Source organism: Anopheles nili, chromosome 2, assembly GCF_943737925.1.
Source record: "Anopheles nili chromosome 2, idAnoNiliSN_F5_01, whole genome shotgun sequence".
Lineage (NCBI taxonomy): Eukaryota > Metazoa > Arthropoda > Insecta > Diptera > Culicidae > Anopheles > Anopheles nili.
The window spans coordinates 74,959,840-75,031,928 of NC_071291.1; the positions used below are offsets into that span (position 1 = coordinate 74,959,840).

At 49.5% G+C, this 72,089-nt stretch overlaps 1 protein-coding gene across 3 annotated transcripts; it reads right to left on the reverse strand.

The window, feature by feature from the left end:
• Positions 1-35,472: 35,472 nt before the first annotated feature.
• LOC128721431 (long-chain-fatty-acid--CoA ligase 6) lies at positions 35,473-52,168 on the reverse strand. 3 transcript variants are annotated; one of them, XM_053815184.1, is made up of 8 exons: positions 52,090-52,168; positions 48,477-48,631; positions 39,959-40,132; positions 39,601-39,887; positions 38,624-39,520; positions 38,327-38,555; positions 38,076-38,249; positions 35,473-37,989 (listed from the first exon to the last, which is right to left on the reverse strand). In XM_053815184.1, the coding sequence occupies exons 1-8, from the start codon at positions 52,166-52,168 to the stop codon at positions 37,852-37,854; spliced, it is 2,133 nt and encodes a 710-aa protein (XP_053671159.1). In that variant the 3' UTR covers positions 35,473-37,851. The 3 variants fall into 3 exon arrangements, with proteins under 3 accessions (XP_053671159.1, XP_053671160.1, XP_053671161.1); XM_053815185.1 differs by lacking the exon at positions 52,090-52,168 and adding an exon at positions 49,857-49,938; XM_053815186.1 differs by lacking the exons at positions 48,477-48,631; positions 52,090-52,168 and adding an exon at positions 45,401-45,472.
• Between the last annotated feature and the right edge of the window lie 19,921 nt (positions 52,169-72,089).

Sequence of the window (72,089 nt, forward strand, 5' to 3'; positions counted from 1 at the left end):
ACGACGACACCGACACGCCGGTAGGCATTAGAACCTCCGCGAAAGGGTCAACCCGGCGAGCGGTGGTCGTGTTTAAGTTTTCGTGTCATACTGGAACATGCAACAACCTGCCAACCTGCCGCTAGCCCACCCCCGAGAAGAGGAGGTTTTGTGGAATCGATCCGAGAGGCCTAAACAACCGGCGAAAGCCCTCCCACTCCCGATGGGATGGGAAAGGCCGAAAAAGGCCGCCATGAAATATCACCCCTGGGGCATGTTCTCGCATTCCCAGCACGCCACCCTCTGGGTGGATGGGTGGGTGGGTACCACCCACATGCACCCTCTCGCACAGAAAGGACGAATGCCGTACCGTTTGAATTTTGATGAACTTCGATTCAGCGAGAGAGCGAGAGAGAGAGAGAGAGAGAGAGAGGGCTTTTGGTGTTGGTGCGAAGGAGTGCGAAGGATGCAAAAAATGGAAGCGCACGAAATGAAACGAATATTGCAACTGCAATTTGCGGTTTTGCGTATGCCGCACGTATGCTGACCGGTAGTGGTGCGCGTTCGAATCTCACACAGGCCGCAAGGGGTTGCGAGTGCCCAGGCCTGTCTATTTTGTACATTGTACAGCAAACCACACGGATCAGCGAGGACCGTGGCTGTGGCTGGAGGTCAGTTCATCGTTTCGTGGGTTTTTCTTTTCGTGGCGACGAATATCGTCGTATTTGAGAAGGGAGAGGCTACAGAGCAGCCGGACCAACAGCAGCATCCGTATCTCGACCGAGGATGGCTTATTTGCTCTGGCTAGTGAGCTTCGTTTGTACAGTAATGTAATGCGCTGCATATTAAGTCTGGTCAGGGGCTATTTATTAAGCATTTTAAAAACTACCAGACCGTGTGGAAGTGCAAATTTGAAAAGTGAAAACTTCCAGCATAAGGTTTTTTGTCCCTTTGACTCCTTATGTGCACGATAAATGCCCGAAAACTATGGTCTTTGCTGTTGAAAATAATGTGTAAAGGTTCACAAGTTGAAGTATGCACTGAAAACCACTTAAAAAAACTAAATTCGTTTCTTTTTATGACCCAAACGAGTGATAAAAAATGCCCGACATATGAAAGGGTCTTCTTTTACAAACCAATTTCATGCTCAGTATGGTTGACAATTTGTTGGAAAAAAATATAGATGGAATAAAAAACAGCATCCTTAACAGAATCCGCCCGATCTGACCGATTTTATGTGAAACAGATTCTTGCGCCACGTCCTTGTCCGACAGTGAAGCAATCCTCATTTTCACGCTAAACATGCCTAAATTTGCGTTTTACGACCCACTTCCGGCCTGCTTGCCTGCTTGCGTAACAAGAAACTGTGTTTGTTCTTCGCGGGAGAATTTCACAATTCGTTACACACAAGCCCTGGCCAGGGTTCGCCAGTTTGGAGAACTGCTCGAAGGAAGTCCCAATCAGTGCGTCAGGGTGGAACCAACCGACCGCACATGCCGTTGAGATAAATCTCCCGTGCAATGTTGCGTGATCGTTTCGAGAACCGTGGTCGCTTCTAACGGCCTTCTCGAGCACCAGAGCAAGTTGTCAACCGGGGGTCGGTTTCGTGAAATGCGCATCCAATTTCCCGCGGGCGTGGAACCTTCTCCGATTACACAAACGGGTCGCAACTCCGGACGGATGGCACGATTTATGCGCTCCTTGCGAATGGCGTGAAATTATAACCTCTCGAAGCCGTACGGTGCGAAACCTCCGTGACGCATTGTCATAATTCTTTCCCGCGATCTAATTAATCCCATCGAGGCTCTGGTGCTCGATCGATCGGTCGCTCGATCTTCTCGGCGCTTCTGGGTGACTGTTCGTGTCGATCGTGGCGCCACGGCGGGAACGTTTGATTGGAAATCGGAACCGCGTCAAAAGCCGTCGCCCTCAGCGTGGACGAAAAGCGCGCACCCCGCTGGACCCGTAAATCAATTAGTCACTCCAGTCGAGCGGCAAAATTAGATCAAATTATGCCCGCTCTCGGTCGACGAGCACGGCAACGCCAATCAGCCGATTTCGAGGGCTCGAATTCCGCACTCTCGCACCCTCAGCGGTCTCGGGGAAAATTCATCGCACGGGAAAATTCATCGTGGCTCGAATTGCGCCCAGTGTGCTATGATGCCCTTTCCGGCTCGAAGGTGTAATTCCCGCAGCGCGAGTAGCGGACAGCAAAAGTAAACATAATAATTACGCCCCAAACGCATCCCCGATCGCATGCCGCACGCATTTTCGGCATCCCCCCTTCGGCACGACCCTGGCGAATCAATTTGCTCCGCACGCTTTATCGCTCATGCATGCCGAAATCGATCAGTCAATTCCCGAACCGGAACACCAGGGCCTGTTCTTTCGGCTTTTTTTTTCCTTTTTTGCGATCGGTGCGCCCTTCCGTTGCGACTCATCGATTGCCCACGCCTTCGGTGAGGGTGCCTTTGCGTCTTTTTGGCTGGCGTATACGCGAACGTGAACGCGAAACACCAACGCACGTTTGCCACCGGCGGATCGATTCGTTTCGATTTGAGCACACGGGAAAATGGGCCCAACCCAGGCCAGGAAGGGAACTCGACACGTGTGTGCCCTTGATTTTTGGAAGGTTTGCCCATTTGCCTTCGCGAAAGGCGCGACTTTGGGTGATTAATTTCGGTGCGATTGCGAAGGGGAGCTATCAAACCGTGGCTAGGTATTCTTTAGCGATACGATTTCTGTCGACTAAGGGTGCGCTTCTTATTGAGCGCTGTTTTTCCTGTCATTTAAGGCCCATTTCCTTCAGCCGAAACATGGCACATTTCACGTACTTTCCAGCTTACTTCTGTTCAGCAAAGTGACATAAAAGTCCCTCCTCGGGCACAAAGAAAAGCCCGATTGCCAATGCGTTAAATTTTCCACCCATCAACCTGCACAAAACTGCATCGCGTGAGGTGATGCAGAACGCCCGGCGTGACGGTGTGTCGCAGACTTTGGGCCTTTGTTCTCTCTGGCCTGACTTTGAGTGACTTTGAGGTGCTTCGGTGGTCGGTGAATCGGTCACTTCACCCGTCGGAAGAAGATGTCTCACTCGTGGGGCTGAGGATGGGAAGGAAAAAGACACGCCAAGCGTTCCAGTTCGCTGGAGTTCAGCGAACGAGAGGGTGGCGATTGTCGTTCGTTCCCGTGGTGGAAATTCGAGATTGCAACGGTTTTATTTTTAAGGACGGAGTCGTGCGTCACTTTGGACCGCGTCCAGGAAAGCCATTTAGGTAAAATCCCCTAGTGAAAGTGGCACCGTTTTTAGCGAGTTTTAAAGCCATCTTCAAGGTCCAATAAATTGTGCCACCAGTCAAAGAATTCATTCCGGTTCCTTAACATACACAATCGCTCTAACCTCGCGCACGGATGCTGATGGACAGGCGTATCGAGGCCTACCGGCGGTCTCAGTGCGACTTATTCATAAACAATCAATATCTGTTGATGCAAAACATCTCGCACGAGTGGCCGAGGGCTTAGAACACACGCTCGAGACCGACCGGCGGCAAACCGGGTGTCCTTCTGCCGTGCAGGTGGAGTCGACACTCGACACTCAACAAACACGCCCTCTGTCGCCCGCAACACCGAGACGAGCCCCTTCTTATTTGCAATGCACTCGCGACCGTCAAACACGTACACGCCTCGACTCTGAATTAATCTAGGTCAGTTTTATTAGCAACACTTGACTAGTAATAAAATTAATGAAATAATAATCTCCGCGCGCGGCCATCTGGGTAAGAGAGCGAGTGAGAGAGAGAGAGAGAGAGAACGGGTTGATGGTGCCAATTGCATATTGCACCCGCAGCACTACGGGTACGTCGTGTTCGAGAAGTCAAGTGGATCGGAATAGTTGTGTCGAAGCCAATAGATAGAAATCGGCTGGCGGTGCATTTGCAGTTCGCCCACACCGCGCTTTTTGAGCGACCCGACCCGGGAACTCGTGGAGATATTAAATGAGGTACTGACAGCTGAGCTAATGCAAGTGCTCAGTTTTGTGGCGAAGAGAAACTTTTTAAGCACCTGTGGCACGCGGTGGTCTATTTTGTGCAGTTTTGCGGATGCACCGACATTGCATTGACGTCATGCGAGAAAGAGAGAGAGAGTGAGAGCGTGCTCAATTTCCACAGACCAACGACTGCCAGTCTCCGATGTGCCAAAGATAATGTAATTGCCTTTGTCGACAGGACCAAAAACCGTCCAGCAGATCCGCAAGCACTCGGCGGATTGAGCTCTTAAATGCAACAGAAACGATGAAGCTGTGTGAATGACATTGTTCCAAACCATTGCCCAACACCAGTCAGTGACACCGCTCATGCATTTTTATTCACCACCTCACCAGGGTGTGACGGCTGTTTTTTTTTCGGGCATCAAAAAAGACCATCACCCCATCTGGTCCATCAAATCATCTGCCCCAATGCCATTAAGGCGCCACGTTTTGTGTGCCCTTCTTCGCCGACGACGACGGGCAGCTTAGCTACGCAATCCGCTCGAGCTGAAAACCTTATTCCCAGGCCCGGTCCGATTAAGATTTTCGATCGACTATCGACACGCGGGCTGACCCAGCTAAACTTTCCGGCTCCATCCGTTTGCTCACATTTCGCTCTAGGGTGGGGAGTTTGGTGCCGCGCTCGATTGAATGCAAATTTCTGTAACAAATTTAAACCATCCCTCCCATCCTCCAGGTAGCTTGCCCCATTTCCGCTGAACGAACGGTGCCCGCGGTGAACGCGGGTATCAGTTTCCGGTCAGCATCTAATGCAATTTAATCGAAGCGATTTGCGACCTTGCTCCGGAAACTCTTCTCGCTGCGTTATGAATATTCATCGTTCATTAGCCAAAGTGGCGAATGCGAGTGGTTCGATCCGAACCCATCGAAGGGGAGACTCGAACCCGCAGTCCGCAGAGGCCCTACGACTTGCAAAATAGACGCTTGTGCGGTACGATGCGATGATTCCGGGCGCAGATTGAAGTGGGAATCGATGGTTGTTGATTAGCGATTTTTTTAGCGATCATCTTCTTACGGGCGGATTTTTTTTCGTGCCAGGTTGAGCATCAAACGTAGCAAAAAAAAAACAAAGATACGCCTCTGAGCATGGTGGAAAATCGCCATCCCTCGTTATCCTTCTTGCGAATCTGAGCGCTGAACCAAACGCACGGGTTTGTGTGCGATTTCGCTGCATCATCAAGAAGACGCATCATCGCCATCATCATCAACAGCAGCAGCAGCAGCAACAGCTACATCATCAGTATTCCACCCGACGAAGCGCTATCAATCAATCATTGCAAAATGCACCATGCAACAAACGGGCCCTCCTGGTCTGTCCTCGCCTCGCTCGGTGGAGGGCCATTGTAACGATCGCGAATGCACCCTTCGGATGCAACCGGTTCACCCTGAGTGCATCGGGAACGTTCGACACAGCGGTGGGTGTAATTTTAGCACCATGCTGGCCGAGAAAAAAAAAGAAATTATACGCGAAACGTACCAGGTTCAGATCAAAAGCACAAATACAAGTGCCAGACGAGAGGACATTTTGTCCAACCTTTCGTGTTAAACTCATCGAAAAGCCAGAAAAAAAAGGATGAAATTATGGCACGACCTGTACCAAACGCTCACTCGCAGCTCGTTGGCACTCCCTGTGACGGTTTCGCCTCGGACGAGAGAACGAGTTAATACGCTAACAATAATTGAATTTGCATAAAACAGATCCTCTTCTGCCGGTTTCATCCACAAGCTCAAGATCGCTCCAGCGCTCGAATCAAGGGTCTGAAATATATCAAACAAAAACAGCAACACACACCAAAAAGAAAAGCAGGAAATCAAGATGTTCTCCTTCTTCGGCGTCGGTGTGTGGGAGCATCAAGCTTATGGCGTGCCATTAACGTTCCAAACGCGGTTCTGCTGTCTACAGCTATCCGGTTGATCGATCGGAACCGGAGTTCTCGCTGAACCGATTGAGCCTAATCATCTTTCATCGGCCATCCATCGGCAACGTGACTCGATTCGCAGTCCCGGATGCGTTTTAGGGTGAGCACAATAAACATGAAAATTGCCTACCTGCAATAAATCCACGCACTTCCCCTGCTGCGATTAACGTCATCCCCTTTTCCACACGCAAATCTTTCAGCAACTGCAGCTGCACTACAGATTGCTGAAAAATGGCGTGGCCACAACTCGCTCCGTGGAATGGATATCAGCCGACAGCCGACTAGACGAGGCGTGCTACCACCGATTTATGGCCCCACCTGGACTAATGGTGGGTGTATTCGGGTGTGTGTGTGTGTGTGTGTGTGCAGTAGGGTGGTGGGATGGAGCAATAAATCGAGCCAATAAAATTATAAATTTGTTGCCCTCCTCCGACGTCTCGGGCTGGAAATTAGCGTTACGGTCAGTGAACGTGCGCGAGATCCGATGCAAAAATGGTAATGAGCATTCTCCGGGTTTGGAGCGCAAGAGGCGTTATATTTTTGGCCACCATCTGCAGCCGGAATGTGACCTGCGGGAATGCGCAAATGCACCGAACTCACGGCGTGACGAGCAATTAGTGCGTTCCGACGGATGCAAATGAGGTGAGAATCGTGGTGAACGGTGGATTCGTGTGCTTGGCGTTGAGTTTTTGATGGCCAAAATAAAACCTGAGTTTTAATGCGCTAGCGATCGACCGGGGATGGTCGTTCAACACCGTAAAACCTTCCGGAAAACAAAGCGAATGCCAACTGGGCCAAGGAAAATGCTGCCAATAAGCCCACCCGGCCTAGAATTGCTCCCATTTCCAGCATTAATCAAAGCGCCTCCCAGCGGAACTGGTTTGGCACTTTCGATTCGCTTCATATCTGCACCCTCGCTTGCCCTGATTAACATGGCATTAAGGACGTAAGAAGATTTCCTCCGTTCACTTCCAACTGCCAACCGCGCTTGGTTCCGCCTCTGCGCCAAAAAATGGACACACAATTTCTTCGACAAGCGGAAAATCCGAGTATCATCGTGAATGATGAGGCCAAACTTCCGGCAGCTGATGAGGCCGCGAACTCGCCCCACACTCGGCTTCGGTTGAAAGGCATTCCGTGGCATTCGCGAAGAGGAAAAACGGGAAAACGAAACACGAAAAAGCCATCCGGTGGAAAAGAATATGAAACAAACGCCTGGTGTCTGGTTTTGCGTTGGCAGCAGCAAGGGGATCGACCACCGTTCAGTCAAAATAAACAACGAATTCAATTTAATAGATGAATGAACTTAAAACCACCCACGGAAAAGCCTCGAAAGTGTGCCTTCTTTTGCGGCAAATGCGTCAGATGAGAAAAGGAGCGAGTGGGAGACACACAAAAAAGAAAACAAATCAAAAAATCGAACACACAGCGCAAGGATTCGAATGAGTTCACTTCCGCTACCACGCCACGCCAAGGGTGCTCGTAAGGGTGTGAAGAAAAAGTTTTTCCTACCCCCTAACGAATCGAACGAATGCCGGAAGGAAAACCTATCACTTTAAACAGTGCCGGCACCGACGAGGATTCGTTCCCATCGCCGCTCGAATCGGAACCGGCACCGGAGTGCAGATAATCCCATTTGGGAAGCATGTGGAAAATGAAAAACAGTTCTCCTCCCACCCAGGATGGGAGGGTTGCAAACAGACAGACCAAATGCCGGTTGGAAAGAAGGAAGCACAACAACAGCAACAAAAAACACGCCCGAGACTCTCATCATTGTTGCGTGGTGTCATTTGCTCGATGAAAAATGCGCTCGGAAATGGCACCACCCGCTCGAATGGGGAGGCAGCTCCCCAAGAACGGCAGGGAAAACATCACCCCCGCCATCGAGCTATGAAACAAAACCCTGAACCCGCTTCAGAAACCGAACGCCTGATCCTTTCGAACGCCTCTGACACCGGCGGCAATCAAATGCGCACGCTAACGCCTCTCAGCCCGCTCGGCAAAAGGACGAAAAAGGGCGAAAGAAAAGCGAGAAAAAAGAACACAACAAAAAGGGATCGCAACAAAACGCCACGGAAAAGGCGGAAAGCGACCGAACCGTCAGGAGTTAATGTGCCGGAAAAAAGGGAATCCACCAGATTGGTTGACATTTGCTTTGCGCTTTCCATTCGGCCACACAAAAGCCCACATTAAGCTGATGACTATTTTTCTTTGCAAATTTCGCTCCCGAGCCATTTTCCCCCAGGGGCCGGTTCTAATGGTAATAAGGACGTGCAAAAGGTCCCCGGTGCCAATCGGGTGTCGCTCGATGGGGAAAGGTTAATTTGAATGAAACGTTCGCAAATTTACATGCACCTGCTAGGCAGGTTTGCCGGCCTGGGAACGGCGTTTTCCCGTGCTTTTCCGCTTGCTCTTTTTGCACTCTATTCATTTTTTCCCGTCTGCGATTATTACCACCACCGGGTGATTGGGGGTGAAATAAAATATTGTGACAAAAAAACACCGTCCCCGTCAGTGCTCGTAAGCCACGCAATTATCCATTACGCTCCGTTATCGGTCCGGTGCGATCAGCAGCAAAACAGAACGGGCTGGGTACGTAAATTGATCCGGCATGATGCCTTCCAGTGGCCGCCTCTCTGGCTCTCGTTAAGGGGTTGGCCACAATTGCACTGGCCACACATCGCACCTAGTTGGCGAAATGCACGCAAATCGTCACTTAAGAGCGAAATCCAAGTAGCCCATGCTTTTGGCCATGCCAAACATGGGCGCTCGTCTGACATTTCCCAAACGTCAAAACTCCACCGAAACCGTCTCCATCTGGTTAGGGGGTGCTTTTAATTTTTTGCCCTCAACTACCATTTTTAGCTTGTTTTTAATCAGCGCTAATAAATTATCGAATTAAGCGCTCCTGCCGGGGGCCGCTCAGCTAATGAATCAATTTAAATGTGCATGAAATTTCCGAACTACACCCAATATTGAAGCGCCCACAGTTACCCCTGACTGCATGGTGTGTTTGTACATTGTGTTTCTTTTTTTGTTTTATTGCAACAAAACCGTCCCCCAAAGCCAAGGAGAAATGAACCCCTTTCGAGGTGCAGAAAGCACCTCCGAAACAGCTCGCTATCGGGAGGGCACCATCGCGCTCGGGTTGCAATTGCAACTGTTGGGTGCAATGGGTGCACGAGGTGCACTGGAAAATTTTGTCTTAATTGTCATGCAACACGGAAAGACGCGATTACGGAAGCAACAGTCCGAACCGGAAGCAGGTCTGACCCGAAAGTGATCCCTTCGAAGGTGCATTTCAACGGTGGGGGTTGAGTTGCAATAGCCCAACATACACACACAAAAAAAACACGCCAGAACGCTACGCGAAAGGTATCACTTTAATCACTTCGACTGCCACGGAACGTTAGCGTCGCTCCGGTGGCTATCAGATCAGTGTGCCTTAGCGAGACATGGACATGGCAATCGAATTGAACGGTAGGCGGTGCCAGACAATTAACTATGCTAATTGCATTAACTGTCACACGCTCCGGGGGACGTTCCGGGTGCCCTTCGAACGCCCTTAGCCGGCCAGCCATCAACCGTGAGCGACACGGAACATTTGAATGCGATTTTTGCATGCTCGCGACGATAACGAAGGACAATTACACCTAAACAGCTCGAGCGTTGATGGTGCTTGGATCGATGTTAACTAAACAAGGCTGACAGATGCAACACACAACAACAAAAAAGCGGTTTCTGCTCTGATAAATCGTTCTCGGTGGTTTCACAAATTTTAAATTGAAATAATACACCTCATCTGACAAACGAGCAGCGTGGCAGAAGCTTCTTCGGGGTGGCTAATTAAATGAGGTCCTGTGAAAGTCACTCCTCGAACAAATGCCTGCCAATTTGAAATCGGAAAAACTTCCTCCATTTTCCCTAAAGTCCGGGGAAAATCTGTCCTCCACGCCCGAGGACTCCGGTACGTTGGTTTTTCCTTTTCCAGGTGAGTGATTAAAGAAACGGGATCTTTTCAGGATCCTCTTAAGGAACCTTTAAAGAGCACCACACGCACACAGACGCACTCAGGAGGCGGGAAACTAATTAAAACAAATCGTTGTTAAAAAGTTGAAAATACTCGCAGGTACCGGAATTCATCCCGTAGCCCGTGTGGCCCACCAGGACACCAGGACATCGCGCGATATCGTGCCTTTTGCGGAAAGCTCCCGAGCCAAATTTATTCTAACGTTAACAATTAGCGTGCCTTCTGACGATGGGCACGGCACGTTTTGGTGGGAAAAAAACGAGACGCATGTTTCCACTTCCCGAGTTTCCACCACCGCCAGTTCCGTCGATAATCCGACAGGATCTCGTGTCGACCGTTTTCCGTGGCGCAAACAAACGGACAGTAGCAAAAAAAAAAGCGAACCCCCGGCGAACCGAACGCACGCCAAAATTCAGTGAAAGCAAAGCCCTAATCATGATTCCACCAGGCCCCGGGTTTTACGGGCTTTTTTCCACTGTTTTTCCCTCTTTTTTTTGGCCGCCTCGACCGGGTTGGCTTACCTCGCTCTCGGAGAACTGTCTGTCTGTCTGAACCGTACAACATGCAAAGCGGGTTTTGCTGGTACTCGAAAATAAACCCACGCCCCAACGCCATCACCGTGGGGGCCCTTTTGCCGACAGGTCACGCAGGCTTATCCGCATCCTTTCGCATCGGAAGGCTCCTTATCGCAGCCCCGGCAGCCCCCAGCAGCGAGCCGTCAAAAAGGGAGCGCTGGAGTTGGTGGGTGGGAAATATGAATCGAAAATAGTTGCATGTAACGTTGCTTAATAGGATTATTTGCTATTTTGCGCTCGCGATACGGTTCGGATTTTTCATCCTCGTTCTTTTTTTTTCTCTGCTTTTGCGCCCTCCTCCTCTTCATTGGTTGGACGATTTTTCTGCTGAATCAGCTTGGCCTCTTCTCGCACTCCTCCCGGGGGGGTTGGGATTTCCCTTTTGGTGGAGCATTTTCACAGTTCGTTCACCTCCACGTAACTGGGTGGAAAAAGGATACAGCCCGGGTGTCCTCTCGATGGCAGGCGGCTTCACCAAACGGAGAAACCAGAGACGCGGATCCACACACCCACACACACCCACTCACAGGCACACAAACAGAAACGGAACCGGAAGCAACTCGGAAGACGAAAAATGTTGAATTCATCCCGCTTTCACCGTGGAATGTTTTCCTTCGGGCGCTTTTAACTCTTGTCAGATAAATCATTTGCGTGATTTCATAGTTTGTCCGTGTCCGTGCGTCATTTATCATCGATCCTGTGGCGAAGGCGGGAGCACATCCTCGGAAGCATGTTTTTTTCTTGCATCCTACAAGACGCCACTGGGGTTTTTTGGACAAGCGCTCGAGTTTTAACCGAATAACAAATGTGCCCTCGCTATACTCGCGATCGGCGTGGATCCGTGTATAAGCTCGTGGCATTATGTGTGTGTGTGTGTTTTTTTCCTGCTTCATTTTGGCGTTCCTCTGGTATCTCCCCCACCCCCTGCATACCCCCCGAGAGGACACCGGGAGCACGACAATTGTGATCTAGCGGCCGTCGTTAGTGAGCTGTTGAAAATTACGCCAACCACTCCCCAGTGTCACCGCGCGTTAACCCCAAACAAACAGTCATAAATCGCCGTGTATTTTTGTTGTTTTTGTTTTTTGCTATGTTCGCCATCACCCGTAACGGCGCAGCCGTTGTCCATTGCCGCTAAACGCCCTCCCCGCTTGGCCGCTAACCCCCAGCCCATCCCTTTCGGTTCTCTTCACTCCGAAGCGCACTCGAGAGAGAGAGAGAAAGAGATAAAAAAGGAAGAAACAAAAACGCATGGAAATCAAAAACAACACGAATAGTACAAACTAACCCCCTGCCAGTCCGGGGTACTCCCCCACCCACTTCCACCCCCCGGCGGAGGGGTGGGGACCACGACTTTCACGGGTGATGAGTATAATAAATATTAAAATAATTGTTTTATTTACTCGCTCGTTCCCCGGCCGGTCTGACACGGGAGGGGTGATTCTCTGGGTGGGTGGGTGGGTGGGTGGGGGTGAGTTTTGCGGACCGCGCCGAGGCAATCAACGCGCACGGCTTTTGCGTCTGTGATGGGGGGTGAGAACAGAAGAAGAAGAAGAAAAACACACACACAAAACCCAGGCGAAGCAGAAACACGGAGCGGGACCGGTTCTGACTCGTTCACGTCGACCCAAAACTGGGTCTTTAGTGCCATTGGCTACGGTCCACTAACCAAGCCTCGTCGGTGTGGTGATGCTGCCGTTTGCCACCGTGATACATTTATCATCATCAGCAACAGCAGCAACAGCAGCAGCACCAGCGATGCAAGCTTCGAGAAGCGGTTGGTTCGCGTTCGCTTGTGGCTTTCAGGGCCAAGCCCAGGTGGTGAACCGTGGTGGAGAGTACGCAAAGCCAAACCCGTGCGGGCAAGGACAAGGGCACTAACAGCGAGAAGGGGACACAGATGCGGTGAGCAAATACTAATTTAAAGCAAGGAGAGAAGGTATGAATATTAAATTCAAACAACAAGTACCCACACTGTGCGCCTGCGATTGAAATGCATAAAACTGGAAGCGAAAAGATACGAAAGCCCGAGCGGATGATAAAACACACCAATTTCGAATGAAACATCACTAACGTGTAGTGGTAGAAAGGTCCTGAAAGCACATGGGAGAAAGAAGAGAAAAAAAACAAGTAGAACGCGTACAGTACAGTGACTGTGTAGTTGATGCTTTTCACCGCCAGAGGGCCGATGGAAAAGCTTTTATCTCCGGTCCGCGTGCTCACCGTGCAGCCATCCATTAGAAGGAATTTGTTTTATCGTTTCATAAACTCTATTTCCATCCCTAATCGATTGGCTGCGTCGGTGGAGCAACAACAGCAGCGCAAAAAAAGCCCATGCAAACGTACCCGAGTTCCCGGGTTTTGCACGGGTACTAATCTATCACCCCCGTGGGGAACGAGGGCTTTGGTTTTGGCTCGGCACGCAATTTGGCACATGCCGATAGCCGATAGCCGTGATGTATTGGCGGCTCGGGACCGTTCCGTCGCTTTCCCACGAGGGTGCTGTGCGCTTTTGATTTTACAAAGGCGTGAAATTTATGACGTGGGTGGAAAACTTCCTTTCCGTGGTGTTGGGGAAAATCGGTCGAATTCGTACTCGCGGGGCTAACTCAACCTGACGCATGAGAAGAAAAAAAAAACGCCATCCCCATTTATCGCGGCAATACATTCAAGGACAGCAATTTTAGAGCAAATTTTCCCCAAGAGAATCGGTCGTGGAGCGAATTTGCTTGGCGCGCTTTTAAATGTAACAAGCGAAAAATTAAACCATGCACACATTCCGTTTGTCATCGTTTGCCGCAACGTTAACATCACCTGACGCTCTCCATTGCCTTCTGAAACAGGACAACGCCACACTACGCCGGGGGCACAAATTGCAATTTGTGTTCGAGCAACACCAGCCTGCGATCCTGCGATGATCGTATCGGACCATACCGGAGGCGCTACCGAGCAGCAAGGACAGCTCCCCCCCCCCAGATAGCACGGCAACAAAAATTGTCCATTTTGCAGAGCCATTAAACCCAACGGCCACTGCAGCGCCGGTACGTCGTGTCGGTCGTGTAGAAAATTGCACTCACCACCACGGGGGTGGGCCACCTTTCGAGCATACCGGGCGTGTATGTTTTCAGACCCCAGAAACATTCGAGCCCGAACTCGAACACACTCCACGCGAGCCGGTCGGTTGTATTTCCGCAATTCGGCCGGGTGTTGATTAAGTGAACTTTTCAGTTGACTTTTTCCGCTCCTTTTCACGCGGGCCACCTTCCCAAGCCGCTGCATGGGGCAATGGGGTCTAGCGCGAGTCACGCAGCGCAGATGGAGGTGGAGAAAGCGCAGCGAAATAGAGTCGCTCACATAACCTAATTGAAACCGATTAGGGACCCGGACTGGGCAGCGAACGGAGCGAGCTCACCTCGAAAGGCCTCGGCACGCATGCCCCAATGCCCGTCGTTGGCAAGTGGACAATTGTGATAAAGCTGACAGCTGCCAGCTGAACTCGTCAACGGTGTCAAGTGACTGATTTTGATATGATGAATCGATGTCACCTCGGGGACCTGGGAGGACCGGTTCCGGTGGTGTGCGATATGCCAGATGCCTACTGCTGCAACCGAATGACTACGACTCCGACGAGGGTGGGCTATCTTTCGTCACAAAACTGACCTTTTGCGTTCGCGTCCGTGTCCAAAATGGAACCGATGGTGGGTCACGAAACAGTAAAAAAAGGCGCGCGCGCGCGCGCGTGTGTGTACACAGCAACGTGTGTGCTCCATCGAACGCGCCCGCTAATGGATTCGGGTGGTTCGTAATCGAAAATTACATAAATATATTCGGAGTGTGTGTCAACGACCGGGCAGCTTGTGACCATTTGCTACCTCAAACCCGAGCGGCTAAGCTGGCAACCTTTTTTGGATGCGCTATCAACGTGCGAGTCGAACGAGACGCAGTCGAAATTAAATCTCCACCGACCGATGGGCGCCTTATGACCCGAGCGCTTTTCCCGTGCGAGTAAGATGCAAGCGGAAGAGCGAGAAAGCAAGAGACACGCTCATCGCCAGGGGCCATTGCCATCGAATACGCGTGGCGGATGCGTCGAGGTTGTTTTGTTTTTCCCTTCAAATCGGTGCCGGGATGGATGATTTGTTCCGGACAATCACCTTCAACTGGAAACGCTCGATTTGACTTGATGATTGGGGCGACTAGCCCAAGTAGGCTGTGGACGCATTTGACACTACCCGTTTGGCAGCTGTCAGTGCGGACGAAAGCAAAGATGGCCAAATACCTGACCAAGAAAATCAATTGAGCAAAAGGTTTTGGGAAAACGATCGATTCAAAATTAAATTGAAAGAAACTCGACGCAGGCTCCGATTGGCCTTTCCGGAGGGTCTTTTTTACCTTCGCCAATGGTGTCAAATGGTGGTCAGAAGGGCGCCGGTTTTCCGACTGACCTTTGGCCTCACATTTTGAGCGTACATACTTTTCATCAATAAACGGAAGCGTGTGGCTGTGATTTTGAAACTACCGAGCCCTTCGCAAAACGGCTTGTGCTAGTGCATGATTATCCAAGAAGCGTAGCCTTCTGCCCTTTTTCTTTGTAGCCCTTGCTTCTAAGCGGCACCACCACGCTAATTCCACACCTCGCGCAAGCCCATAAATATAGCCGGCCGTCTTGAGCAGCCACCACATAATAGCACCTTTTCAAACTTTCATGCCACCGCTACCGGGTACACGCGGGCTTTCGGAACCAGGTTTCGCCATTACCTTCCGGCTCGGGCACAACAAAATATCGCCTGCGCCGATCTTGCAGTCACACCGGCCACCCTACTCAACCATCTCACTCCACCCCCATCGACCCGGGGCTTGAGGTTTGGCTTGAAAAATAACATTAAACCGAAAACAGGGGGCGAGTAAGCAAAAAAAAGGAATATTCCTCCCGCAAAAGAGCCTCAGCATACGCGCGCACGCACGCCACAGGCACAGGCGCAGGGCCATGAGTAAAAGCGACTGCTCACGCAATCGTCCTCCTGATGGCAAGGGCTGGTGGCAAGGGCAAAACGGTAGCTCGCTCGCAACGATAACCACCTCCCGGACACGATAATCTCGCCCGGTGGGTTTAATGATTTTAAATTACATATTTCACTCACCGTCACCGTCGCAGAGCGATAATCCCCACTGGAGGGAAAGAGAGCGAAATGAAGGAAAACGAGATCCGGAAAGGGGCTCGAGGTTGCCCGGGAAAAAGCACGACTGTGCCACTGCGGCTGGAACAATGCACCGGCCCCGGCAGATGATCCTTGGCCGGCCGATGGTTTAATTTTCCACGTCCGAAAGCGTCTCAGCAAGGACACGACGATAAAAGCTTTCCATGCGCTCGGGGGGAGAAAAAAAATCCACCCCTTTACTGATACCGTTCCTTCCCAGCCCGGTCACCTGTGTGTTGACAATGGGATTAGAAGCCGAACCTCCGGGCCGGAGAGCGCAGCGATGTCGTTCCGGGAAATCTTAAATTACATGCAAAAACCCTTCCACAACCGTCGGTTGTGGTGGGCTGCAACAGCTGGCGATTCGTGTCGAGGTGCCACCGAGGCCACTAAGTGCGCCGCACCGGAAAAAGGGACACCGACCGGAAAGCGGGGGTGGTTTTAAAACGATAAAGTTGTGCGGTGTTTTCCCGCCGATCGGTGTATCCTTTTTTCGTGTTTTGCTCTTGCTCCCGGCTGGTGATCATCGTTTGTTTTTTGAGTCGAGCGTTCGCAACCAGCGCACGTCCATTACCCGACCTGGGAGTTTTTCCCTCCCGGTGGGGTGAGCGGATGTGGGCGAGTTTTCTCCCAGATGTAGTTTAGCTTCCAGGGAAATGGACGAGTTCACTCAACGATAAAGTGTGCGAACGGGTTTGTCGCGGAGCTAGGGCAGCATTTTGAGCGGGCTCAGGAGCAACGAAGAATCTAACGTAGCCGGAAAATTCACAGTATTTTCACAACATTGTGTTGTTTGGGGAAGAAAAGATAACATCAAAAGCGTATGGAGATTGGGAGTATTTTTTTTGGCGGACCTTGATCGTACTCGCGATGACACGCAAGAACAATCGCCTACTGTGTGACTGTACCATGTGCGATACATTGATCTAGTATTCCGTGAAGCGCTCCGTACATTGACAAAGCGACCCAACATTAGTTCCTCCGGTCGGGAAAACTTCCTCGCAAAGAAGACTCGCAAATTTGCGCAATCTTTATTGGCCCAAATTCTCGCACCTGACGGAACAAGCAAAGAAGTCATGCACATTGTGTGCCGTGCGACGGTACAATAAGCAAACAGCTCCCATCACACGCGAACGCTCCCATCGAAGCGTGAATACCGAGAGAACACGCGCGCGCCACACAATCGCGCAACGATATTGACAGGATGATACCCGTCGTTCTATGTTTACTTCCCGTAGTTTGAGTTTTTCGGCGCACAAACATGACACTCTCCACCGTGGTGGGCTGAGAGGGACCGAGGGTCTCTGATGGGTGGGCGGGAAAAACGCCCTCAAACCCCCACCAACACAAGACTGCAAAACAGTGTAACGAAACCGAACTCGCGCCGTTCCTTTGAAGACGTCGTCCTCCTCGGTGTCGGCTTTGTTAAAAGGCTTCCCGCGTGGAACAATGTTGCGCCCGGGTGGGTTGGTGGGCAAAGGAAACAACAGCAACCAACAAAAAAAGCGTCGGAAAAACGCTCCGGCACGGTATTGAACCCTGCGCGTGGTTGGTGATATTCGAATGGCAACAAAAAAAACAAGTAGAACGAGGAAACGACCACTCCGTGTACAATGTAGAGGGCAAAACTAACGTCAGCCCTATCGCGCTTTCCACCCGGGGGCGGGTTTTGTGAGTTTTCCCGAGCACGAAACGCCGAGCACCGGGTGGGAGCATAAAATTGCAAACTTTGTTCCAGGTTTGGCGCGATTGCGAAAGACAATTGTCGCAACAAACAAATGCGCGTCGTGTCGGGGCCGTGTTTTCTTGCTGTCACTTTGTTGTATGGGGAGCTTTTTCAAACAACCACCCCCACGTTGGCGTTTTCAATCCGCGGCCGTCGGGATCGGGACCGATCGTTCGCTTGTCACCTGCACAAAACGGTGTTCAGAACGGGCTCGAGTGCGGGAAAAAGAACTCGGAAAATGCAAACTACAACCCGATGGCTGCTCGCTCGCCCGTTTTCCGGAAAGCCAGCCGGGTTATCGGGCGAATCTTTTCGTCCTGAAACATGCACCTAGCACTCCCGGGCACAAACTCGTGCGGTTTTCCCCACATGAGCCGTTTTTCACAGGACGGGGTTTTCCCGCGTGTGCGCGCGTGAGGTAAATAATTTCGCTAGATTAAATAATAATTTATGAACACCGCGTGTTAACGTCGGCCATGACAAGGCCGGATACCGGGCATTGGTGGAGTCCTTGCCGTGCACGGTTTCCGTGCACTGCAGGAACGTGTTGATCGGGCGCAAATGGTCTCGGGAATCTACTACCTTGCCCGGGAGTTTCCACCGGTGGGTCGCAAAACGCGCCCAGCTAGTTTATAGTTATTTAAATAATAAACATTTCCAACCGGCTGACGGCAAGACGAACGAGTCGCGCGAGCACCCAGGGTGGCAATAATTTTAATTTCCACCACGAACGTCAAGGGAACGCGTCTGCGGTACCGCAGTGAGGGTTGGTTGAGAAATGAAGAATTTTCACGAAACAATTCCATCGACCCGCGTGGAAGTCCTTTGCAGGAAGGCGGTTGCGTTTACCAAACGGAAGTAGAAACGTGCACATGTGCTTCGGCAAGATGCATGAATCAGGCTGGGAACTGTAACGGGGCGCGATTGAAACGACATCCACCCCCGCAGGTCACAGACAGGATTAACGACCGGGCTCGAAGGAGGAAAATCACGCCACATTCGAAATTGCTCACTTGGCGTGGGGGATTTGTGGCAAAGGAAGCAATGAATGCCACCCTGTTATTCTAAATGGCTGCACTCAGGATGCCAATTACTGACGGTGGTTCTTCGGCTGTCCTCCCCCGCAATAACCCGGAATGGGAAATCGAACGCGATGTCAGTTAGTCTGAGAACCTCGTCCATCAATCTACCCATTGGACGGTGACTGTTGGTGGGAGATTTCGAGACATCGATAAGCCGAATTACCGAAACCTCGAACGGCGGGTTTTGTTTTGAGGATCTGGTAAAAGGGGTTTTAACAAAAAAAAACAAATGGCCCCCAATTAGAGAGGGTGTCCTGCGAGCGAACGGCTTACGCTGATTGCATGGTCCACACGCGCGAGAGCAAACAAAGCCCGGCAATCATGCAATTGAGAACGACAGCTAGCAAAATATGTCCGTTCCTGGAAGAAAAAGCAAGTCCTCACGCAAACCCCATTCCAAAACCCTTGCCGGGAAATGAACCCCGTTTAGTGGACGTTTTTTGTTTTCTTTTGACACAAACACCTTACACCTATGCGGAAAGGACCCTTTTTCTGCCACACCGGGCAGCCAACAGCGAGACAAAGGAAAAGATCCTTCCCCGCGTGGGAGGATCGATGTTACGAAATGCAGAACCATTTCCCGATAAACAACCCGCTGTGTGGGTGAGAGTGTGAGGGCATTTCCTATGTCGAATCCGAGTTCGACGAGCGCTTGCGTGTCACGGTAAAGGGGTTTGCATGTTATTTTTTTTTCCACCTATTCATCCGCGCGAGCTCGCATGCAATCGTGCAGGTAAATCGTGCCGCTCGACAAATAAAGCTGGAAAAAAAATATAAACGAAACACAAATCCGTTATGCGTTTGACACATGCAACATGAGGTGGTCCATCGATAATGGGTTGCCTCTATGCAAAAGCGGATCTAACGTTCCAGAAAGGGCATTAGCACACGTGTATATTTTTCCTGTGTGTGTGTGTTTTTTTTCCCTTTTTTTTGTATGTTCAGCTTCGCTCCACCCAACCCGTAACGGGGTCCGTGATTTTCCCGAGGGCGCATGATGACCAATGCGATGGGTTTAATTAAATTTATGCAAATCAGATCGACACCATGCACGCGGAGCCGGAGCCCAAGCGGGAGTAGAAATAATGAGCCCGTTTGGGTTGTCCTTGCCATCCTTTGCCAGCCATTGTTCGATGCATTTTCGAACCCCCTGACTAAGGGGAGGGCCATGACTGTGTTACTGCCGCAAGCGGTCACCTTTCGAGGCGGATTAGTGAACCGTTTCGGGACCGCGCGAGTGTGACCGTTAATAATTTGTTGCTAATTATTCATACCGACCAGTGGCAGCACACCGGGCAACGGTGATGCCGTACCCGTACCGGTTGATGCAGCAATCGGATTAAAAATCATTGACACTAATTCGATCATTGGCCAAATAAATTGGCGAATGCACCGGGCAAGGCGATTGGGGGCGCTTTTAATGAGTTTGTGTTGAAAACGCGAGGGGGCTTTGGGAGGTTGAACAATAAAAAAAATGGTCGGAACTGCAGCAACAAAGCTGCTATAAAACAAACTGAGCGGTGTTTAGTAAGCTTACGGTTTCTGAGTAGCAGGGTTGTTGTTGTTCCGTGTAGCTTCATTTATTAGGTTTATTTATTTACGAAACGTGCTCATACTGTTTGCTTTCTTTCGCAAAGGTTAAAGCAAATTTGTCTCCATTTCATGTTGCATTTTATTTTTGGGAAAAAAAACCACTCCTATGTTCATCTGAACAACCCTGTAACTTCTTCATTTCATCATCAGCAGGAGGGCGTTTTTTTTTATACCACCATCGCCCATCGAGTGCAATAATGCAGTTCATTTAAATTTATGCATGAAGTAGTTTTCACCGGTCGGTCATTACTCTTATTTCATGTGCTGCTGTTCTGTGCCGGGGTTTGTGCTGTTAATGTTGGGGCACTCGGCACTGATGATTTCCGATTCCACCCCCTAGCGGATAGGGTTGTGGTTTGTTGGTGGAGTCAAGAGAGAAAAAAAAAACAAGACTTTTAATTAGCCTCCACGGAATCGGGGTGAGGTAGCGCATTGAAGCGAGTTCACCATTTGAAAAGGACGCACGTGAATAGAATAAATCGCACGATTCGAAACGAACTATTGATCGCTGCGTTATTAGCGCTGAATGATAATTTCAACCCTGCACACTGCCCTGGGGGCGATTTCTCTTTTCTTTTTGTGTGTTTGTTTCGAGCGTAAAAAACACTCATCTATCCATGATAAATAGCGAGCTCCTTTTTCGCCCGCCTCCAGGCAGGAGAAATTATCTGTTAAATTGATTTATTGTCCAACCCCGGTCTGGCTCGCCCGTTGCCGAAGCGAATAATTCGATCCTCTCCGTTGCATACCGTGCTAAATGCAATGGCAAGAGGCACAAATCAAATCCACTCGCGCCCCAAAAACAAAACAAACGCAACGCTGCAACCGAGTGCATCAATCAACGGGACCCAATGACTGATGGGTCGCCCAATCACGCGTGATTGCGACCGAGGCGAAAGGTTGCTTCTTCTGCACCTTTGCGTTTTGTTTGGCTCCACTCCCAGTGCTTCAGCACACGCAAACTGGACGGGGGTCTCTCGTATCGAAATAAATAGCACAACAGCAAGCAACCTGAACAAAAAAAAACCCACACACATTCAGGAACACAGCGCTGGGGAAAGAAATATATGCCAGAAAATTCATATAAATTACCATAAAAGTTAGGTTAAATTGAAAAATTGAAGTTGATTTATGAAATCGTTTTTATTGCATCGTTCAAGCCACTCTTGCTCTCTCTCTCTCTCTCTCTCTCTCTCTCTCTCGCAGTAGGTCTCTCTCGTTCTCCCCATTAGGCTATGTTTCCTTCTTCGCTTTTATGGCCCACAGCGGCAACGGTACGGGATCTGGAATCGGATTTTGAGGAATGATTTTATTTCACCTTTTGCTCACCTCAACGCATCTACATATCACAGCATGGGCTTTGATATATTTCCTCCCCGCCTTTCCACCCCTTCTTCCTTCCGACCTACCACCCCCGGGGGCTACAACATATCTTGTTATCTTGTCAAAGGGTCCTCCCTGCACGTGCAACATTTACCCATCGTCGAGTTCGAGTGTGCGTGCGTGCATTCGCCAGTACATACATATGTGGGGGGATTGTTCTGTTCTTTTTTTTTTCTTCTCCCCACTTGCATGATGATATTTTCGTTCGTTATTGAAGCCCGCTAGTTCCACCTTCCACCCGCGGGCACTGTGTACATGAGAGAGAGAGAAGAAGAAAAAAAACATAACGCATAATGTATGTATGTTTCGGGTGTACGCCGCTATTGCCGATGCGATCGCCGTTAACATTTAACCTCATTTTTGCTCTTCTTTTGCCCACTTGGCGGTCGGGGTCCGTGGGCCGATTTTTATGGGCAATCAACTGTTGTGTAGCGTTTTTCCATCCTTTACGCTTCTACCACCCAGCTCCAAGCTGCCGCGAGTTCTCTTTTTCCCTCCCAGTGTGTGCCAGCAGAGAAGAAGCCAAAAAGGCGAGGAGGTAGAAACAAGAACACCGGAGCAAAAAAAAAAAAAGATGCGTAAATCCAAACCGAAACCCACTGGAGGTCGTAGCGCGAAGGAAAATGAAGAAAAATGGCACACTGGCCGGCGATGGGTTTTTGGAGCTTTTTTTTTTGTTTCTCTCTTCTTGTTTCCAGTACGAGAAGATGCGCCCCCAAAACGCGGGTTCTACTTCTTTTTTGGTTCTTGGTTCGTTCCGGTGAATTTAAGGCATCGACCAGCGTCACCTCTGACTCCGAGACCGGGACGAATCTCGGCACTTTGTTCTTCTCAACAAACGTTAAGTAAATGCTTATAATCATTGTGCCGGTGAGATGCACACCGGTGATCCGCAGCATCCGATGCTCAGGCCCATCGAATCAACCTCCATAGGCCTCCAAATTGCAACCACTCTCACGCGGACGATTTTTATTTACATGCAATTTCACCGGCATGCAACTCGACACACACACACACACGCAAACGTGCGTGGAAAGTGTCTCCAACGAGGGGGTGGTTATTTTTTTTCACCACTTCTTTCGCTGAGGGCTAGCTGTTGCTGGCCAAGAACTCACCCCCGTTGGACATGTTAAGGGTGCGAACGAGTGAATAAGCGATCATTCAAAAGCCGTGCCACAGAAAGAGAGAGATAGAGAATGAGAATCTAAGGGAGCTAGGGAGCGAGTGAGAGAGAGAGAGAGCATGGATAAATCGGCCAGTCGATGCTGCTGCCAGCGAATATGTAAACATCGACAGCAAACACGATGCCGGTGCCATGCGCACACATACATGAGGGTGAACCCGGCCGGCCGGCAGGCAATGCGCCTTACTTTGCCCCGGTGCCACACTGCTTTCCATATGGCTTTCGGATGGGAAAAAGTGGGTGCAGAAGGTGGCAAGGGGAGAAGGGCGGAAGGGGAGACACCCACCAACAGCACCACTCTCCACGTGGCCGGGTCCAAGCAACCCAGATAGCTTTTATGTTGCCTATCGCTTCGTCAGTTCATGGCAAACTATGATTTTATATAGTTTTTCTTTGCTTTTTTTTTCCTGAGCTTCTCCCCACCGAACGACTCGCTCCATGCCGGCAAGAGTTGATGGCACATACACGCACACACACACGCACACCCTGTGTGTGTCTCTCTCTCTCTCATTCTCTCATTTTCCACACGCCTGTACGCCAAAGTGAGACGGTGAGCAGGCGAATGAGAAGTGCTATGTTTTATGTTTCTTTGTTTGCCTTTGGCCACCCCAGAGGGTTGGCAGCGATGGTGGTTGGAGCCAGGGGAGCACCGGGCCGGTCGAAGGAAAGCGAAACTGGGTGCGAACGAGACGGCACGACACGGTGAATGCATACATAGCGAGCGAGTGCAACGAATTCATGCCCTCGGAACGGTTTTTCCTGCGCATGTATGGGTGCGCGATGCATCATGCTCGCTGTGGTTCCGTTTTGTTGCTAAGGGCTCTGATTCTCCGGACCTGCTGATGCTAGGACCCGTGGCCCCTTCCTCGGTCTCGATGCAGGTACTCGGCCATCTGAAAGGCAAGCAAAAAGACAACCCTCACGTTGGGAAGCATCCGCAAAGAAGCCGGACATTTTTTGTATGTTCAACGAAAAAAAACTCACCCCCGAGAGTTTGACAATCGTATTGGAGCTCATCGGTGCAATTTTTGCTTCATAAAAACCATGAAAAACCGGCACGTTTCCCAGCGCTATAAGTGACACAACGTCCTCCCCAACCAGAGGCGTTTTTTCGCATGAAAAGTGAAACACGCTCTCTTGTTGCTATGCGGATGCACTTCGCTGGAAGATGGGTCGGAAAATGGCACCAACACACACGCACACACCCACGGATGCCGGGTTGCATCGCGTTGGTCTCGAACATCTGATGGCGAGCATAGCTGGGGTGGAGCATATCGTGCCCTCACGAACACAAACACCCACCGGGAGGGTGCCGGTTTCCGGAAACCACCCTCACGGCCCGTTGGTTGGACTGTTGGTTTGTGCGCGTGTGTATTCGTGGTGGATGCCGCATGTAAATAAAATCAGCTGTGCGAGCCGAACCGAACCGACCGAAGCTGTCAGCATGATGTTGAGGGGGTGGCCAAGTAGAGACAGGGTGCGTGGAAAAGCGGGAGCAGCAGTACATAAAAACCACATAATGCTGCACGCAGCGGTCGGCCGATCAGGTCGGTCGATGTTCGGATGAGAAGCGTTGTACATGCCCAGTGAGAGCGAGAGCGAGAGAGAGAGAGCAGTGTGTGAGAGTGAGAAAGCAAGTGTCATGCTGCTGCTGGGCTACTGCGATGGTGGTTGTGTTGGTTGTTTCTTATGCTGCTGCTGCTGCTGCTGCTGCTGTGGACCATTATCATCATCATCATCATCATCATCTGGGCCGTTTTCTTCCCTTACAAGTGATGCCCTTTGATGGCCTCGCATGTGCTCAATCTCTCTCTCTCTCTCTCTCTTTCTCTCTCTCTTTCTCGCTCGCTCTCGCAACCTGAACGTTGTAATTATAGGGAACGCTTAATTGAATGATTGTTCGTCCATTTGATTTCGTTACAGAATTTTGCCTGTCGGCTTTATTTCATTTCGGCTATGGCTGTGCTTCTTTTCTTTTCCTACACTTTAACTCTCCATCAACCACACTTTTCCACTCCCACCGCACGCATTAGTAATTAATTTTTGCTTTCAAAATCGGTCGATTAAAGCGAAAAGGTACAGCCAACGTCGAATGCGGCCAATCATCCTCTCCTGGGGATGAATGAGGCTGTATGAATGAACAGGATTGGGACAAACAAATCGGGATTTGCCAACCATGGAAAGAACGGTGAAGGAAGAAGAATCACTCCAGTAGCATGCCAAACCGACACCATATGACTCCGGTGACGATCCGTGCACCAGAAACTGTCCAGAACCACTGGAAAATGAGCAAGAGAGAGAGAGAGAGAGAACCTTTCTTGCGATACATAGAACCACCACCCACACGCGAGCAGCAGGCTGTTATCAGTGCACGGGAGGCGAAAGTTTGACGAACCTTTGGCTTGACCGGAACGACCGGTGGAACATCTCAAGGGGATTTATTCTTGACGCGAGCCACCCGGGAGCGAGTGTTTCATTTTATTCCACGGCTCCCCCCCCAAACGCGGCGCTGGAAACGCGGTGCGGTCGGGAAACCGTAATCGCCGGGGTTCTGGTTTCAGGTAGCATAAAAAACAGCTGTTGAGAAACGAACCCCCCACTCAGCTTTCCCTCCTCGAACCGGGGAAAAAGGGCCGCATGGAACACACGCACACCACCATAAGAACCGGGGGCACCGGTTTTGGAAAATCGATAAACAGCAGGCAAACCGGTCTAACCTGCCGCTGCGGTGCGAACGGGACAGCAAACGGTCGATTTGTGTATGTATCGGTGTGTGTGTAGGGGGAGGAAAAGCGGAAAAGCAAAACGATGGCGTTCGGTAAGGGTGGGAAGAAAATGTGCCGGTACATAAAATACCACCACACCGCCGGGAGCCGGCTTATGGATGGCTACATAAATTCACCGTTCCGGCCGGTGTTCGGGATGGATTTACGCACACAAACGAGCACCGAACCCCGGGGTTTCCGATATCGGTTGGCTATGCTGACGTTATGCTGGCCGTGCTTTTGTGTGGGTTGCGAGAGGAAGTTTGCAACTTGCACCGGCTGTTTTCTGGCCTGTTCTAGGGAACCACCCTCGGGAGTGAACTGGGAGAGCCAAGGAGAGGCCGCACGTTAGACGTGTGTGAGTCAGTGAACGGTAATGGAAAATCGGTAGCTTTTCCTCCCAACCTCGGGGAAAACCCGCGTGTAGCGATTGCAAAATCGCACAAATCGAGCTACTGGATGGAAATAAATCCTGTTTTACACCTGAAACGCACCCACACACACACACAGCTTTCACACTATCTTACTTCATTTGATCCACCTACCTTAGGGTCTCCCAGAACAATCCGTTGTTCGCGGGAGCAGCGAGAACAGCAGGGAAGGATTATTTAAGAATAAATTCTACAGCCGAATCGCGGTGAATGCCAGGGTGGGTGGCTCTTGTCCGGATAGCCAGCCCGCACAGCAGGTGAAAGAAGAAGAAGAAGCGTGCTGGCACATAAATGTACGTAAAATGTTGCACGGGTTGATGGATTTTCCGTTTGCCAGTTTTTGCAGTCACAGTCCCAACACGCTGCTGCGGCCTCGGCGGAAACGGAGTGAATTGCGCTTCAACCTGATGCAGGTTGGTTCCGTTTGCAGATGCCGTGAAGGTACGACGCAGGCAGTGGCCCTTCGAAATGGAGCCACGGAGCAGGACCGACTTCATTTGAATTGTCGTGCGCATTTTGTGTTACCTCACACACAGCCGGCCGTCGCAGGGACCGCGAGGGAGGAATTATGAGCTTTTGTGTGGAAAATACTTTATTTCAACCCTTTTCTCTCCTCCCACCGAAGTGATGGTGTATGTGTGAGCATTGCTGCGAACCACCGTGGAACTCCATACCGATGGAGGCGCCTGGTGCTTCGTTCCGGTGAAGGATGTAAAACGATATTTATTCGGCAAAATGGACGAAGGATGAGGGTCCTCCTTTCTTTCTGTCCCCCATTTTCCCCACGTGAGATGCGCTATGTAATGATCTATTAAAGGAACATCATACCTCGGAAGCGACCAGACGGCTAAATTAGTTTCTCCCCGTTCATCAAACCGCTCACCGGGTCGGGTCGGAAAATCGATTACGTTCCAGGGGGTTTCCGAGGGTCTCTTTCACGATACGAAACAAACATAGCTCTCTCTCTCTCTCTCTCTCTCTCTCATTCACAGTAGCAATATTGCACATTTGCTCCCAAAAGGGCCCGCAATATTCTTACAAAATCCGGTCCTCAAATTTTGCACCGGAAGATACTCCCCTGCGAGCAAAAAAAAAACTTCCCCATCGCTGGGAAAGTAGGAGGATAAAATGCTCCCCATGGGAGGGAACACGAACAAAAATCCCTAATTGTGTTCGTCTCCTGTCTTCGACGGTAAGAGTGCACAAACTTTTCCGTCCAACCCTCTTAAAAACTTTGACGGAATCGTTTCCGTTCGCCAACGTAATAAATTGATTAAAAAGCTGCCCCCTCGACGCATCGTTTACGTCATCGTTTGCCCTAGCAGGATTGGTCCCCTCAGTCGGTGCTATCTTAATCTGCTGCCGATCAGCTGACGACGGCAATATTCAGAACTCAACGGTGCTTTCACTCGAGAATGAAAAGCCAAACCCCGGGGGCCAACTGCCGGAGGGTCCCGGGAAAAAAACGTTCACTTAAGAAAAAAAAAACTCACCGCTGCTCGGTTGCTTTCGCTTTTCAGTTCACTTTGTTTTTTACTTGCTCTCTTTTTTTCTAGTTTTTGCCCCGTTAAGCGTCGATCGATCGCAAGCTCAATCCGCGGGTTTTTGTTCCCTTCGCTGTTATTTTTTTGTGTTTGTTTGTTTGCAAAATAATTTTCCTTTGTGCCCAACATTGTTCGGAATCGAAAGATGCTTCGATTCCTGGTTATTTTCCTCCCTCTCATCCAGTTGGTTGGAAAACTTTTCATCCCATTGAAGCAGCACGAGCCGAAAAATGAAAAACGGAAACGTGAATAGAGATACAGGAACAAAACGCAACGAGACAGCGTGGAGAAAGAAAAGGCAAACAAAAACGAACAGCACAGTGTTAGCTGGACACCGGAGATCAATACAGCTGTCCCTTCCGGTTGTCCTGCGGCGTGAGGAAGTTTGCAAACAATCGAAACCATCCGGCGTACGGTGGGAGAGAAGATGGGCCAATCATTATTGGAAAATGGGGCAGGCTCGTTCGGGAAAAGCCCGTAGCGTGCGCCTGGGTCGCTCCCGAGTCCCGATCGTGAAATTTTATACTTTGTTTTTAATTAGATTTTTATTGGTAAATTTCCCCGACCCCACGCTAGAACACGGCCGATCGGTCCGGTACTCGTAAAAATCCACCCACCCACCCGAGCGTGGGGCAGCTTTTTCGCGAATAAATGCGAACCTGGTGGAGTCTTGCCAGCCGGGAATTTAATTACATTCCGTAATCAACTGAGGGATATAAATTGATTGAAATGAATGGAGGCTGATAATGCGCGCGCGTGTCCGACCGGCCCTCCGACGGTGGGTGCTGACGTCCGACACAAAACAAGACGGCAAAAAAAAAAGAAACACACACCATCGCTGGGAAGAAGAACACAGAAGCACTTTGGAGGAAACGGATCGATTGAATTATTGAAAGATAAGTGCCCGCGAGCCTACCGTCCGCGTGCCGCGAATGTACATCCGGTTTTGGTGGGGGCGAATGGGAGATTAATTAATTTCTGTGTGGACGCTCGCGCTCTCGAAGAATGTTTTACGAGGCCACCACAGGCCACAAGCGCCTTCTCGTGCGTGTCTGTGAAGAGTAAAGCCACCGGACTTACGATCGCCACTTGTGGACATGGAATTGGACATTAATTTTTACGATCGACACATCGGTCACTTGCGTCTGGGGAAGCGGGGAGGCGACCACGGAGCAGTGCCTTTTGAGCAGTGCCCGTTTTGCCCTTCGGAAAGAGATGCATGCGTCCAACATAACGGCCAGACGTTTGCCGGCCGACTTCCGCCCACCGTGGCCAAGCCAATTGAAGGCAATTTTATTCACCGAAGGTAATTTCCGAAACCAAGTGGCCCTGTTTATGACAGGGCCTGCCATCGAGGCCCTTCTCAACCCGGCCAAGCCCGGTGATTCAATTGTTTAGCAAATCATTACACTCCCCCACTCAGTCGCTCGCTCCCACGCGACCTACGGGCTGCTCGAGGGCTCTTGTTTCAGCTCCACGAACGTAAGGGCCCTCCCAGTTCGAACCAGAACTCGAAGCATAAATCATGCAGACAAGGTGGGTGGGTGGGCCAGCAATAAAACAGAAGAAAATCGTTCATAAACTTTTGTTCTAGCTGTTGACTTTCTCCTCACCTTCAGCAGCAGCAGCAGCAACAGCAGCGCTACCAGCGGTTTGTTGGGTGGCGGTCGACGCACCATCGATCTCGAACACCGTGTGTCGAGTTGGAAGAACGTGTGTGGGGATGAAGTGGAGGGAAAATTGATGAAATAAACCCCTCTGCCTCACTACCGGTGTGCCGCTGCCGGATTGACGCATGTGCATTTGCGGAATAAATAAAAATGCATTGTTCTATGCACTCGGCTTGGGGTGACCTATGGGTCGAGGATTTAGAAACCGGACCGAGCGTCGGATGGATGCCGAGCGTCGGGAGCGGTGACTGCAAACTGGATTAAATTATTTACAGCGTTTTCATCGCCAGCGTTGCAGTTAGCAGCAGCACCAAGCGGCCAGGAAAATGCACACTGCACGTGTGTTTGTGTGGCGTGTTGGGAATGAATTATTGCATCAGATTCAAAGCGGGAGGGCTTTCGGGTTCAAATATTCATAGTGACACTTTGTGCTCACATACGCACGTACACACACACACATGGACAGAGTTCCGGGCTTCCTCGGGGTGGCTCAGGGTGCGACGAATGTGAATGCAAACCGGCAACGTGACATCGTTTTAATTTAGCATAAGGTATCGGTTCACTGGTTTTCTCCCTCGTGCCAGACGATATAGAATGTGCCACCGTATGTATGTGTGTGTAGGAGAAAATAAAATAGGAATAAAAAATAAAATAAAAAACCACAGCCACCTTTCCCCCGGGGGACGCAGATCGCCATCGGGAAGTGATGTGCCATTTCGTGTTCGCCTCGGCGAAAAGGAAACTGCACTCATTTTTATGCATTAAATTTGAATACATTCGATTGAATGGGTGAGCCTGCATTCTATTGCAGGCACACATGGTGGCATTCATTTTGTGCCGCATGGAGCGGGCGTCTTTCATGGAAAAAAATCGGCCCTCCGGAAGAGCGACAATCGTGGCTAGGGAAAGCATTTGCTCACGGACGGGCGGTTTTATGTACATTTTTACTAAACCAAAACGACCCTCTAGTGGGGGAGACCTTTTTTAGTGCATTTTAAAAGCTGCAACTTCGTTAAAATCGCTTGCATCACCGTTGACCGAGCGCTTTTGCTACTATTTAATGCCACCTGCAGGGCCACAACTCGTTGCAGCACTAATGAATGTATCATCCCTCCGGGTGCTGCTCAGGTCACATATTGATTTATCCCTTCGTCGGTTCATCTGCAATTGTAATCTAATCTCCCACCCACATTCCGTGCATTCTCAGCCACCCGTTGTTAGCGCTGGCAGCACTAAGTTAATTTACCCAGCGTCTGGACGCGCATGGCAGTGAAATCAATCAAACTGTACCCAGCGAAGACACCGGCAAACGAGCTGATCCAACAGATAGGAGGAATTTCACCCCATCCCACCCACATTCACGGATGCACTTTTGAGCAGCTGTTCGCCAATTTGTTTGCCTTACTTTGCCAACCGCCCAGCCGCCCCGAAGCCCGTGGTGAACGTGTGTTTGCGATCACATCCGCCCCATCACCATGGAGATGAGAATGAAAATTTACATCCCAGTGTGCCGTGGCGGTTCGTTGGAATATTTCAATATTCCACCATCCGCATCGTTTAAGCACCGTGCGCTGGGTCGGATGACCGCGCGAAAGGTAAATATATGTGGCGCAATGGTGCCCAGTGGGTGGGTGGGTGGGTTGGGTTTTTCCTCGAGTTTCCAGCACGGCGCGTGGAAGGGAAAGTTTATCGATGCCCGGAATGCACTCCGGCGAAAGATAAAGAATTGGGCGCGAGCAGGGTGCCATGGGGGTGGGCGTGGGTGGGAAAAATAGTTGTGGTAATCGTGGCAGGAAAACAGAAAGTTACAGCCACTTCAAGGGCACGAGCGGGACGGGCTTGGGTTCGCGTGGAAAACGGCATTCCAGCAGCGCGTAAAACAGGAGCAATAAATTCCTGATCGTTAACTTCGCCACCGTTCCAGGCTTCGAAGCAGCCGACGAATTCGAACACCAAAAGGCCCCATGGAAACGTTCGTTCTGTGTGTGTGCTCGATGGGGGTTTTCCTTCCTCTTTATGGAAGCGAATTCAATGCCATGCTACCTTTTTGTCCCTACTGACTACCCCGACAGGAAGCAAGCTCGAGAAAAACTCACCGTCGGTACTCCGAAAATCGTCCTGTGAAGGGAAAAGTAAAACGTCTCTTTCCTTCCCTCTTTTCCACCCACGCTTTTTCGCTCCCAGTAGCATTTGTGGCCAGGAAACCCCTCTGATGATGAAGTTGATGCATTTTCTTCCTCTCTCACCACACACCCACACACGCATTGCTCCACCGATAGCAAGCGTTTATCGTCATCATTTGCTCCGTCCGATCGCCAGGAGCCGATTACGGTCGGAGCCGGACCCCCCCCCCCCCTCCCCCCATCAGGTAAACTTCTCGCAATCGAGCAACGAACAGGACGAAGGAGCGCCCCGGAAGATGGATGGGTTTGCATGCAGCATCTGTGAGCATTTTCAAAACGGCACCGAACCTGGCATCCGGCGTGTTTCGGGTGCGGTCGATGAGGTGGGACAGGGGGAGCACGGGGGGATACGGAGGCGGTGGAGATGAATTCTAGATTGGGTGGTAAATTTGCACAATATTACAACATGTTTTGCACTCCCTTACGTCATTATCCCTGGGAGATCGTTAGGTGGTTGGCGCTGCTGTGTGTTTGTGGGTTTCTTTTTCTTTCCTTCTCGTGTTGTCCTTTACCGGATGGAGCAGGCATTCCGGCGATACGGTCTTACCGGGTTTCTCGAGGACCTGCTTCAGAGAAAGAGAGAGAGAGAGAGAGAGAGAGAGAGAGAGCGAAAGAGCGAGGTTGGAGCTGGCAGATTGACTGAGCGGTCCCTTGGGCAAACGATGATTCCTTAGCAGGGATTACGCGCCAGACAAAGGCACCACCCATCGGCCCACGAAGGACACGAAATATCATGCACACCAACCATGCTGCTGTTGCGGAAGGATCAGTGGGGGGTTTCATTCAGCGAAAATACCCGTGCATAACGAGCAGCGTGAGCGGACAAGCGAACACGACACGGTACTGGGCATGAAGCAGGATCTCCCGGGGCTCCCAGGAGCTGCGACAAGATGTTGCGATGCCCACTTCAAGCTAGCACCGAGCTCTGTGGGGTGTGCATTCTACTTCACCGGCCGGCTTTTGGATGGGTTACAGTTGCCTCTGTGCTCTGTGCTTTTGCCCTTCGAGCAGTCGTCCACCGGCGCCGCTCAATTGCGGTGCATGATGGCGGGCCGGGTTGAAGGTTCGCTTTACCCGGACTAATTTGCGATGCATTGTGTTCGGGCGGTCTTGTCGCGTTACGGTTCCATTTGGCGATTTTGGGGGAGATTTTTGCTCGTTTAATTTACGGACAGCAGTGGAGGTATTTTTACAATTTTAAGCACAAGAAACGGAAGCTTGGTTGGAAAATGCATGCATTTGACGTTTATGACACTAATGACATTCCGACGTGCGATCAAAGTAGCGCAAGCGGTTTAATTTTCGACTCGTTGCTAATGTCAAATATCTCATCGAAAATAGCCCCAAAAAAGGACATTCACCCGCACTAGGGGGATTTAGCACTGGCTAGGAGAGAAAAAAAAGATCGCCATTCTTGAACCCCGAAAGCGTTTTCCTCGGTACCTCAGGTGCAGTGAAAGTCGCTTCCCGATGAGAGTTACTGCACCTTCGCGATGGCCGCTGGGTCGGATCTGAAGTAAAAACTCCCCAGTCCACCCACACCAGTCGGCGAAATAAGCGAAAGCGCACCAGAAGAAGAGCGGTCCTTTGCTCTCGGGAGCTCGAGTTTCCCGGTGCCGGAAACGGGGTTTTTCGCAAAGGAAACGGCCACTACGGCCACCCGAGAGCCGGCACACGGAGCCACGTGGAGCAGATTTTCCTTTCAAGCGGAAAAGTGTTCACTGGCGTCCTGTTTCCCAACCCTCCCAGCGTCAAGGGGTGTCCTTTGCTCCATCGTTCGGGTGGCTTACCCACGTCCGACCAGACAACCGTTTAAGGAAACGGGTGGGATTTTTTTTCTGCTTCCCTCCGATGACGTCGGTGGCGGTGATGGTGAAATCCTTACCTGTGTTTCTCCTGCCGATGGGTGGGGTGGCAGGGAAAGTGGGTGGTTCCATATACCCCTCGCGTTACAAACAAGGCCGGGGATTTTCCACCAGCGTGCAGCACGTTCCACCCTGTTCGCGAGTGTGAAGAGAGCCGTTTTATGTTGCTTCGCCCCTGTGAAAAGGAGTAATCTTTGGCCCCTGCCCGGTGTCCTGATGGGAGGAGCGCTTTGCGAACATGCAGGCGAAACACATCCACCCAACCACCCACCCAGCCAGTAGCACGCCAGCCATGAAACACCAAAACGCAAACGAGAACCGAAAAGGAAATGGAATGCCTTACCGGAAGTCTTAAGTAGACTTGTTCTTCACCGGGCTTTGGGGAGCTCGGGAAGGATTCCTTTTTCTCGCTCCCTTTTGTTTGTGTGTGTGCGTGTGTCGGTGTGTGAGCACCTGACTTCCTTTCTCAAATATTCATAGGTGAACTTTTAATCTTCGGCTCGTTCTAGCCGGCGTGTGCTTGCAAGCCCGTCAGCGGTGATTTCCACCATTTCGAAGAACAACGAGGAAAAGTTGGCTGCCATGACGTTAGGGCTTTTCCGCATTACGCTTGCAAAAAAATAAAACAAAAAAAGTAAACGTTGAGCCTTGGAGAAGGGTGCCCATTTTTTAAAGCACTACCGTGTGATTTGTGTTTCGCCACAATAGGGTGGTGGGTGGAAGAAGACAGTGCCTGCGGTAATCGGGCGGAAATGTTGTGCATTTTAAATGCTTGCGGAGGAGGAACTTGTTGAGAGCTTATAGATTTGTGAGCGAAGAAGAGGACCATTGTCCTTTGACTAGCGTTTGTGCCATGATTAGTCCTTTCCATGACGCCCCCTTGCGGTGTGCATAAATTGTTGCATTCAGCCCGGGGGGAACGATCGGTTCAATCGTCTGCGAAAATGAACGTCCATCCGCGCATCCGGTGAGGCGTGACTATCGACAACCTAATTACAGAACTCATTACCGGAGCATAATTTAACCGCGTGTGCGAGTGAATCCCATTTGGCTGATTCCCAATCGAGCGGAAGACGCGCTGCAACAAATTAATTTCCCGCGTTCCAGCCTGTGGCTCTTCTGTTCGTGTGTGTGCGTGGGTGTTCAAACACGCCTTCGGTCTACCATATCGAAATCGATCAAACTGACCGTAAACTGCCCTCCAGGGAGCGATTACGATGGGGCGGGAAGTTGATTCAGCTAGCCCAGGAAGCTAAGGAAACGAAAAATGGGAAGGTCTGATGAATGCTCGCGCCATCGAACAGGCCACCGGGCCATTGTCGATCCGAGCGCTAGGTGCAAATGGAGTGTCAATATGTTTTATCAGTTGTTTGGTCGGCTGAAAATAGTTTCAAGAGGTCTCGCCGTCGGGTTGGGTTGAACACGCTCATCAAACGATACGGCTGGTCGGAGCTTAAAACAATGCCAATGAGACACTCGTCCGCACACGAGCCGCTCCAGACTGCTGGGTCTTGTTGCGCAAGACCCCACCCCCCAAAGGGGAGGCCATTTGGGGTGGGCCATTTGAAGTGTGAAATGCATCACCAGCATCAGGGAGTGCGGCTGGACAGATGCTCGGACAGACAATGGCAGTCTCGGTTCGGGTTAGTGTCACAGACGCTAATGTTTAACCATCGGGGCTTCAGATGGCTCGTGTGCGTCCTTCAGGGAGCACGGTAGGTGACAGCTAAATTACTCGTACCGAGCCGGTACTCTGATTGAGTGGACGCCGGTTCGGTACAATGGATTTGGCTTCGGGAAGAGCCTGCCATCCCGGTCCCGGTTAAATGTGCATGCATGAGTTGGCACACTAATAGAAGTGCAGTTTGCATTCGCAGGAGCGAAGGGAATATTCGCCTTTAATTATGCCCCTGGAGGGCATCGTGAAAAAAAGAGAGGCGATTTCCGGGCGCTGGTCTGCAAGCGATTGGTAATGGCCTCCAATTCGTGACCAATGTAGACGATTTTTTTTATTTTCACGCAGAGGAAATCCCTCTTCTACAATGTATCAGAGAACAAGTCTTTGCTGACGAATCTTTACTTGCATAGAAGGATGTAGATTAATTTTAACCTTTAATTTATTATTCCTTTAATTTTAACGATGCTATGCTGTTAATAGTAGATCATATCGGATATATTTGAGTCTGTTTTTAAACGAAATTCAATTAAATAATATAGTTTTGACCCTTGAACTCATCAGTCACTTCCACTGTGCATTTTTTACGCAGCGCCATCTATATGTCAATCTACGAGTTTTCTACAGCAATGAGGGGTGGTTTTTCCGGGGTGAAAGTAAAACAGGATACGGTTTGAACCTTGCTGAACGCTTACTAACAAGCTATAAATTCGGACGGTTCATAATATAAAAAGGAAGAACTTTTACTTTCAACTAACTAAATAATTTTATTGTAGTTTTGATCTAAGTATAGGCGCCCAGTAGTAAAAAGTTTCTTTGTGTAATTAGGTTGCTTTACGGGGTTTCTCTTAATAGTGTATGTTTTGCTTGCTTTGTTTTGGGTCGTTTCTTATGATTTCTTTTATAGGGTTTAAATTATTATTAATTTACTTCCTTCGACTCTCTATTTGATTGGTTAGTTCAACTACTACTTGCTTTGCTTTGGGTTTCATTCGCGATCCTAATGCTTCGGTATTATTAGCTTCCGTCACTGCATATCTGCTCTAGCGCATTCTCACTAATTCTGTCACACACCTAATCGATTACCTAAGTCCAACGCGTCGTTAATAAACCATGCGTACGCATGAGCTCATGATACTATTTCGAACTTTGCTTATTCTTCTCATTATATTCGTCTTCCTCCTCACATTCTCATCGATAAAATCGACACCGCACAGTAACATTCGCGTTATCTCCGCGCCTCCGTGACAGCATTTTCAAACCTTTAACATACTTATCTTGCTTATTCATTTCAACTATCCCATCCCGAAATTTCCCGCGTATTATGCCTCTCCAACTCGCTTCAACGGCAAGCTTTCCTTCCGTTCTGGATTTCCCTCTTCCGATTGCTTTCCATTCGTTTGCCTACTAATATGTTAAATGGTAAAATTCATTCCGATGCATCTACTATTCCGGCAGCTTCGAACTGCGTCCGTCTTCTAATTGCGCTAACTCACGTTCACGATCGCTCTCACCAAAACAACGCCGAACGAAACCTTAACCACTAGCACAACGCTTGCCTCCGGCTTCAACAGTTTTCGCTCATGGGGCAAGATCGAAATCAAGCTGAAACTCAGTGCACGAGAGTGACCATATTTTTCCATGGCATAGTTGGTTTTCGCCTCGTTGCGAACAGTCCGTTTGCAGAATATAATAAATTAAATACCACCAGAAATGACGCATTATCGAATACCAAACTAAGCAGTGGAAACGAACGTGAAATCATACCCACTGCTACCTTGCGAGTAGAGCGCCCTTTTTCCTTAGCCGTTGACCGGGGGATTAGTAGATTATAAACCATGACTAGAGTTTCATCGAACGAAGAATAGTGCCGGTACGGCTTGACGAAGCATTCGTTTCATTTTTTGTTCTCTCTTTCTCTCTCACCAGGAAAGCCGTGTCCCTAAATTCATTGGTTTTTATTTCTTCCTAAACGTAACTAGCATATGTTGCTCGTAAATGGTCACCCTAGCCGCTATGTACAGGAGGATGATCCTCCACTGCCGGGACGTGGATGCTACGCACAAACCTACCGAACGGCCGAACAATAAGTTATAAGCCCAATCAAGTGGGATCAAACGTTGATAATAAGTGTACTCAGTAACGCTTTTTTGAATTGGAATTTGGCGCCTAATTGATTGAAACGAAGCGTCGAAATGAACTCGTTCCTTTCTACTGCTAATAAAGAGAATGCACGCGCGTACTGCAGCGGGGATTGGTTCCGGTCGCAACGTCTCCCTTTGGGCGTCATCGAAGACCGAAGAATTGACGAAATTTCATCAGTTAGCGTTAGGCTTGTAACAATAAATAACTTGCTTTTTCCCTTTCTCTAGCTAGCAGTTGCTTGTGTGAGCTATGTAAAAGCGGTAGCGATTTGGTGTAATAATGACGATGATATAAACGTGCACCTTATAGGCTAATCTGCCGTGGTCGCGAAACTAGGTAGCGGTGTGCACTGGGGCCGTTTCGTATTTGTTTGCTGCAGGAAAAGTGTCGCTTTTTATTTTACAGACGGCCAACCTCAAGCTCAGACTCAGGCCGGTACGGTTTTTTTTTACACTGACAGGTTTCGTGTTCGGTTCGCGCAGCCAGCCGTAACAGTAAATGTGAAAAAAGATGTACCGGAACAGTAGTTTCGTATTATTCCTTGCGTTAAAGTTAAGTAAATCGTTCCTATTCGATCTCCAGCCCCCATTTCGGGCTTCCCCACCACCCTAACAAACGTACACACGCACACTTTGTCCTATTCGAACGGTAGTAACATACAATACTAGCCGCAATCCCGCCAGCGAGGGATTGCCGGGAATAAAGGAACGGACGACCTGTTACGTAGCGTTCGGTTTTGCTTCGCTTAAGGAACCCTCTTGTCGTCCTGCCGTCGCACGGAGGACGAAGCACCAGGTGCACCGCGCGTGATAGAGTAACGATCCTTGCTACGATCCGATCCACTGCTACCGCTCCGTTCAGTCCAGGTGTTTGTACATGTCGTCCAGCTGGGGTGCGAAGTAGCTTCGGATCTGCGGCCGTCGAGATTTGAACGTCGGCGTTAGCAAACCGTTTTGCACCGAGAACGGATCCGGATGTAGGTAAATGTCTTTGACCTAGCGAGAAAGAGAGAGAATAATACTTTAATGACTCTAGGATCTCCATCAGAACAACAAACGCGCGTTTGGATGACGAAACATACCTGTTCGAAAGACTTCAGTCCAAACTCTTTACCCCAGAGTATCATGTCGTTCAGGATGAGCTGCTTGACGTCCGGATTATTGCACAGTACGCTCAGCGTGCCGGGAATGTTGTTCTCCTGGGCCCAGCTCTTGATCACCTCCACGTCCGGGACCACGATCGCCACTATGCAGCTCTGCGGGGAAGACAAACAAACCACACCATTCAACGTCACATCAATCGCTCTTGATCATGCGTGTCCTTTTCACGTACCTTTAAGCTTTCGCCATGCACAAACACCTGCTCCACGTATTGGCTGCGGATGTAGGCGTTCTCGATCTTCTCCGGAACGATGTACTCGCCCTGGCTAAGCTTGAAGATGTGCTTCTTGCGATCGATCACCTTTAGCGTGCCGTTTGGCAACCACTGTCCAATGTCGCCCGTGTGATGCCAACCCTCGGGGTCGATCGCTTCTGCCGTGCGCTTAGGATCTTTAAGGTACCTGTGGAGCAAACATGCCGTAATTTTCACACAAATCTCATTTCCACCCAGTCGTCCATGCACACTTACCCGATGAAAACGTTCGCTCCTTTGACGCAAATTTCTCCCTGCTGCTGGGAGGCATAGTACTCCATCTCCGGCACGTCGACCAGCTTGATGCCGTTGCAAGCAACTGGTGGCCCTACGTGTCCTGGAACGAAGTCACCTTGTACGGTCAGCGTGATCGGGGCAGTACACTCCGTCTGGCCGTATCCTTCGCAGATCAGACAGCCAAGTGCGGCCCGAGAGAACGACAACACTGCCTCAGAAAGGGGCGCCGAACCAACGACCATCAGGCGCAACCGACCGCCGAATCCTTCCTGGATTTTCCGGAACACCAGCTTATCCCAGATGCTGTTCCGTCGCACGATGCCACGCTTGATTTCGGCCTCTTTCGAGCTAAGCGCCATGTTCAGCAGCAGCTTCTTCACCGACGATCGCTGCACCTCGGCGAACACTTTGTCGTACACGCGGTTCAGAAGACGCGGTACGGCCGGCATCAGCGTCGGTTTCAGTGCCTTCAGGTCGTTCGTCAGTTCCTTGATGTCACCCGAAAAGAATCCAACAGCTCCACCCATGTAATAGACACCGTTCTCGCAGCAACGCTCCAACATATGAGCCAGCGGCAGGAACGACACCATGACATCTCCGACACGTGGTCGATGAGTACCGAGCTGCAGCAGGACACCGGCCACCCCAGACAGGACATTCGCGTGTGTCAGCATCACGCCTTTGGGGTTGCCAGTTGTGCCAGAGGTGTAGCAGACCGTGCACAAGTCAGTCGGTTGTGGTTCCAGCTCGGGATGGTCGTTAATGGCGCCCATTTTCTCTACCTCGTCGAACGTGTGCACATCGATACCGACGTTCTTCGCTCGCTGTAGTGTCGCTGGACGCACTTCCTTGATTGACACGAGCTTACGCAGCGTCCTGGTCGAGAAGGAATCGAATATTTAGCCTTCGGATCACGTGACTGATCGCTTCTACTCCGGTGAGTGACCAAACCTTACCTCGGGGCCTTATCGAGTAGCAGGTTCACCTTCTTGTCATCTTCCACGACGACGACCTGCATGTCCGTCTGGTCGACGATGAAGGCGCACGCATCGGGACCGAGTGTGTCGTACAGCGGGACGACGACCAGCGAGTAGCAGTAGCAACCCTGCTCGAACAGGATCCATTCCGGACGGTTCTGCGAGTAGATGCCGATGTGTGTGTTCGGTCCAGGCCGTAGACCCAGCGATATCAGACCCGAGCCGAAGTTCTTTGCGCGCAGTAGCGTTTCATTGAAGTTCATCCACTGGAAAAATGTGATAGCGTTATGCATTTTGTACCATTTTGGTTTCATCCCTGTCGGTTAAGCACCCTTACCTGATATGGTGACTGTAGGTTTTCCCGCCAGCCCAAACAAGGCCCGTTGTTCGATACATAGGCACCTTTGCGGAAGGCCTGATAGAGCGTTCGTACGTCATCCTCGAGGCAGCTCACGAACTTGCCGTCTTTCGCTTCCTTGAAGAACTTTGACACGTGTATCTGTTCCGGGCCCTGTCGAATGGAAGTAGAAGAGAAACGTATTCGATATGCAATACTCGCTTACACAATGTCTCTGGTAGCGATTCTGAGCACTTGCCAGAATAGGCCAACATCGGCCAGATGGCGACAAACTCAACAGATCATTAATTTAGACTTCCTGCTCTCAGTCACCGGAACGTCGTGCACGTTTAGTGGCCTACCCTCTCCCGTTTAAAATCGAACGTAATTTTGCACTGGCCATAAATCATGTTTTACGCCTCCACGGAAACGAGTTTTTGGCTGCGAAGACCTGCTCTCAACAGGCGATTTAGAATGATTTGTTGTGTGTTCGGGAGGGTTGTGATGTTCTCCCATCGTCACCCAAAGAAAAAACTGCATCCTCTTTCACACTCCGATATTGGGGCCACTCGCATTTTGGTACTATTGCATTAATCCTGCTGAGAAAAGTGGACGACGTGACGATGTTGGATGGTAGTCGAGCGAAATAATAAAACCACCGATGATGATCGGTGGTCACAAGAGCGATCTCCAAGCACGTGCGCGCATCTGCGAAATGGCCGTGAGCCTATTTACGGCGCAGTTATTTATTGGAAACAACAACCCAAGAAGACCACGATCCTCGTATATGATCGCACCCGTCGAGGGAGACACCATAAATTTTCCACTCAACCAGTGCAGCACTGCTTGAACGAGGGTGACTTTACGTTTGTTTTTCACCCCACATCGGACAACCCTTTCGACGCACCAAAGGGAGGCCACTGGACAGACGCAGCGCACTTGGTGGAAAACGGCCAACGAAAACAATGGCCATAATGCACACGAAACTACGCTTTATGACAGACTGCGGGCATTCGCAACGCCGAACGAGCTACTGACGATCTATTCGGAGTGATATTTCATCGCAAAGGAGCGCACAGTGTCTTGTGCGAACAGATTTAACGATCACTGTTTTACGACACTCCAATGTGTTTAGAGAACCACGGATCGATGTGGAAACGCCGCAAGAGTGCTAATTACGGCGAATGAGCGCGAATAAAATATGATGTTGACGTTGAACGGGGCAATCTCTTGTGTGGCATTAGACATAAATCCGGACGCGTGACACCCCATTCGAGATTGGTGTTTTGGGATTTTCTGCCACGAGAGTCGTTTGTTTCAACAGACAAGTCAACCTAATTCTGTGCTCCTCGTTTCGTTGGACAAATCTCACTCCAGTGTCGGAGATTATGTTCACTAAACCCGCAAACCGGGATCAGCTGGCGGGCGCCCACTCGAGAACTCGATCAGACAAAGTAAGAAGCGCCACGCTAATCGTGATGATCACGTCTCGTATCCTCCCGCTCGAGGCCGGGGAGTTATGCCATCATCGTGGTTCGTTAAAAATAGTAACCACCAGCAAACGAACGCGCGCACGTTTGTCCACGATTTTTCACGAATTTTCCAATGCCAACCGCAGGCGGTGCCGTCATCATCGCCTGATTCCGTCACGGCTATTAGCCGCGGAATGGTGGCTTCGGGCAGCATTCCACTCGTGTGCTGAAGGGAAGCTCTGGCTGATTGACCGGCAGCTGGCTGGGTGGCTTTGCTTCCGGAAGCGCGCGCGACATTTCACGGCCACACCGAGCCGGTACACGATCCGTTGGGGGCGATTTTGGTGCCAAGAAAACCCCGAACAGAGGCGAGAGATAGAGATGCACACATGAAATAAAAAACGATCCCTCCCCCAAACATGCTGGCATGCGATGATTGTGAGATGGCATTTTTCCCCCTTGCTGTCGCTTCAAAGTTCAAGTTCAACCTGCGAGACGATCAAGCGAGGATCACCGATCGGTGGGCGCACTTCATGCTTATTTTAATCTCCCGGTTTGTGAACAGGCGCAAGTTTCCGTTAGCGATCAACGAACTGCACACCATTGCGGGTGGGTTTTTTTTTGCGACTAATTCACCACCATCCCTGCCAGATCGGCCATTTTCGGCGTGCAGTTTCGGGCAGCCGGCCTACGTAAACACAAATATCGTCCGTTGATTTATTTATTGCAACCCAAAGCGCACTGCCGACAGTTTTTTCGCTCCTCGAGAGATGGCCAGGAAGCGCCACAGGATGTCATATCGGAAACGTGATCCGTCTGGTGGTCGAAAGGCCCCGAAAGCACTACATCAACACTGGGCGGTGTGGAGAGAAATACAGATTAAGGGTTTGGTTTATTTTGCGATGGAAAGAACAATATTGACGGTTGGATGCATGCCAACGGAAACACACTCTGTCTGTGGAGATCCTCGGCCTCGAACAACAACAACAACAACAAAACACATCGCGTCGAAGAGAAGGGGAACTCTCGACGGTACGGCGAGAAAATAGATTTGTCAGTTTGTGAAGTCAAGAAACAATAACGAACCGAAACATAAATCGACGTGCAACGTAACCGCCCTTGGAGCAAAAGTCTACGGGTGGCCAGTCGTCGTCGTCGGGCGACTTGGTAATTATGTAAAATTAGTGTTAACAACGCATCCGCGCAGCCCTCCACCGGCGTCAAATTCGGATCGCCGGGGGAGAGTGTGTCAGGAAAAAAAACGTAAAAAAGCGGTCTAGTAACAGAAACCAAAGAAAGGAATAGAAAAAAAGGCTGGCAAAACGGGACAATAAATTACCTTCGCAACAAACTTAGTGCACACAGTGCCATAATTTACTGTCAAGGTCCTGCCGACCGTGCCTCGCGTGGTTCGCGATCGTTCTTGGGAGGAGAGGTCAGAAACACACACACCCAGCTCGACGTGATTGACAGAGGAAAATTCATCCCTAAGCTGCAGCAACGGCCGCGTGGTCGACGTGGCTTCGTCACCTCGTGTCTGGCGCTGTCAGGGCACGAGGATTAATGATCTCCTCTCGTAAGAGGATGCTCATGTGATTGAATTGGAAGGAAATTGACCACTTCCAACTCGTGACCACAGCAATCGCTCGATCGCATGCCATTGTTCCGTTGGCTGGGAATTGAGGGACGTGGGTCGCGGAAAAAGGACACTACGTGTGTTTCCTAGCGAAGGGTGAAGGTCACATCGCAATGGCGGCAGGTCGACCAGCCTGCATGGTTGCATTTTGTGGCGCAGATTGCGAGTAGTTTTCCCTACCCGTGGTGGGTCACGCGCTCATGCATTCGCCACGAGATCCTCTTTTGCTTCTTTCCCATTCCGGAAAGTAGCTTTCTCGTTTGCATCCTCTTTTCAACAGGGGAACGTGATGCGACATTTTCATACGGAAACCATCACCACCTGTTCCGAGGGCAGATAGATCTCGTCCGCAGCCGGGCCCGGGTGGAACCTGGGAGAAGGGGTTGCAAGATTAATTAAAATGCCGCACATCAACGGCATAGAATGTAACACTGGCCACTGGGATGGCGTTTGTTTGCTGTTCGTCGAACCGCGTTTGTTTTGAAACGCCAGCATCCGAAAAGCAACGACAGCGGCAACGTGTGCCTCTTGCGATCTCGCTGCGCCACCTGGGATGGGATTTTTCTCTCTCTCTCTCTTTCTTTTAGGAAGCCACCGGGTTGAAATGTTACGAAAATTGTTGTGATTTTTCGAGAATCATCCCTGCATTTGACCGAACGATAATGTCCCGAAGGATGAAGGATATGTGTGTGAGCGCGAAAATAATTGCACTTTTACGGGCGCGCGTTAATCTTGCGCGTTTTCCCGCGATTGTGAAAACCTGCCGAATTAAAAGGGTGTTATTTTTACATTCAACATCCATCCCCGCGGCAGGATCGTTCAATGAATCATCCACCGTCCACGCGCCGTTTGATGTCAGATGGTGACCTTTCGCGCGGGTCCGATATGAGCAGTGGCGTTAAATGGTTGCAAACGAATGGAGGCGATATTCGAGGCACACGTCTGTCACTGCTCGGAAAAGCTGATAGACAGTTTGATGTCATACGTAATTGGGACGACAACGTGGTGCTAGATTTCTGATCGAATGCAGCACATTTTCGCGGCCTAGATCTGGATTGATTACAGCCAGGAAGTGAGCCGTTGGATGTGTTTCTTTAGAGAGCTTGTTTCATTATTCTAAATTAGTGAACTTTAGTCGAAATTCTACAAATTTTACTCGACACTTGCTATTAGTCAAAACTGATTATACCATTTGTCAAATGATATATTAAAAGTGTGCTAAATTCGAAATGATTCTTCCGAACGCACCGGATGAGGTAATACTCGCAGGATGCATTATTAAAAGAACACCCGAGCAAACGTGGCGTGTGTTTTATGTAATTCACGGGAAAACATGATCTGGTAATTATCATACCCCAACACGCCGACGACAACCAAGGTCCATCCCATCCGGTAGGTAACACAATACCGACCCTGAATTGCCGGTAAATATCACCGGACGGACGACGTGTTTAGGTTTTTCGCGTCAACCGCCTTTTGGCCTCTGCTGCTCGCGAATTCTAGAGCAGCATGCGCCATTGTCGGCGTAATTATGTCGACAGTGGTTTGAACGAAATCATTTCCTACCGACCCGGCTCACCGCCGCCTGGCAGATTGCTGCTAAGCTGCTTGAATATCACCATCATCAAGTGGCCCATTACAGCACCAAAAAATCGCCAAAATGCCAACCTCCTGCGGGGGCAGCAAATGAAATATCAACCCCAGCCGTGTGTGTGTGGTACGATCGGGGGCTTAATTACCCGCAGCGGAGTCCGTGTTCCGGCCGAAATGTGCATCACATGACAGCCGGCAACGCTCGCGGATGAGTGGGTTTTTCTTCATAAATTTTCCACGCACCAACGGCCGTAGCAATGGTGCAGGAGTAGCGTCAGCAGATACCAACCGGGCAGTGTTGGGTCAAAAATATGGATCTGATTATTCCGAACCGAAGTTTTGTTAGCAAACATCGCCACCAGACGCCAGATTCATTGAGAGTCTCTCGCGCGGGGGTTACCAGCAAGAGGGATGCAAAAATGACGGCATTTTCCGGTTCCGCTGGATCAAGTGCGTCACGTCGTGCTGCTACAAACGAATCTAAAACAAAACTCCCACCTCATCCGCTGTTGTACGGTGGGTGCATTTTGGCGGGTTTGGCAAAACAAAAATTTCAACAGCACACCGAAATTCACCGCAAATTGAGCGTATAAAAATAAGTTCCACTCGAGCGGTGGCCATTTTTCGATAGATTAAAACCAGACCCCGTAGTTGCTTGGCCGTTTCTGTAACGGCAGCCTGCTTGAGCGCGAGAATCGACAGTTTGTATTAGACGCTTAGGACTCACGGGGTCGCCATTACCTTCAGGATGTCACTTTGAAAGCTGGGATTTATCGGTAACCGGACCGGTTCCTGTGAGCCACAGCATGACATTTTGTGGCCGTGTTTTTCTTTCTGCTCGTCGTCCGTCACCTGGTCACCTTCTATCTGCGAGATCGTCCTCGATCGTTTCGCCTGCACCGCAACTGCAGCGATCCACGGCGGCCTGTTAAAGGGGTTACTGGTGCTTGCAAATGTTTAGTTTCAAGCAACACTTTAAACAACCACACTAGCTCTCGCTCTCGTTCGCTCTTTATCTCTTTTGGCTTGTCTGTCTCGGTATTGCGCGCGTGTATATCCTTGAGCTAATATTTTCAACCCGAGCGAACGTAGATCATCTCATCACAGAGCGCGATCGCGCGCGTCCTGGTTTGTGCCCGTGCTCGGGTGGATCATAATAATTTTTCACCCTCTCAGCGCGATCGCAGTTTAGTCGTCCCTTCCCGTCACACTACCGACACACCTCGCCATCGGTAGCAGCCCCGTCGATCGGCGATCGGGCTCAAGTTAAGTTTTAATCGTCTTTCCTTCACTTCGCACAACTTAACGGGACGGTTCCCGCGCGACCCGGCTGCTGGTAGGACTATTATTTTACGCTGCTATTTTAAACCGCAGCACCATCTTCGTCTGTCCTGCCTCGGAGCACTCTCGTTAGACGCGCAAATCGTCACCAAAATGACACAAAACTACCCGATCGAAGACACTAGCACACCAGGAGAATATCTCTCCAAATATGGATCTCTGAGGCAAGAGAGACCTTAGATTCTCTTGTAAGCTTATCTGAACAATCCAGTAGAAGCACCGCGACAATGATCATCGATCAACGCACAACATAGCTATGCCCGAACAGTTGTTCAATTTCCTTGGTGAAGTATTTTTATCCTATTGTTTCACCCTAAGCAAGCACCTCCGACCCAATGTTAAGGACACGATTGTCGGAACGCGAACACGCGCTTAAAGACCACTCAAGTCACACACGTCCACCGGCGGCGACGACTTCTAGTTCACTGACCAAAAGGCCAGATCTCACGATCGCGAGCCAGCCGGTGTGTGTGTATGTGTGTTTGCTCGTGCGCGGTTCCGATCGGCGCGGGAAAATCGTTCTTAGCCGGCGCTTTTCCTCTGCTAATTCTTCAGTTCCCTTCCCAGATGGGGAATCTCCTTTCTAACCCGGTTTTTCGCAATGAGCTAGCGAACTATACCTGCCGCCCTCGTGCAGCGGAGAGAGAAAAGAGATCATATTTAAAGAGGACATGTTCGGAATGCTCTCTTAAGTGTCTTAAGTGCACGTCGTTACACCTGATCTACGGCGGGTAGAGCATGCTGGTTGATATGCGTACGTGACGTGTCTGACAAGTGAACCGTGCAAAGATGATGCAATCCAGCTTCAGACGTTTGCTGGTTTTCATGGGAAATATACTCTCATAAACGTAGTCTTTCTAAAGTTTAAGGTCAAGTATGTATCGTACAAATTAGCTTGAAAGCTAGCTTGTTCCTGTAAAACGTATATGAAAAGCTATTTCATTTAATTATAAGCATTCAGGAATTCTCTTTCAGAGTTACTCCTAGCGTTAAGTGGCTTTGTGGCAGTTTAAATCATCGTTATTTTTCGGTAAAAACTATTACACTTTTTTGGGGGTATACCAAAACGTGCTCAAATAGTACGCAGTATGGAACTCAAGGTTTCTGTCATTCCGAAGGTCTTGCTCATCACAAACGCGCGCATATCGCTTTACTCGTTTACGCATCTGGTTCAATTCACCTAGCACTCCATCGAAATCGATCGAAATCGATACAAATAAACGACTGCGCTTGCACTGTGGAGATGAGAATTAATTGTAAAAAAAACTCGTCTGTTCTAAATGCAAATAACAACCGCGAAGGCTAATGTTTGCCACTCAATGTCCACAGATGTTAGATTTGCCACAAAATCACACTCATTGGCGTTTCAACGACTTGGCCTCTCAATCTTGCAGTAACACTAATGGATGGTAAACAAACATGGCGTAATGGTGAAATTCGCAACAAAACTGATCGTTAACGCCTGTCGGCGCACATCCGCCGGGATTTGAGAAGGTTTATGAGTATTTATAGATGAATTAATAAGATCAACATTATCTACTGTTGCCGGGACCACCCGGCTCGAGAGCAAACGGCCAAACGATAACCGCTGTCATCGATCCAAATGCACATCAACGATCGACGCCGCTGTGCGTAAATATTTAATTATCGAACCACCACCGAAATGTGGCATTTGCAACGATCGGACCTCGCGATCGGATGGGAAGTGCGATTTACTACCCGGCGCTTCGCCATCGATGACGTGGAAAACAAGCACCCGTTGCTTCGGTTCACATCACGCGTACCAAACACCATGCGCCTCCATCAACGAGCGTTTAATCGGTCGGAATCGCTGAAAGATGCAAACAAACGATCCGTTCCGCACACATGGCGCGCACATATCGACGATCCGCGTATCTGCGGGGCTTTTCCTGTTCCCTTCAATGGGCAGCAGTTAAACTGAAGAGACTCATTAATTCAACCATCGCCAGACGCCTTCATCGAAAAGTGGTTCCCGTCGTGTTCGAGCATAACCCAACATTCTCGACCAGCGGTAGCTCCGGGGTGCTCGGTTGCGTACTGGTCATGAGGTTAGCATTTCTGCACCTTTTTCGTAGTGCTATTCTTAGCTGATAGCGAGCCGTCCGAACAACAACGCAAATAACATACCATACCGCGAGCACCACGCTGCCGGTACAGCGGCGAACAACCAACTGACAGCGGGAATCTATTTATGTTTCGCACACCGGTCCGGCATTTCTGACGGCCCGTTGATGATGCCACCTTGGCCACGAGTGACGCCGTACCGTGACATACAGGATCGGCCGGGGTGGGATGTCTATCTGTGTGTAGTTTTTTTTTGTTCGCCCTTTCGTTACTATGGGTGGCGGCCACGACGTCATCGGTGCGGTCATGTGCTCGTGCTCTGACGACGCTCCCGAATATCACAGCCTCACCCGCGAAGGGGGACACTATCAATTGGGCGTACGGTACTTACGGCTTCTATTGGACACTGGTTATCTAGAGGCACTAGCGGTTTCTCCGAGACGGGTCTGTTCGATAAGTAGTAAGCTGTTGCAGCTGCAGCCGCCGTCAGTGCGATGACTCCGGTCGTACCCCCGATGCACTGTAGGTTCTCCTCGATCTCGTCAACTGGAAGATGTAAAGTGGGGTAAAAAGAGTGACATTAGTTCGGCATTTTCGCTATTTTCCGAAGAAAATGATCACAGTCGAAAGGAAAGAGACAGAAAATACTGTGTTGCGCCTGCAAGTAGGCAAAGCTAAGGCAAACTAACGTGCTGCAGCCAAGACTCATTCTAACATTATACCAGTTTTTCTATTACAATATGATTCATTTCAACATTAGTTAGATAAAGTGAACGCTAATCGTTATCAAAAAATGAAACAAATATTTAATTTACAAACAATACGTTAAACTATTATTGGCTTGTCGTGATAGCCCCTAATTCATACAAACTTTAATCTACAACTTCGTGAACTCGATCAAATATTTCATTGTTATTTTTCGTTTTTATACAATCAATCGAGCACGTTAAATGATTGATCAACCTCCTCCGTCACATTTAGATGGAATATTGGACTTTTCCCTCCGATAACGTCGAATAAGTTCACCCTGAGCGAGTTCATTATGTTCCTCTATACATAAACAACTCATATCAGCTGGTTCCCCTTATCACCACAGTAAGTAGCGACAAAGTACATTGCTCAGGTACAGAAACGAAAACCAATATAACCCGACCACTCTTTAGCTTATCAGTTCCGCGTGCGCTCAAGGTTTTAAAAGTGAACTGTTTTTTTTTCGCACCTCCACGCTCCGTCATGATGTTTCACTTTTCATGTAACTTATGATCCAGCAATGCATGACTCGTGCAAAACAGACCATTCATCGTGACGTTCGCATTCCCATCAACCCGTTTCTCGCGCTTTCTCGCTCATACACCACGTGTAGAGCGATTTCCATTTATACACGGGCAAGCTTCTACCTTCGATCGATGATCGTGCTAAAGCGCACCATTTCAAGCGACTTCCTAATCAATACACACACAGAAGACAGGAAAGGCCGGTTTAATGTAAGCTGCACGTGACAATCCTGTTCCGACAATCTGGAGATCTCCCCGTTTGCAACCGATCGAAAGGGGAACTTCAGGTGAGTCAGGAAGGTGATCTCGGAAACCCATAGGTGGCATATGCACACAACCAACACCCTTGACGAATGGCATATTGTGCCGCAAAATCAACGTGAAGCTGAAGATGAACGACACAATGTAGCAAGTTTGGTTCGGTGTCCCACCCATCTTCTTGCAGGCCAACCGCAAAGGTGTCAATTCTTAAGCCGACGTAACTCCCGCCACTTTACCGCAGGTTTTGATGGTCTTCAGCATGTTATTGGCCGCTGGTTTTCCTGGTTCGCGAATTCACAGCCACTCTCTCTCTCTCACACACACTCGAAATGTTTTCACTCTTTGGGCAATGTTTACTTTCACTCTGTACAAGCAGCTTCTTCCCCGACGGAGAGAGTTCCGTCGGGCGAGAGAAAGTGAACGCACAAAAGAGTGCGGAAAATTAAGTTCGCGATCGCGAAAATGAGACCGCACCGGGCAGCTCGGAAAGATCGAGAGAGCGATCGCGGTATGACCCGTGTTGGGTTGGAAATGAAGGCTGAAGATCGCCTTGCCCCGGGTTTGTAACACTTAAATATCACAAATGCGTACGCAACCCGTCTGCGGTGGGCAGCAACACACCAGAGCGCGACCGAGTACTGACTGCCGCGTGTTGGCCGGTGAGGCCGGCATTTGCGCCTCGCGAATCGCTCGCAAACACACGCGTCCATCTCTCTTTCCAAGGGAACAGGGAGGCAACCGTGTCGTACTTCTGTACCACTCACTGTACCCCCAGCGCGCCACGGAATCCACGCAACGTTGCTCGCTGGGTGAGATAAGAGTGTAATTTTTCGTGATTACAGCATTACAATTTTTCCACCACTCTGCAGCGCCAGCCCCGAGGAGGGTGAGAATTCCACCCTTGCACGCTTACTAATTACTACGCCGGGTTTTGGTGAACCACGATCGATGGCGCCCGTGGGTGGATCGATTAGCGGCTGACCAACGCGGTAGATCGTCACGCACAGACGCACGACGTCCAGAAGTGGTGGTGTTCGAATTTTCCGTAAACATGCGGGAATTCGCGAGTCAAGAGCTGGGAAGAGATGGGGTAAGTTTTCCCGAGAGAATCGCCATCGTTGACTGCGCGTACCGGGCCGCGTGTATGTTGCGCAGAAGTCTCCCGTGTCTTCGATGCGTCGGGGATAGCTATAATAATGCGCGAGGTGAACGATCGAGGGCCCGGCCGTTGGCGATGTTTACAAGCGTCTCATCGATAACATTGACGGATTGGAAGGCGTGCAAGGGAGTGGTTGTTGAACCTGGCCGGAAAATGTCCCCTACCCATATCGATAAGCTGGCGGCATTCGTAAAGGCGTAAGTGACGGCTGATTTATTTAACAAAAAAGGATCAGAAACACGTGTGTTCTTTTTGACACAAACAAACAGATCTGCACACACAAAAAAAACAAACGCTCATCGATTGAAAAGGGGATAATTATATTATTGTCAGATTTCAGGCACTACGCAAATGAATTTTGATTGTTTTAATTTTACGAGCTATCAGACTAAACCCGTAATAATCAGTATTCAACGCGCGGAGGCCAAAATAATTAAATCCATTACTTCCACATCACCATTACCGTTCTTTCCACCATCCGTTACCATTGCGGGTGCGATATCACATCGTAAATGCATTTTAATGAACGTCCAAATGTGCCCCATCGCTTCACAAAGCCTTGACCTTGCTGATAGCATCGCAATCTTTCGGCACACACTGTACCCAAAGCGCTCTAGCTAAGTCCGGTGGCTTACCACGGATCGATACGAAATCGATACCGCAAATGCCGTTTTCAACTCTTCGCTTCGTTTCTTCATTCGTCGAACCCATTACACGAAGTTGCATGATGTTGCTAATTCTGGCGTAATTACATAACATCCCTTACCCTTTCCTCGGACGCAAATGGGATCGCTGCATCAATCATACTAAGTTTCCTTCGAGCGATAATGTGGATTTTCCACCAATGAATGCGATCGACTCCGTAGCTGAACTTTTTTTATGACCACGGTGTGCCTTTTTATCCCTGACAACGTTTATGGTTTGATTAATCCTGCCTCCTATGGCACCGAAAACGCAGCGCGTTGTCAAGCAGATATCCATTAAAATGTGACGTCATGAATCGGGACCGGAATCGCAAAAACCGGACTGAGATTGCTTCTTTTCGTTCGGCTAGATAGCGAGAATGACTGCGAAGCTTGTGGACTTGGCGTGATAAAACGACAGCCGCAATTGAATGAGTAAATATTGTATCGTAAATGTACCATTTTTTAAGCTCATAGATTTTAAACGTGAATCACTACTCAATTTAGCATTTTCTGTAATCCAAAGAGAGTAGCAGGATAATAAAAACATCGTCCTCTTAAAAGGACGTTAAGGGGTTTGACTACCTTATGTAATATTGTTGAATACATTCATTGATAAATACTTACAAAATCCGGTCGTGTTGGACATGATGGCTTTCGTTGTTGTTTTAAACCACGTCAGAAAACTAGCCGGCACTAAGAACATTCACTTTCACTGCTCTCACTTCCTTCGATCGCGATTCTCGCGTCGTCCTCGGCTTTGACACAAAACCTTGTTTGAACAGTTGTATCGATACCACTCCGGAACGGCTCTCCTAAAGGCTTACAGGAGCTGGAAACCGGTTTCTGGTTTTCCGATTCTGTTTTTGTTTCTCTTCCGCAACAAATATGCACTCAAAAGCGATCTCGCAGATCCGTCTCGCTGCAACTCTGAGCTGATGTTGCCTTTATTTCGCACCTAACACTCGCGATTTCGCCTCCCGTTCGGAGCACTGTGCGAATGTGCACTCAACGTCGTACTGCGACTGCTGGGGTTGTAGGTTGCATGTTGTCTCAGCTTTGCATCAGTGCTGCTCCAGGGCCAGATCCCGCGTGCTACGTCCACTTTCACACTCTTTCACTACGCACACACCTTGCGTCACTCGGTGCCACCGGAGGCCATTCTGTGCACAGCGAAATGTACGGTTCACGACTCGGGATCACTGCAAAAACCAAAGATAAGCGACATTAACCCACTTGGGCTTATCACAACGCGGCCACAGTGTTGTCCGGAGGTCGACTTCTGAGACCCCAACCACGGATGTCAACGTGACCGACGCTTCAGAAGCACTCGCGCACCCGTTGTTCGACGCTCGACGATCCGACAAAGCGCGACACAAAGGATCGACTGATCGACAGCGGAGATCGCAACTTTAATTGCAGTCGTAGGGCCCTCGCGGCTTTATCATGCACACATGGTGTGGCGTCTGACTTTGTGTGGTTCTGTTCTGTCGTCTCTCCAGTCTCTCTGCCGTTAGAATCGCACGATTGGAGAGTGATCGTGGGATCGCGCGATCGCACGCCACGGTTGTTGTTTTTCTGCACGCTTGGGACGTAAATAAAGAACCTGTCCCATTAACCATGCGGGCCACGTATCGGAGATTCCACCATGTGACGAAATACCGCACCGTCATTCCCGAGCGCGGGAGAGGGGATTAACGCGCCTCCAAAGATAGGCCCAAGCTCCTTTTGCTGACTCTGGTGGATCATTCGATCTTTAGGCACCCAAAAAAGGTCCACGTCAGCGATCCGTTACGGGATGCGTAGTGTGCATCCGGAGGAATTAGTCAAACTGTGTGTCACCCTATTGAACCTCTATCGACGTATTTTGACTTATATTTCTCCTTCAATTATTGCACGTACTGTTTACAAATTTACAAGAAAATTTGCATGTGTCGGAAGCGAATTTTCCAATGACGCTCACCACCTTTCCCAAAGGAACACGGACTATCAATCGACACACCACGCGTGCGAACTGGTACAATCTGTTCGCTCATTATCAATTTATCGATCGAACGACCTTCTCCACGGAAAAAGCACGTTCTTCTTAATGGTATGTAATTTGTGCTTCGCTTCAACGGGACGGAAAAGGACGAGACAGGACGCTACTCATCCGCATCATGCCGATAAAACCGCGCCATTCCTACGAACTTTAGCCGCACGACACAAATCGAGATTCACCCGAGACCGGGAATGTAAATATGGAGCGCTCATAAACGGCTCATCAATAAAACATTGACCAACGGGCCGTCCAAACGTTGGTCGATAGTTGAGCCTTCCTTATCAAATGCTCAAGGATTCAAATAGCGTCAGACAATCGACAATAGTGCCGTTACGCGGCAACATGGATTCGATACGTTTCGTGCACCATTTCGGGGCCCACGGGCGTGCTGGGCATTTTTTAAAGACAGACACTTTTTAATCAAACACCGCCAGTCTCGTGGAAGCGTGATTTGCATTTGATGTTGCAGGGATTATTTTTAAAGAGAGCCAAAAATACTCCCAATTCCTGGTGAGCATTCCAACCCCCCGAGAAATGTCCCATCAAGCACACTCTCGCTTTTTCTCCTTGGTTCTCGCGTCCTCTCGCACTAACTCGCTCGTTAGAGAATCGCTGAGTGTTCTGACATGTTCCAAATCGAACACGAATTTCACTCCTCGTGGTCCTGGCATTCACTTTCACTGCATTCCCAGGATTGTCTCAAGAAGGCCTAGTTTGTGCGTCGAACCCAGGAAGATCAGCAGCCCTACACACATGGTTTAATTGTCGTTTTGACGACGAGCGAAGGTGCGATTCTCACATGGCCTTTCCGTGCGTGCTCTTTTCTCTCACAATTCCACCGGCGTGAGGCGGAAAATTGCACCCTCCCCCCAGGGGTGTGGGGTGAAGGACGAACGGTACGGTATTTTCCTCGGATGACTTATTTATAAGTTCTCATCGGCCGCGACGTGTCACGAATTAGCCCCGGAACGCTGCTGATAAACGTTGTGTGTGCACGACGCATTTCGAACGTACGTCCTCGAACGAATTCGCGACCACGTCGAATGACGTTTCCTCGCCGCCTCGATGAGGAAGCGGCCGCAGGACGATTCTCCCAGGCACCCTCCAGCCCGGCGTATTTCGGACACAATTCAATTATGTAATGCAACAAAGTCAGGGCACACTTTGCGTTTCCGGGTTGGAGTCGTAATTGGATTGCAACCAAAACCCAACGTTGGTCCACCAAAAGCTTCTCGGCCCGCACCCTACTGGCATGTGTGTGTAACCGTGTTCGATGGAGCCCATTTTTTCTGCGATAACGTCGATCGATTTTCTCCGTTCTCAGCGAAGCCCGTGCGCCATTGACGGTCGAAGTCGGTCACAGGCTGAGAGGAAAGGAGTCGAAGAAACTGCCACACGGTCAAATAGGGGTTGCAAAGGGTTTAAGCCCCCATCCGTGCTGCGTGGCACTAGATCCGAGCGGACGGAACGAAACACGGGGCTGACACAGCCTAAAAGTATGCAATCACGATCGATACACGACACTGAGCTGCTGCAAAAGGGTCTCCTACCACAAGAGAAACGTACCGTTTTAAGGGCCGTTTAGCGTGGTTCCTATGTCTCCACCATGCTTAATCTACACACCGTTCAACAGCACGGGAAGCTAATGCAAATAAAAACTCAACAATTGCCACACAAACTCTCCATCGGCACACACAGTTCGCACGCAATGCGATAAAAAAATTGACACCTTTCAGGATGACTGTATAACGACGTTGCTGGCGTATAACAGGCACCGGGTGTTATACATCATGCACGCATGCACGCACACCGAGATAGGCTTCTCGCCACTGCACAACCCCTATTCCGGCATGGTACACGTTTTGCTCTCTTTCTCACGTTCTTCTCACATTCGTCTCACGTCTCACACACGTGGCTCACTGGGTGAATTTGTTTCTCTTTCCGTTTTCTTTCGCTCTTCGTTTTCTTCGTTCAGTGTGCATCGAAAATGCAACGTTTTAATGGAACAAAATGCGCTGTTTAACGCGTTCATTGATGCACTAAAAATACGCACAAGTACTGCAGACAGTGGCACTATCAGCTGTTAGAATCAACGCTCACGAAATTCAAATATTCACGTCAAGTGCAGTGTTTTCAAAGAGGAGCCTAAATCACTTCATATACACCTTGTTTTTTGCTCCCGGATTCATCGGGATCATCTTGATGTTATTTGAAGCAAACGTCCAGTCGAACGATTCTCAGAAGGTTGCATCCTCGCTGTTTCTGTTGCTCGTCTTGTTTTGCGGTGTTTTTTTTCCGCTGTTGGAATGTTTCGGAGCAATCGTGCGATAAAAAAGAACGAGAACACGCTAAAACCACGTTGAGTACGCAGCAATGCGCAACGCAGCAACACAATAAATACACACACGCTCTGGAAACGCTCCGCTGATGTTAACTGGTGCTCCCACAGGAACATGTGTGATCTTTCCTAGTAAGACGGAACGTTCGGAGATGTTTTAATTGTTCCAGACGTTCGTAATTAGCGGCTAACATTGCTTGTGCGCGCGAGCTACAGGCCAGTTTCACGCTTCGCACTCAAGGCGGCCGATGCGGGCAGTGATCACCAGCAAACACCTTACGAATTAGCAGATCAACCGGCGCCACCGTGGAGGTGTATGACTGTTTTTCTCGCACTGTATTTTCCATCCACGTCCCTAGGAGCAAGGTGACAGCTGCTGCCTGACAAAACAAGGTCTCACTGGCTTTTCCACGCACTCACACACGCGCACGCGAATCTCGCCGGGTCGGCAGGATTCAGGAATCAGCCGACTCCGGGAAATCATACGTTGCTGCGACAGGAAACCGATTTTCTTCGCCAGAGCACGGCCAGCCAGGACTGCGCATGATTTTTCCCGTCGTACGAGCGCACAATAAAATAAACATCGAAGCGCAATCACTAGCCGGCCGTACGCACACCACGGAACCACCGTGCCAGAGAGCGAGAGACATTTAGCAGACGTTGGCAAATTCAATACGCTTTCCATCTGACGTCAAATGCAAATCGTGCTCGTCGCGAACTCTCCGGGAAACACACGAAACGGGTTTTATACGCACAACGGGAGATTTAACCCTTCACTGGGACGTTTTCCACCGGTCTTACACTGATGATATTTCGTATAAACGTTAAAGCACACCGTTTAAATGAAACCTAACTGCCAGGAAGCACCAAAACGTGCCTGTCTGGCTGGCTGGACTGCTGTTACCTGAGCTTACCTTTTCATTCAAGTGAGAGCCAAATCGCATCTGACCAAGTAGGCTGTTTTCCTTTCCACTCAGGTGAGATTGGTGCTGCGCCGATGCTCTTCTGACGTTTTGCCGGCTCGAAGAAGAATGGTTGTCTCTGAGCAGGAAAGGAATGGGAGGATAATTACGGTATGCTTTCGTATGGTCGAACGCACGAGCCGCGTGTGTGCGTGTAGCTTGCGGGAAGCAGTTTATCAGCGGGAAAAGGACACGCTCCTGCGCATGTGTTGGTGGTGGCGAAACGAAGGATATACGGTATGGCGCGATCGGTGACGTCATCGAACGCGTGGGCCACGTATGTTTGAATCGTAACCGACGGGCGGCTGGCACATGGGTGGATTCAGCAACCGGCAGCCCGTGCCGAAACGCCTGAGAAAGCAACATAGGTTTCTTGAAAGCTTTTTGCAGCCCGTATGCTCTCGCAGGCGGACAATGTAGAGGAGAATGGTGCAACGACCCGTAACATTTCAACCACGGCGTAGAAAGAAAGAATGGTGTAATGAGAGAATACGTGCGATTTGAGTGGGGGTGATTTGGATGGCTTCCCTTTCCGTGGCACATGTTGCAGGGTTGGTTGCCTTGGAATGCTCCAACGAAAATGAATCGGAACTGTTGCAAAAATGAGTAGAAAACAAAGGAAAATGAAAAAAATTAAATCCAAGATATTGGAGCGTGTTGTGTAAAATAGGTAAAACACGCGAGAGAAAAATCATTTAAGTAGCATACTTTAGAAGAGTTAAAAACGTTCTGTATAACAGCAAGTCGTGAGTATTGTATAACAGAATAATTTTATGGTAAATGTCATCGAAGATGTTGGCATACATTATTATGTTCAGTATTCGATGGCAGGCTGATCATTAGCCGAAAAACAATTGTTTCTGCTCACATAAAAGAATCTTAGGACTCATATAATGTCCGCTTATATAAATGAAGCCCTCATATAAAGCAAATAAAAAAAATGCATCCGTGGAAATGCAACAGTATAACTATATTATGGTAAGTTGATGCATCATCACGTTGCAAAATTGCAATATCACCCTTTAAAATTCGAACACAATGAGTATAAAAATTCCTCCCAATAAGACTGCGGTGAGGGGGTGTGTCAGTTAGTATAATAACTTGAGAGGAATGTGGGCAAATATTTTTGGAATGCGACAGACACCTTTTGCTCATTTCACATGCAGCATGTCTCATTATAAGCTACAAATCGAACAACATAACGGATGAGGAAAATATGCAACCAGTACACGATAATACCGTTCCCAATTACCTTTCATATCAGATTAGCTGATGAGCAGCGTTTCAGCAGTGTCCAGCCGGAAAATGATCGTTAGCATCAGGAATTAATTGACACCCTGCACGTTGGTTCGCTTCCGGGCGCGCGATCGAGCAAAATGCATTCCGCACCATATTTCAGCAAAAATCGTCCAATTGTCAGTCGGGCCAGCGGGTCCGTGTAATGAATTTACACTCAATCACGTTTGTCACTGCGATGCGACGACATTCCACCATCGGCGCCTTTTGGAGGGGGATAAAATGATTATGCAAATTTCCCTAAATCACGAACATTGGCAAAATGCAACCACCGGGAGGGTGGATGGAAAATCCTTCGACAAACGCTGATTGCAACATTTCATCGTCGTTTCGTCGCCCCGAGGGTGTAGGTGACGGTCGAACAAGCCTCACAGGATGTACGGCTGAAACGCCGTCCTGGAAGAGGAGATAAAGGTAAGTAGTAAAAAAATAAACGGAACTACACCACCGGAAGCGCAGTCAAACAGCACAGCTCAGGAAGGGTGATCTGCAATTGGGAGTAAAGCGTAAAAAAAGCGGACAAATAAAACACCGACAAAAATACCACTCGAACACAATTGACTATTGATTGAGTTTGCACTTCGCGTTAGTCGCTGTGAGGACCAACTGGTTCGCTTTGGTACAAGGAGTGGGAAGATGGGGTGCTGTAAACGCTAGGCTCAATAATATCTCAACAAGGCCGAACGCGACAAGACCGGTGCTTGTTTGTGTAACTGACGTGATTTGTCACCTGGAAAAACTGTGTCTGACAATGGGGGGCTAAAAGAGTTGTACGGCCAGTGACTATTTATTCAGTGGAATTCCTCCAGTCACCGTGAAAAATAGAAAAGATAGAGAGCTACGGTGGCGAGTTGACACGTCAGATACCAGAGGGATGAAAACGGGCATATCTGCTTGACCAAAAACAATCTTTATCAATATGCAAGGATTGACTGATGTAACAACTAGCTATGAGATTCGAGCCTTCTAAACTGCACTCTATTAAACGATATGTGTTCCCTTTCATCTGACACGGTTCTTTCAAGCTGAGGGACTTGTTTAGTCCTGCATATTTGTCCACCGCATTTGCATACCAATGGAGGCAACAGTAGAGTACTGCTTCGAATCGTTCGGCTACTGAAGGGTTGCACATGGGACTTAACAGAACATCGCCATCGAAGACGATCAAAACGGCAGCTTAACACTAGAATGAATCTAGCGAAAGTTACCGTCGTCTCCATCCTCTTCTTTTGGCGGTGAATTTGTCGAAATTTTCCAAAGCAATTTAATAGGATTCATGCACGATTGCGATTTCGCTGCATCCGGTAACGGTCCGGATAGCGTCAAGACGTATCCCGGATGCAACTCAGGTACCGCAGCGGATGTCGTCAGAACCAGCTGCAAAATCGCGGAGATTCCTTGAGCTGATGGTGAATCTCCACACCAGGCTCGGTTGGCTCGTCGAAGTGAAAGCAATGCGAGGCAATTTCCCGTCTACCAAGCGAAGGGATTCGTTAGGATTTGTATCGCTTTGCGACACCGACACAATTCGACGGTGGATACGCATCCTTGAGAAGCGTTTTCTTTCGCTCTTTTCGCACCGTGAACGAGCACATCCGTTGGGCTTGCCAGGTCATTAAATCGCGAAAGGCTTCTCCGCCGAAATGTGGCCCATCCTTCTACCGCTCCCCGGAAGGTGTACATATTTTATGAAATATTTTATCACCAGCGCACGTGGAAAAACTCCACGCAATCCCGGCCAACCGGCGGAAACGGGGTCTCGCTGGCGTCCGGCTAGCACCAGCCGTGTGCCGGATGGAGCAGTTGATGAAAGTGATTCTCATGAATATTCATCGCGTTCTCTTTTGTGCTGGTGCTTCGGTGATGTGTATCCTTTAGCTGCCATTACCATCGCTCTCATGGGCTTCAAGATAGACTTGCCTAAGAGGAAAAGGAAAATTATGCATCTCTAATGGAGAATATCATGGTACTGAGCGTATCGTCGAAGGTACTAGAAGGTAATTTCGATTAGCGTTGGAAAGTTTCACTTGAGCTGTTGAATCGGTGAGCTATACGTGCCCGAAATTTGCACTATTACATATCTCAAAATGACCAACACAAAGACTTCGCCTGTCGATAATGGACGTTGCTCGGCGAGTTTCCTCTCTATTAACGGGTCGCCACCGTGATTGAGCGAGACACCGTCATGTAAATGCAGCTCACTATGAATCGCAGCAACCAGAAGCGTACCGCACAAGCCGTGGATGGGTGACAACCAAAAGGACCTTTATCGGACACCCACCTGGGGTGGGTTTGTTGTCATCGTCGTCGTCGTCGTTCACGCGTCATTCAGCGTACGATCGATGCGATGGTTCGGGCCGGCAGGTACAATTGAATAAATTAATTTCCATTTGCATAATTACAAAATTTGATTACGTACTTTAATGCCCCGCTCTGAAAGCTCGCTGCATGCCAGAGGTGTTCTTGAAAGGTGCGTCAAACGAGGGGTCCGAGGTTCTAAAACAAATGCACCGCAGGTGCATTCGAGGCTCGTGGTCCGGCCCCGGCGCTATCCAAATATTGCTCACGCTCACACACTTCTAATCACTATCGGCCGACGGGTACGGGCGTAGTTCGCAAATGGACTCTAAAATGTGGTGGCAGCTTACACAGTGGTGCACGAAACTATGGCAACTCAAAACTGACGATGATGCAAGTAGCCGAGTTGAAGTTGAATTATTGTGCATACAGTTTGCTTCCTTGGCCGCCATATTCAACTTCAATTCAACAGTTACTTTCGAATACACAAAAAAAAATGCAAGAATATTTTTGGACATTTTGGAGAGCTACTGTCGTCCTCGCTGGGAAGTCCTAACTGTCAAGTGACCCTAGTTTAAATCTTACCGAACCGTACCAAGTGATAAAATACGTCCCTCGAACATCCTCCCGCTTCCTCCCCCAACGGTGGTGATGACGTGGCATCAAAAGTGACAATGATGCAACGCTCCCGAACGCGGCTACTGCTGCACTTGGTGCAGGTGCATCACCAGTGCACGTCGGGCGCGCTTCGAACAGTGCGTAATTTATCATGCAAATATTCATGAATTTCGCAAAAGTGAATAACCACTAATTTAAATTGGAAAGTGTAACGGACGGTCGTTCACTGGTGCCCCGTTGCTTGGGCAAACACTCAAGGCTCTTTGCCACCCGCACGACGGCTCTGCTCCCACGGGAGTCCATCGGCTTTCCATCGAGATGATGATGATGATGATGAATGTTGCACCGTCCCCCGGTACCTGGGGCATCCGGGCCGGTTGATGGTGGTCAGGACTCGCAGCACCACGGTGCGATAGTGCACCCAGGGTCTCTTGTTTGATGTTTTTATTTACAGTTTAGAAGTTTGAAAGCTGTTAATTGATTCGATTTTAGATAAGATTGCTCTCGAGGTTGACCTATGTGGGAGTGGTTGTGTGTGGAGTGGCCCACCTTTCCGTATGGATGGAGTTGTTTAAAAGCTGGGAGTTGTCAAACTTTGTCAACGCACGTTGGTGGCTGCATTTGAGCGCCCCGGGGAAGCCTCAAACTCACCAACGTGGGAGTTGTAAGAAGATTAAAGCGAAGATTCATTAGTTAGAGAGTAGTTTCAGCTAACGTTTTAACATACATCGTTCGCCGGCATCCCTACTGGGCCGGTCTAGGGGGACCATTTCCATACGGACACGGGTTCGAAAAACCACAAACATCAATACCGAAAACCGACGCCTGTTCGTTTGACACCCGAATGCGAATGGATGTGTTTTGCCGTGTCCTGCATGCCTCACGGGAGATCGGCACGTCCGCGTTATGTTCACCGATGGTGACCTCACGTCACGTCAATTTCTAACCCCCTGCTCGCCAACGATGACACGGGCCAGCTTGTTAATATGCAAACCGTGACCAACACACGGTCGTCTCCCATTTTCCCGGACAATCCATCCACGTAGGGATGCAACTGGGAGGATCCTTTTTTTGTGTTTCGAACACTCCAGATCCCTTCACTTCCGGGCTGAAGAACTACCGGAACGTGCCGTGTTGTGTTGCGATCCAGCCACCGGTGGGTGACACGGATGGTTTGCAGTTTGCTTACACTTTAATACTTTACTTCACAGCTTTTGCCGTGCCTTGTTGTGTCGCTGTTTGATGAATTATTTCACCGTTCTCTGTCGAACGTTTCCCGTCTGCCCGACGGAGCTCGATGCAAGTGTGTGCGCGGTTTTAATTCTGTTTTCTACTCCCCCGGAGGTATTCTGGAGTGTTCGGTTTCTTTTTTCTTGCTTGTGTAGAACAGATTTTCCTTTCATTCTGAAGCTCCAACCCACCAGTTGACAATTAACGAACGAGTGTGTGGCGTGTATGAAGGAAATTGCCTGCACCACGGGAGTCATCTCTCGCCTCTAAGGACGAAAGGAATGAAGAAAAAAAAGGGCACCCAACCAAACCCACCGCCAGGATTTGCTTTTTATCGCTGTTTGTGTGTGTGGATGCTTTATGGGGGTGGATGCTTTGTGATTTTCATTTCTCTCGCGCCCCCTGGAATGGAAATCCGAATGTCGCAGCAAATGAAATGCGATCCTTAATCGAATTATGGTCGGTTCTCGCTTCCTGCGGAAGTTGCTCCCGCCGCGGTGCGGTTTTTACGCGAATTAGTACGCTCCCGGTATGGGAGGATGCGGCTGGTTGCGGTTTTTTCTTTCCATCCATTTTTAAGGTTGGCGCTTGTTTTTTTTGCCCATTCGCTCGGAAGTTGAGCGTCGCGACGGCGTTGAATTTATTCGCCATTTCGTGCCACGTGGGGGTGAGTGATTTAAAAAAGTAAAACACTTCGTAGACCGAGTGAGAGAGACTGAGTGAGTGAGGAAATAATTTATTAATTTATTCATAAACAGAAATGCACGATGGCCGCGGGGAAGCGAGTTAATTTAAAATGTCTACTAAGAAGTCAGCGGCAAGCTAATCGAACGGCATATTTTTGGGTGAGTTTTGATTCGATTTGAATTTTAAATGTCTCATCCATTGCGAAATCAAAGCCCGTGATGGAAGTTGTTTGCTTGATTATCAGATTTATTGTTCATTTGATACATTTTTCATTTCGTTTGATAAATAAAGTCCTTGTTTGATAAATAAAAGCCCTATAGACTCGAACTTTACTTATGGTTTTGAGGCTCCTCCTCTGTTCGTAGATCGAAATCGTACTGTTGCACCTGCAGCAACATTTGCCTGGTTACGGTCAGCGCGGAAAAATCACTGCTCAGAACCACCTCGAACGGAACAAACAGCAAAAACTGGCGAAAATGTTCGATTGAAGCCACCAAATGTTCGGCCAGCTCCATCCGGGCGTCTCCATCGTGTGATTGATCCTTGCCTACGAAACAACTGACCGTTTGGTGCCTGCCGTTGGCTTTTGAATGTCGTTCGAGACGGCTTTGGTACGTCTTTGCGTGAGCATTAACCAGCAGCACCAACCGGTGATTTGGACTGGCAGGACGTTCGATGGGCATGCTGCTTACAGACACTCTGCCCTGTTCTACAATCCATCCGAATAGCTTAAGGGAGCTCTCGAAGAACCGGCTTCGACGCAAGTCTAGCGTTAGTCCGAACGCTTCGATTGCGACCAGGACACGGGACAGTTTTTGGAGGCCCTCGGGCGTGTCCCGTGCGGGCAGGACCAGCACATCCTGCAGGACCACCACGTCACCGGTGGGAAGTTTTCGGGCGAGTTCGATGAGAATTTTGTTGAACACGATCGTGGTGTTGGCGAAGTGTTTCGGGGCACACCGAAACTCGAATGGGCCGTAGGGCGTGCTGAAGGTAAGATGAGTCCTGGTGGTGTCCTCCACCGGGATTTGTAAGTGGCCAGCGTTGAAGTCGAGCACGGTGAAGTACTGGAAGCCCGATAGCGCCGTCAGCAGCGGGATGGGAAGCAGAAAGTTCGGTTCTTCTCGACAGCAGATCCCGTTCAGGTGAGTGAAGTCCGGGAGTATCTCGGAGCCGATTAGACGCGCCGGAAGGACCAATCCCGTCGTGTAAGAAGCCTTTTGAATGACATCACAGGTCAGGAGAGAGATTAGCGAACTTTGCCACTCGCATTTAGTGTCAGCATCAAGAACCACAGTTGCTGCGGCGTTCGAGTTGGGAGCAGCTGGAGTGGCCTTTTCGGGATTCAACCGAACCACGAGCTGGTGCGTCTTGGAAGTGCCCAAATTTGACAGCCCACATGACAACGCCAACCGGTGGCGTTGTAACAAAGCGGACAACTCATCACCGATCACCTCCAGCACGGTTGACTCTCCCATAAGTACGCCACAAACGTTCCCATCAAATCCCAGCACGATGCGTTCCAGATTGTCGGCTAATCGCTCGAAGTCATCCACTGACACCTCGGAGTCGTCGTACTGTCGCATAAGCGTGCCAACTTCTTGCTGCCATTCGATGGCTTTTCTCAGCTGCCGGAGCCCGGTTCCGAAAGGGATCGCTCGCGAAAGGACGGGATCCTTTAAACCAGCCAGGATGTAGCGCACGATCACCTGCTCCGTCACTTGCACGCGTTTGCCTATCCGCACCATTTCCTCGATGTACTCGTGGACGTCTTCCTGGGGGTGTTTGTGGCGACGATCCAACGCACGGTGTTTCGTCGAATGAACTAGCCGCCTCTGGGGTGGATCCGTTGAGAAGGCTTCCAGAAAAGCGCCTCGAAACTCGTGCCATCCTGAAGCCGTCGAGGTTGCGAGCCAATCCTTCGCCGTACCTCGAAGTTTCCCGCGGGCAAACGCGTACGTTTGATCGTCACTGAGGTGGCTCTCACAGGCAAACGATTCCAACCGTTCGAGCCAACTTTTCGCCGAAATTGCTTGACGTTCGGGATCAAAATTATCCACATGTTTCCGTTCCTCGTTCGAAGACGGCGACTGCTGCTGACTGAATGGGGTCATCGCTACTCAACGGTTCCCTAAACTAATCCCGTACACTAAACTCCAGACAAAGACCTGGGTGTCCGAAACCCACCAAACGACCGATTAGTCGTCCGTCAATGACGAAGGACGACGACGCGATGCGATTCACCGAAATTTATCGACCGCTCCTGATTACGGTTGAAATGCGACTCGCAGCACAATCCAGCGAGCCGGCGCGATGATCCAGGCGGTGGAGTTTTCCCAGCTTTTCACTTTACAAAACACTTCCTGTCGCACGTCACCCTGTCTGCGTGCGTCTCGCGTCCAGCGTTCTCCTGCGCCGAGCGGAAGATTTTCTTCTGCGTTTCGCGCTAGAGCTAGGGAGATTTTACCTCGCGTAGTCCGTCGCAGTAGGCCTTTCTCGCTTTATTTTTTTTTGCTACCAGCGATCCTAGTGCGAGGGGAGTTCTTCCCTAAAAGGACGAGCTTGGAGCCAGGGAGCAGATAGTGACGCACACCAATGCTATAGGTTCAGCGCCACGCACACCATGGTGAAGGATGCGTGCCTTGACATGCAACAAGATATCGAAGCAGGCGACGACAAGCCTATTTGCGTTGGGAAATCCGAATTTGTCAAACGGCTGTGCATGCCACACCAACTGGCGTGCCGTATTAAATGGAAATGGAAATGTCCTAGAATGAGGTGTTTCCGATAGCTGTAATGATAAGTAGTTTCTATTACTTATATCCACCATGATTTTATCTCGAATTTGCTACTTTCCTACTTTTAAGCTCACCGCTTGATTGCCCCCGAACGATGGACGATGGTGATAAGTTTCCATTATCTTCGCCGGGAGGGTTTTTAATGCCCGCACTTAATTACTTGCACCTACTTTCATTCGTTCTGGGTCGACACTGGCTCCCGGTACAGGTCTGTTTTTCGTTGATTTTAATTGGATTACTTGGAAAAGTTGTCTCTGGAAGCGGATCTCTCGGAAAAGAGCACGAAGTTCGCAACGAGTTGCTTCTAATGGCTTTAACTTTGTGCCCTACCGAGGGCAGCAAAGCCGATTCCCTCCTACCGACCGTGGGCCGTGCGAACGGGAAGACAAAAGAAATCACTTACCGAAATCAAATTATCAAATTAAGCCCCCTTCACTGGCGGTTCCGCGGCGCGGGCGACGATTTAAAAGTCCACAGGATATTACGCCGGACTTGCCGCCCACATCCCGTATCTGTTCGGTCGCTCGGCCAGGCACGGAAGTGCCTGTTTGCCGAGGCGGAATGAATCAAGTGACGAGTGGCTGACGAGTGCACCTGTTTGTATCCTTCGAGGATGCTCGAGGAAGGCCAGCCCTGTCGGTTTGCAGAACCGGCAGCGTTATTTCAGCTGAGTCGCGTTTGCTTCCCAGCGACAAACGAAACAAAGTCAACGATTGCAGTGAGGCAGCATCCTGCTAGGTTAAGCCGATGTCAAGTGGATGAGATAAAACGGTAAGTGAAAAAGAGAAATAGCAAAAAAAAACCTTCCCTCAATGGCGATAAACACACTGCAAACAACTTTGCCGCTGACAGGATGTGGAATGCTGCCGCTGACGTCCGTTTGTGGCTCTGGCTCTGGAAAGGTGTCCTATGGGAATCGTGCTGCGGTTTTCCCGGAGTCGTCGGTTGGCTTCCGGAATTGGTGGAATTTCCACGCCACGTTCACGGTGCCGGGCGACGGATGCACGGCATAAGTGTATTAATGAGGCAGAATGGAGATGTCAGCCGTTGGGCGACGTTCTCGGACACAGGCTCAACCTCTAATGACCATTAATTTCGCGCTACTTATGAATAAAACATCTCGCTTAGTGAAGATCGACCATAATCGCTGTCCAGGTGATTCCGGATGCTGGAAGCAACCTGACGGGGTGATGAAAAATATTCCGACTTAATGAATACAGGTTACAAATACCAGCTGACGTATGGACGAAAGAAATCAAGCCAGCCCCGGCATCGTTGTACTGAAGCATCTTCCGGAGGATGAGCGTTTCATCAGTATCGTGGCGAAATGGAGCAGTAATTTAGCTCCTTCCGTGAGCAATGGGCTGTCTTAGATAAGAATGGCGAAGAAAAATATTTCTCTACCTTTTTCTCATTCTCATCCGGATTCGGTGTGCAATTTCCGGTGCACTTGAGAATGCATTTCTTCGCCTGCGTTCCGGGCTCGGCTATTCCTTGTAATCGTGCGGAGTATCCACAACTGGTAGCTGCGTTCAATGCAGCTTCTGAAGCGATAAGCTAACGATAGGAAATATTTAACTGCCCGCTTCCATTCTAGTCGATATTCTTCGCGACTCGGTTGGATAGTTGAGTTGCTTTGATGGCATTTTTCCACTCCTGAAACCGGTATATAGCACGTCAGAAGTAACTAGGATTACTTCCGATTTATGCTCTACTCCCCATTACGAACGGCAAGCGGGACCCATTCTGTGAGTGTACACCGTGAGATTGTAACGGCCAATTTGGCCGCACCATCGAGACTCGACGCCCTCAAGGGATGCGATTTGTTTGATTCGTCTAAAGTACTAGAGCGCCCATTGAAGGCTCACTTTAACTAAGGCCGGGTCTGGTACGTCATCCGGGAAATATTGCGTGGCTGCCGGGGATGCGGAACTGTGGAAAGCCCTTTGATGTTTCCTTCCTGCGAATCGTTTCATTGATGCAGCATGAATTGCTTTATTGATATCTTTGTTGGGGAGTTGCAGATTTTTTCATATCAAAATTGAATCTTGATTCTGAATCAGGCGTAAAGAATGTGCAATAGAGCAAGAAAGGGGAAATAAGTGAAAGAGCAACAGAGAGAGTAAGCAAAAAGTTGAAATATGTGCTTGTGTTTTCAAATTCTGACTGGTATTTTATTGCGCCTGAAAGTATGCAAAGGAAAAGTATATCCTGATTTCCACCAAAGTATTATTTAATCCGCATCCATGTAAACATTCATTCTGTTATGCAGACAATGAGATATTAAGCAAATGATCAAATATGTGAAAAATGCTCACAAGCCGTCTTTTGAGTAAATCCGCTGCATTTACACCTAGCGACAAGAAAACTTACATCGGGAAATGTTTATTTTAACTTATTAATCCACCACCATCACCGTGCTACATTCACACCCAAACGACTCTGAATAATGACCATTTCTTCGGTCGTCTTAGCAGCACACATTTTCGGCCCGTACCTTTCCATTCCGGCGCCCACGGAACTCAGCGGAAAAACTTTACCGTCTTTGGTTCGTTGCCTGCCGAAGAAAATATTGTTGTTTTCCCACTTCCGAGTGCGGCCTGGCGTGAAGTTGAAGAAGAGTTTTTCCGTCTTATTTTATTTTTTTTCTTTCAAATACTCAAGCATTCGCATTTCAGCCCGCACGGGAAAGTGCTTCGTAATTACCATGTGTAGAGAGAAAACTTTGGTAGGGTTTTTCCAAACCCAAACTGCAGGTTTTCAAGGGGTAGAATTCTTTTGCGCTCGAGAGCTCCGAATGCCGTAGGAGAAGGACTTTCTCAGCTTGTGCTGGAGTTTATGTGCTTACCACGCGCACTAGAAAAGCGCGTATTCGAAGCAAATGGAACAATGGTGGAAAGGGAAATCAGCCGCTCGAAATGTCTAAAGAAAAATCAATCTTTTCTGGCTCCCGAACGCGACTCTGATGGGAGTGAAGTGCGTGAGGTAGCTACGGCGGGAAATCACCCGGTTGTGGGTTTTAATAATTCATCCAAATCACGCAAAAACAAGCCCAGTCAAAATGGAAGGGCGGCTGGCGAAACTTCTCCGACAAAGGCGCAGATTTTTCGCCACTTGTGCTCTGTTTTGTAGCCTGGCAGGATGATCGCAGTAATCGATCAGCTGATGTGCGCCACACAGTTTCTCCGACTGTGCGTGGGTCCGGATGGGGATAATGGAAAGTAGGTTTCATATTCATTTTGATTTATTTGCTCGTTGCCCGGGTTGCTCGGGCCAAAAGCAAAGGGCGGCTGAGCACGCGAGCTGTGAAAACCCTTCGCTCGGAGGCTTAATGTATTGTAATCACGTGCCCGAATCACCGGTAATGGTAATCCGATATCAGTGCGTGCATAAATTGATGCGCTATGGCTTTTGTGGCATGTGTTTGATTTTTTTGTGTGTGGCCTTTTCCGGCTGTTGATGTTCCAACTGCTACAGGGCCGACGTGTGCGGTATTTATGTTGCGTGTGGGATTATTTTTCCCGGTTTTATTCCCGACACCCGGGAATCGTAAATCTTGTCCGGTTTAGCGAAAGCTCGCAGTTGACTGGTTGCAATATGCTCGGTGGTGATTGTGGAAAGCTGTTTCTTCGTAGTGAAGGCTCCGGTGACGAGGATTCGCTTAGGCGGAAGTAATGTAACGTGTTGGATTAAGAAAAAATTCGGCAGACGGAGAAACACGATGTTTCGCTAAAGCAACATTGTAATGAAACTGACTCGGATATCGTTCTCGAGTTAACGTGGGAGTTTTGGTATATTTTATGGTGAATACTCTCTAGGGATCGTCCAAGGATCTCTCATACTAATGGCGCATTAGTAATTACTGTTTTTGCAGGATTTACTAGAGACATCCGCAAAGATTCAATCGTCAGGTTAACCTGCTTCAACCTTACTTGACAGCTGACGTTGTGGTGAAAAACGAGGCGTTTCTCTCCGACCGCAGGATAACTTCTCAAAGTGACCACCAGGAGTTAGCTGACCCAGGAAGAAGGAATGATCCCGAGCGGTTACATTGAGCTTGATTACTTTCATATTGCTCACTGGACATTCCGAGCTGTCACCGCATCGTCTTGCTCCACCCAGGATGTAAGCAAAAGCGTCCTCGAGGCGTCTTCCTAATTGACTTCATCTGCAGCACTGGACATCTTTTCGGGAAGATTATAGGTCATGAAGATCCTTCCTTTGGCATCGAAGCAAACCCAGAGCAGCTTCGTCACCGACAGACGACCTCCGATTGTCAGCTGACTGGAAGCTTTTTTGACGGACGAGCTCAACCCCTCGCTGGCTGCTCGTCCTGTTCGTCGATAAAAATGGACCCGTTGCCCCATTTGAAGGCGGTCCGGGTGTTCGTGCTTGAGAAGCGAAACTTTAACGCACATCACAGCGCACCCAAGTTCATTAGAGCGCTGTCAAAGAGTCAATCGCATCGCAATTCGGTATCCTCCTGGGGCTAGAGAGATGCGTCCGGAGATACTCTTTTTCCAGTGGGGAATCCTCACGATACCGGCGTGCGTGTCCTTCGAGCCATCGGATGTGACTGGGTGTGTGTATCGAAAAACAAGGACCACATCGAAATGCCATACCGTGACATGCCAATTATAGAAATGGGGCCGGTATGGGAGTAAATAAGATATCGAGCAAAGTGTGCACGCGGAGCAGAAGCAAAGAAGAAAGCGACCTAAAACAATGCCAACTGACACACGAGGCTTCGGTGGCCCGGGCTGGCCTGTCAAGCCAAACTCACCGGCAAGAAGGACGAACGGGCATGCTCAAGTGCAAGTCTTTCAATCCTTGGCACAAACCGAAGGCCAAGGGTCACAAAAGTTCGCTCTCTCGAATCGCAACGCAACTTTATGCCGTGCACGAAGGAGTTGTTATAGTTGTGGCTCGTTTCGGGGAAGGAAAAAAAGGTGATTTTAAACCAAAATTCTACCACGCCATTATCTCGGCCGTTCGGTCGGTTGAGAAGGTTATGGCGGGGGTTTGGGAAAGTTTAAAAGAACATCATATTCTACCACATTAATCCTGGCGGATCCCGTGCCGGAAGGCCAGCCGTGATGGGTTTTCGTGGTTTAATAAAAGTTTCCCACAAACGCAACAGGAGGGCAAAGAAAAAACTCCACACAAGTTCCAAAGAGCCTGATTTGTTCGAAATAGTCAAAGTTATGATGGTTGCGTGTTTTTTTACTCCTTTTCTTTTGCTGCTTCGCTGCTCGATTGGAAGCGATGAGCGATGGTTTGTTCATTTTGCATCGCCTTCGGCACCCCTCTTGCTGCAGAAGCCAATAAGATGCAAATGAAGCGTAACGACGCTGGAATGCTTACCCAGTTGGGCGGGTTTTGCGTTTTGGAGGAATTTTTATTACCAACTTTCCACCTTGAGCCATTCCCGGTATCCTTCCAATTACGTCACTAACACTCCGGGAGAGGCGCTGGAAAAGGGTCCCAACCACGTAGTCAATCGTCCGTTTTTTGACGAATTTTACTGTTATTTTTTGTACTCGAGTGTGCGCTTGGTTCTCGGGTGCTTCACTTTCCACCCACTGGTTGGAAAGTTTTGATTGAAATTCGTTGCATCATTGGGCAGTACACCTTTTGCTGGAATCGTTGGCCCACAGTCGTTCGTTCTGAAAGCCATCGAACCATAATTTAATTGACTCCTTTCAATCCAATGACTCCACCATACCACGCTGGGCTGGATGACATCCGGTGGCAGAAGATGTCCTCCCACACGCTGAGAATCTCCTTCATCATCATCGTCGGCTTCGTCCTGGCCGCTCGCTGTTGCCTGTAAGATGACCAGATGACCAGAAGGTTCTCGGGAAAAGGGGCATGACTCGAGAGGCAAATAATCTTTAACCCTTGGGCAGACAGTTAAACATCCGGACAAGTCGTCTCGTTGGCCCACGCAGCCGTTTCTCGGATCAATAATTCAGGAGTCCCTTTCCCAACCCCGCTTGATCCTGGGGATCCGGAATTCGAGTAAACCGATTTGGCCGAACCGAAGGGTTCTCGATTTGGGTTTGGCAAGCCTCTCGAGAGGCTCTCGTAGATCTAAGGGGTACTGTTTTTTCTTCTTTCCCTCTGGTGCAAGATGTTTCATCTCTTTTTTTCCTTCCCACACCGCCAACGGGTGTGGGTGCGTTTGTGGGGGAGACTAGTGAACCGTCGGGTGAGGCTTGAATTTTTCATTTCCTCTCACACCGGCCCGGGCAAAACTTCGTCTGTGGGCTGGAGAAAGGCTTTCGAACCGTTCAACCATAATGGTCGGTAGTAGCGATGTGCGGGTAAGAGTAACAAATAGCAGCTACACAAAGAAA

Coding starts and splice junctions, on each gene's coding strand:
- LOC128721431 (XM_053815184.1), bottom strand. CDS start 52,168: ATGTTCTTAGTGCCGGCTAGTTTTCTGACGTGGTTTAAAACAACAACG. Junction 40,133..48,476: donor ACCAGTGTCCAATAGAAGCC/GTAAGTACCGTA, acceptor TCCATTCGACAG/GGCCCGGAACAGATACACGT. Junction 39,521..39,600: donor CTACTCGATAAGGCCCCGAG/GTAAGGTTTGGT, acceptor CTTCTCGACCAG/GACGCTGCGTAAGCTCGTGT.